The sequence below is a fragment of the Ambystoma mexicanum genome, chromosome 13, assembly GCF_040938575.1.
Source record: "Ambystoma mexicanum isolate Mex_15411 chromosome 13, UKY_AmexF1_1, whole genome shotgun sequence".
NCBI classification, from domain to species: Eukaryota; Metazoa; Chordata; class Amphibia; order Caudata; family Ambystomatidae; genus Ambystoma; species Ambystoma mexicanum.
The window spans coordinates 145,811,347-145,872,294 of record NC_090938.1 but is presented as its reverse complement, the minus strand read 5'-3'; the positions used below and the strand labels follow the sequence as shown (position 1 = coordinate 145,872,294).

General features: G+C 48.1%; 1 protein-coding gene across 1 annotated transcript; it reads right to left on the bottom strand.

The window, feature by feature from the left end:
- Positions 1–20,663: 20,663 nt before the first annotated feature.
- RPS10 (ribosomal protein S10) lies at positions 20,664–38,764 on the bottom strand. The gene is made up of 6 exons (XM_069633510.1): positions 38,648–38,764; positions 36,225–36,374; positions 31,726–31,897; positions 22,213–22,290; positions 21,405–21,460; positions 20,664–20,755 (listed from the first exon to the last, which is right to left on the bottom strand). The coding sequence occupies exons 2-6, from the start codon at positions 36,372–36,374 to the stop codon at positions 20,714–20,716; spliced, it is 498 nt and encodes a 165-aa protein (XP_069489611.1). The 5' UTR covers positions 38,648–38,764; the 3' UTR covers positions 20,664–20,713.
- Positions 38,765–60,948: the final 22,184 nt, after the last annotated feature.

The window sequence follows — 60,948 nt, the reverse complement described above, 5'->3', positions numbered from 1 at the left end:
ACTGCACAAATTCTATGGGGCACAATATCACCTGGTGCCATACCAGACCCCGGATGAGAATACAGGGGTCAGTGTTTCACAATGGAAAAGGTAAAGTGGGGATGATGGTGTCGTGCAGAGGTGATAGTAGGATTTGAGGAGGATGTTGCAGCAAAAATAATAAATTAGTCGGGAGTTATCGAATAAACATGTACATGCTCTGACTTGGCTAGATGAAACATTAACCAGTTCAGATAAACCCTCTTACACAATTCTCTTTGTGGAACACACCACAGAGTCAACAGTAGTAGGGGTGGATAAAAACTGGCTATGAGAAGACGATGAGCATCCCAGCACCGCAGAGTGAGACAGCCACAGTGATGGACTACTGGTGGGCTTGCAGATCCAAGGCATATGGCAGCTGCCTCCAGACCGGGGAGGAGTGTGTTCCGTTATCACGCTCCACAACCCTGCATTGGTTGTGCCCTGAGCAGACTTGATACCCTTCAATGATCACCCAGCATTACTGCAAAGGAAAATGGCAGAGGAAAAGAAAAAGGCACCAGAAGGACAGGAGCGTGTAATAAACAGAAGGGAGAGAAGCAGTCACAGTATTTGGATGCAATCCCTCACCACTTCATATTGTTTACCAAAGCTTCTCTCTTCTTTGCCTCACTACTGCTCCCTGCCAAGTGGCTACATATAACAAGATACAAAGTGCTACAGCTAGCAAATGCAATTAAGAAGGGACTGAATGCAGTAAGAGAACTTTGTGCAGTACGACTGGTAGCACTCTAGAACAGTTTTATTTTGGACATGCTTACAGTGATGTAAGGTGGCATCTGTCATAAGATAGGTAGCAGCTGCTGCACATCAAACCCCATCAATAATGCAGCCAATGGGTCGCTGACTGAGGAAGTCAAGGAAATTCACACTCCCCATGAAAAGATGATAGATATTTATGTCTTGTCTTCAAACATCTGAATGTATTGTAATAAGTTGAATAACATAGTTTAAAAAAGAATTTGCATAATGCTAAATAGAAAATGGTGTAAATGACACCATGCATGCCATACTGAAATAAGGGGGCACATTCTTAGGAAACTGTAATATGTCACCAAGCCTCTATTGTAACAGTTCAGCTCTGTTGTAAAAAAATGCAATGCATAGTACAATATACAGATAGATGCTAAAGTCCACTGTGCATCAAAGCCATATGAGAGCAGCCAGAAATAAAGTGCAAAATACAGTACATTATGTATAAGCCCCCCAAATAAATGACAAAAGACACATTACATCACATTCAACAGTTGGCTAGATTCTCTGCTTATTTTGGTGCCCACATGGTTGGCAGTGATTTTTAAAGTGACTGTCGCCATGGTCGTCCTGATGCTCATCGCCTTCTGTGCAGGACAGTTGATTCTAAAAAAAATAAAATGTAATTGCAACAAGAAAAGAACACGCTACATAATGTCTATAACTGATGGAGGGAATGTTTGGGTAGCATGTTCAATGGATGGGCGGGATTGCAGGATAAAAGGGTACACACTGGATGAGTATTAAGGAGGGGATATGGACAGAGTGACAAGGTTATGGATCCCCAAAACCGCAAGCAAAGAAATGGTGGGAAAAAGTGTGTCGAACGATAGATCAATTGAAGGGGGGGAATGCAGTGAAGGTGCTGTTCAATGCGGTCATGATGGCCGCAATTACCAGTTGCGGGAATGATGGGAGCGGGGATGGGGAAGGGACATCATTGACAGCTGCAACGGGTAGCATATGCACTAATCGTGCACATGCAGCTCAAGAAATCGGGTGTAAGACCGGAGTGGGGATAAAAAAAGGGGGGGGGGGGAGACCACACAGGGTTTAAGGGATCCAGGGTAGGAGCATGCAGTAGAAGTGGTAGTATAATACGAGGTAAACCACAGCAGCCATTAAATAATTTGGGTTTAGCACAGATAGCCCTGCACAGTTGGCAGACAGAAGCTTCACAAGCACTCTGAAGCCAGTGTTCTGGAGAAATGTTGCAAGCTGGCTGTTCCCAGGAGACAGCAGTCACTGGGAAAGGGGACAGGCAGATGCATACAGGGTCAGCGAGCAAGGCTCACAGGCATTCACTGGGACAGGGGAAAGTAAAACACATGCTCTTGGGGGCACAGCCACAGTGGGGTCAGCGGTTTCAAATTGCTCCTTCGCAGATGGGCCTGGGAAGAAGGCTGTGGGACAAGGAGACGAGATGGGAGAGAGCCAATCAGCAGGTGAGTTATGGTTTCCCCAAGATGCAGTGTTCTCGCCAATGTCAGCAAAGCACCTCATTGGTTGAATGCCGTGTGAATGCCTCCCTTCCCATAAACCCAGGATGACTCATGTTTCTCGTGTGTGCTAACCAATGGCGGATAAAGTTCCAGAGGTCAGCACAATTACGTATTGCTAACAAAAAGTAATATTTGGGGCGGATCAGGTAGAAATGTGATGACACCAGGGTGGGACAAAGTGGTTTGCTCTAATCCGGTCCGATTACCGCATGTCTAGCTAAAGGGGATTGACGTGGTCCCACCAATCAGCTTTGTAGGATGTCTAATATTTTGCAACACTACTCGCAACTGTTTGACCATGCAAATAACCTGTACATGTACAAAAGATTTGGCCACAGTGGGCGGTTTTGTCAGCTCCTATCAACCAGTTCTGGTCAACCGTGCTGTTTGATTTGTGCTTTCACAGCTGTAATAAACAGTGTTACATCTTGCCTGGTGTACGCCCCTTCCTGGAATACTTCTGATATCCCTGTGATTAACTACCTTAGGAGGACCCCTGTTACAACCTAATGGAGCAAATGGTTTCTTGTCATGTGGCAGTCTTAAGTCTGGTGTGGTGCTGAGAGAGAAAGAAAGTGTGTGCCCGAAGTGGCTGAAAATGCCCTTTTAGAAGACTGTGGGGTAAACAGTTAAAAGTATCTTCACATCCAAGATTCTGTTGAGTTTCGGCAAGAGCAGCATAACCCAACATCCAATTTCAGCAATACCTAGGAATGATCATGCTCGAGTAATAGTGGTAGGTCTAGGTGTTTTTACATTTGCAGCAACCGTGGTGTTGGGTGTGAGATAACTAGTCCCTGTGGAAATATGGTGATCTAAATCTTTTATTCTTACCTACTTCTACTTGGAGGCTTATTGCTGTGTTGTGCCAAGAGCAGTTAAAAGGTATCTTGTTAATAGCTTCATAAGACTGACATTATCCACATACTGCACAAGAAAAGATTTTCTAGGAAATGCAGTGTCATCCATGCTTTTTGTTTTATATTTTGGCAAAACCTGGTTGGTGGGGTGGGCGCTGTATCCCTGTGGTAGAAGTGTCCGTTTATCTTGTCTAAGGGTGTTACATTTATGTAGAAGTTCGTTAATGTACATACATAAAAATGTGCAGGAGTACCTTTTGGTGGATCTGCACATCTATTGCCCGTCGATCATTCAAAAGGAAAAGGCATCTAAAAATGCGGTCCGAGGAAGGGAACGTTTTCAGTGCTCCACAAGGGGAAGCACTGTTGGCAGCTTCAGTTCGGTTTACACCATTCGTTGAGCTTTGGTGTGTTTTTCGGCTGTAGCATTCATGTGCTGCTGTGCGGGGCTGTGTGCAGTTTGTTTTGTTGTTGCGGTGTAGTGAAGTGCGTGCGGATTAGAGGTATTTTTGCGTTTAGTTCAGAGTTTGAGAGGTGTATGCAAAGGGGCAAGTTTTTTTATTAGTAGGTTTGGTTAGTGGCATCACTATCTTGTACTCGCCTCATGGATTTCCTGCTTCATACGCATTTCCTGTGTTGCTCGGACATGCGCGTTTAGAGCACCACCTAGCGAGGTGGATTTAGCACATAGAATTAGCAACAATAAGAGGGCCAGGCACTGCCTGAGCCGTGTCAAACTAGAAACGCTTACTAGAAAGTACCGGAAACAGTTTGCTGCATGCATGTTGCAAAGTTTACTCAAGTTGTGAAGCTCACTGATTGCATTCCTTATTAGAAGCATGTAAGGCACGAAGGAACATTGTATACTGTTGGCAGTGTGAAATGATATCACCCGCTTCCAAAGATGCATACCCAGGAAGGGGGTTGCTGCACCATATACAGTTTGATACTTAGTTGTGTGTGCTGTGGATTGTTTACATGCTACTTTGCTGACTGCCGTTAAAGATGCTTACCAACCTACCAAAGTGGATTGTGTCCATGGTTAATTTGCTAAAACAGACTGGTGCAGGTGCCGGATTCCCGGTGTCCTGTGGTAAAAAAAAAAAAAAACAGGGGTCTTCAGGTGCAACTTTCAGTCATCCCCAAGGTAAGATGGTCTGGAAAAGGGGAGAGTTGTCCCGTGCGCCTGTGGATGTATGCAGAGCAGAAGAGAATGTGACCAGACACTTAATGACATTGCTATAGTCATGTTTTACGTACGTTCTTATCCACAGGGTTTCGTGTAAATAAGTGTGGGTATCGCCGATAAACAATCAGGGGGGACCATTTGTGTGGGTGCACAAAAAATAAACCAAAAGAAAATAATCCAAGAAGAAATCAGATGATTCTGGAAACAAGGGCGGGGGTGCCCTGCCTATTTGACATCAGCCTAAACTGATCTGGATAAAGACAGAAGTGGATAGGCACTTCTGTGATAAAGTAACAAATAGGAAAACACGTAAGCATTACAGCAACACTGAATTAGAAGGAATTAAACCAATAAATACTGCTCGGAGTAGAGAAGTACAGAACTGGGGTTGTGAGTATGTAGACTTTGCATGAATGCAAAGAAACAAATATCGGAGAATGCACTAGTGTCTTGTTGAATCTCTACCAAACCTTCAAGCACTTCCTGCATTCCCTTGTGCACCCCCTCCAAAAACAGCCATCTGCAGACCTTTTCTGTCTGGCCAACTTCCACCCCATCTCCATCACCCACTTCTTGAGCAAACCTTTGGAGAAGTTGGTCATCCCCAAACGAATCCGTTGGCCGTCTCCACGACCATCAGTCTGGCTTCAGAGCAGCCAGAGGCACAGAAACGGCTCACATGAACAGCTGTGACAACTTGGTCTCAAACCTTGATTCGAACTTTGTCTGTCCTCATCCCCCTTGATCTGTCCTCTGCCTTCCACATTGTCAATCACACCACCTTCTTAAATTGACTCGGAGCATCACAGACCTGGCACTGGCCTGGTTAACCACCTTCCTGTCGAATCAGACCTCCAAGGTCCAACTGGACCATTTCCTCTACCTCACTCTTTACCTGCAGCGTACATCGGGGCTCTATCCTCTTGCCGTGGCACTCAAAAATTTACCTTGCCTCTCTAACTCGCTGGATCTCTACCTTCTCTCATTTCCAGTACAATGCAGACAACACTCCACTCTCATTTAAGCTTCCCTACTCCATCTCCTGTCCTTCCTCTCTCCTTCCCATCTGTCTTGACTGCAATTCAGGAATGGCGTGCTGCCGATGATCCGTCAACACCATTAAGAGATCTTTCTCATCGTATCTCCTCCTCCTCCTCCTTCCTTTCCCCCTCCTCCTTCCTTTCCCCCTCCTCTCTGGCTGCCCTGCCTGGGCCCCTCCCTGATCCCTCCGGTGAGGCAAAAAACCTGGGTCTGGACTTCGACTCCCCTCTCTCTCCTTCTCACCTCACATACCTTTCCAAGAAGGCTCCCTTTCAGCTGCACCTCCTCAGAGGCATTCTCCCTTTCCTCACCTTTCCCCAAAAACACAACATCTCTAGAGCTCCGTTTCTCTCTAGGCTGGACTACCCCAACAGCATCTTTCCTCCTTCCGCCCTCTCCAACTAATCCAGAATAGGACTGCAAGACTTATCCTTGGCTGCAAGCCCAGGGACTATCTCTCCAGCCCTAAAACCTCCATTGGCTGCAAGAATCAAATTCAAGACCCTATGCATCATCCACAAAGCTTTCTGGGACCTGGGATCGTGCTATACCCAACTTTCTCTTCCTACATACCTCCCTGCTAGAGCCCATCATTCCTCTAGCTCAAACTCTCTGCAGGTCTGACATTTCTCCAAGCAGAAAGTGTGGGGGAGGGGTAGATCTTTCTTGGGCTGATGCTTCCCTCCGGAATGGCCTCCCTGCCCCTCTCAGACTTGATCCAGATCTCCATAAAGTTCTGGAAGCTTCGAGACCTTCCTCTTCTCCTTCCATCTCCCCCTTCCTTGCTAATTCTCCTGTGCTGCTATGACTGGCCTCCTGGTCGCCTCTGAATCATACAGGGGCCAGGCCCTCCCTCGACCAGTCTGCCTCAGCAGCCCCTTACTAGCACTTGCACCCATGCACCCACCATCACCAGACGACAGAGTCTGGTCTTCCCCCCCCCTTTTACACTAGCTCTCCATCCTATCCACTCCTCCACGTTTTGCCCCCCCCCAACCCCTTCTTGCACTAATCTTTCCCCAATTCACATGCCCTCCAGGCTCCACCTAGAACTTACCTTCCCACCCACTAGTAACCCCCCTGCACTTGCACAATCCGAAAGTCACAAGACCTAATAGGACTGCTACTGTTATCTTCCTCTGTTCCCCTTCCCACCCCTTGTCTTGTGGCACCTGGAAACACTCTGCTGTATAGGTGCCATACAAATGTCCAATAAAAAAAATCCTTGCATTTGATACCCAGTTGTGAAATAAGACGAGAAACAAAGTTTCCATCCTAGTACAGGAGCTGTAACAGGCTTTGTTTCCCTCAGTAGGAGTCTTCATCCTCAACAATTCCCTGCCCTGGTCTCTGGAAGGTAGACCACTGTGCAGCATATCAGGACATACACAGTGACGGAATGCCATGGCACGAAGCACGGATATTAGTGTATAGATTTGAATTTTGAATCATTTCTATCGTGCCACTGACGGAATAAACTGCATCCAAGCGCATTGACTGCACTAAAGAAGTATTTCTGAAATTTCTGTAGGGAGAGGAGCACAGCTTGTGACTCCACTCAAACCTCTGGATAGTGTTGGGTAGTGGGGACGATCATCCCAGGCCCCCAAGAGGTTCCAGATGAGGCAGTGGCATGTGTGTAATAGGTGCTTGGCAAAGTCAGTGGGGTGTCGATAGAAACTGCATTATGGGCAGATTATACATTTGGGTATAGATTAAGAGGGGAGCAAAAGGCCATCTTAGAAAATAGCAGCCATTTTGAAATCCAAGTCGAACACTGCCTTGCAGCCAGGGCAGAACAGAGGTAAGCGTGCATGCAGGGTCAGGTTGCAGCATAGGCAGCAATGAGAAAGACCAAACCCGCAGATATTTATACGCCTCTCATTATTGCATACTATTAGCACTTATATACCAGAAGGAATGTGTCCTGCAAAGCCATGAGGGGGCATCTAGTGCTCCCTGTGAAAAGTTATCCCATGAGGAGGGTACGAGCTTCCGACCTTCACCACTCCAAGCCCAAAGTTATAGTGCCCAGATGCCCTGTCCCAAGACCCCAGCATTCCAGTTTACCAGCCAGCACACCGACCATAAAACTGCTAGATCGCCCATTCTCTAGGCATCAGGAAGAGCACAACAGAAAGGCGGGTTCACCACATGCGCTAGCCCTGTAATTTGTTGTGCGAGGTGCCAAGGAAGTAACAAACCCAAAACCAGTGCGGGAAGATTGGGGAAGGTGTCTGGGATTTGCAAGTCATTGTGACCTTGAAAGTATGCTCTGCGCCCATGTCTGCAGTACCAGGTGCATATTAGGCCACAGATAGGGAATGCAATATTGTATTGTATTGCTAATTGCCAATTAGGAGCTATGCACCTGATGACGCACAAACAAGAGCCCCACGTGGACTAAGACGAACAGGAGAAAATAGAACCAATAGCCAAGCATCCCTTATGGAGCAGGTGGTACATGCTTAGGGTATCACCAACCAGCCACTTGGATCTGTAAACTATGTAATCTACGTCACTTATGACACGGTTTGCCATTATAACTTGTTGCTTATGCAGTTTGTCAGTGTGCTCCATTTTAACAAGAGTTCTTTGCTAGCATGCATTTTTCTTGGGTGTGATTAAACCTTGTTCTCCTTGACAAAGGTGTCCTGGGTGTTTTTCCCCAGCGGGTTGCATGTTTTTTTAAGTGTGTGCATTGGAGATATGTCAAATACTAGTAATGACACAAAACGAACAGCATGAGCCAAACAAATTGCCAGCCCGAAACCATGGTAGCATTTGGCACCGAATGAGGATGGCATTAACTGATTCCGCAATAAGCTACACCTTGTCCAGCCCCCTGCCCCAGGAGAAAATGAGTTTCTAGTCAGTCTAGAGAAGTGTTGCTTCCTCCTGTATACTCACTTCTGCGCAAGTTCCTGGACAAATGCCATTACTCTGAAGACACCAGACAACTCCCTCAGGGAGGAGCATTCTATTTAGATATTATACTGCTGCAAAATCCATGCACCAGTGGGAAAGCTATCTAGACTGGGACTTCGAAACCACAATGAGACAGAATCAAAAACACAAGCGCTCAGACACAGGACAAGCCAGAGGAGCAAGTTACTAAAAGGAAGAGATTGCTAAACAAGTGTGCAAGAATAAATCTCTGTATAGTCTAAACCCAGCAATCAAAGTTGCCCCGCCACACGCCATAATCCTGCAATCCAGACTGGCACAGAACCACGGACACCTGCCAGTCTCTGCCCCCCGCTTCCATCCCACACCAGAATGGACACAGCCTGACCTCCAGAACGAACAACATCTTACAACCAGTCCACCCCAATGCGATCACTTACTAGCTTGACCTGATCGCCCTTTGCCCCAGACAGGCTCAAGTATCCAGCCTTCGAATGCCCAACCCAAGACACTTCGCATACCTTTGAAGGGTTCCGAAGATCCACTTTTCCAATAGCACTGTGTTCGCCTTAAAACCACTCACAGCAGGAAGGAACATAGTGGTTACTGTGCATGCCCCGTGGAATGCAACCAGTTTAATGTTGTTCAGAAATGACCTAGATACAAGAGAACCCCATCAGATTTCAGGGAGAATTGCAGGCCACAATAGACTGCCATCTACCCGCATGTGCTGATCCCAACCAATTGCTGACAGCTGCTCTCCCTTTGAACTAACTGCAGAACCTCTTTAGCGATGATTAGTACAGTCCAATATTGAAATATGCCCAAGAAAACAAGAATAGTCGAATATAAGCACACCAAGGGCAAAGTCTTGTGGAATATCTTGAGCTGTTGAAACAATATTTTGATTAATATTAAGGAATAATAGATTAGATTGGTTGCCCCGCCCAACATAGCATCTGTTATGGGTCTGCAAACAAAAGATGCTGAAGAGATAAAATCAATCTTGATGGGGTGGGAAGGAAACAACTGGACACTGGTCTTGGACTGGAGAAAGCAGTGAGAGACTACAGCAGTGCAACCCTTTAAAGAAGGGTCTTCAGACCTTTGTCTGGGGCAGGGGGATGTCCCTCCCCACAGATCGATCATGAGAACAATGTTGAGTCATACTGGAATGGTTCAAAGTTTTACTTTTTTTGTAGTAATTTGTTTTCAAAGAAATTACTTGTTAAAAAACAATTTAAAAACGTTTCTCCATTTGGGCCAGCCCCCTAATGCTTCTTCTATATTAGACCCTAACCTAAACCCAACTCATGGTTTTTCAAAGAAATGTTCACAAAAAATGGCTTTAAAACTAATTGCATTTCTGCAGTACCACACGGAATGTGTTTGATTACTGTAGCTATTGCAACGAATTTGGTCACTGAAATGGAGAATGCCTTAACACACAGGACTGACGGTGGCCACCAGGGGGCACGCAGATGAGATCCTCTCCTGCGTGAGCTCCTGAAAAACGGAATGAGCCCCCGTTTTTGGACCACCCCCCGGGGTGGAAACTCGAGACGGAGGTGTGAAGGTACTTGCCACGTACGGAAGAAAACCCGAGTGAAAACGGCCCCGGCTTCCAGCAAATATGGTCGTGAAACTGTGAAGGCGAAACGAAACTAGAATCAGCCTCGACTCTGCCCGGAACTCTTGGCCTGCCGGGAGCAACTGCTGTGCGAACACTCAGTGGAACGCACGCTGGAGGCTGGGCCCCCGCATCCACACACCACTACTCCTGGATGCGAGGATCCGGCGGAGCAGACGGTAGACTGCAATAGCGGAGAAAGGAGCAGGGAGAACTTTGGAAGCGGTGCGATGCCGGGCGTCCCAGGAAGAAAACGGAGACACGGGCCCCGTGTTTCCTCTTCTGCTGAAACAAACCTTTGCGGCGGGACCAGATCGCTTCCCCCTGACGGACCAAGCGAGGCGGGCTCGCCGCCGGACTGGGGTGCGACCTGGGACGCACGCAACGAGGTGCTAGCGCTCCCCGCGGTCCAAGAGAAGTGACCGCTGTTGCCCCCCCCCCTCCGTTTACCCGCAGCATACAGCAGTCTCACCCCGAACCTGCAAAGTCGGTCGCGGCCTTGCTCGTGCCCTACACCCCAGGGTGGGACCCCGCAAACTGTTCGGCCTGAACCAAGGCAATACATTGACACCCGGACGCGTGTTATCCGCGGGGCTTCTCCCCCCCTCGAGAGACAGTTTTGTAGTACGCACGAACACAGTCCATGGATGCACCCTACAGGGAAATAAGACACTCACCTGAACTCCCTGTGCCATACCCATTTAGGCAGTTGTAGGATTCCTCAAGAGGGAAAGAAACATAACGGAGGATGTGAGGCATATGGCAGATTATACCTGCTTATCTACACACGCCTTCTGATATCAACCCCACGGAATACAGAACTTTGTTGCCCCGCTGGTGGCGGCGGCAGAGGTAGGAGGGTCTGCGCGCCATCCAAAGTAAGCCGCACCTCGAGGATCATATAGCCTCTTGATATCCAGCCCACCATAGACAATCGTGATCCCCCGGGATACCCAAAGAACCTGATCCTCCCTAAGGTAACAAAGGATAGGCGATTATAATAGGCGAATTCCACATCTGAACCGCGGACCCCCACGGGGAGGTGACCACAAGACATTGGGACCCGTCACGCCCTTTTCCAAGGGATAAGGACCTTACCCAGACTGTAATAACAGACGCCATCTGCCTCACAGAGGGAAAGGCCCCCGGAGATACTTCTACGGTCTGTCTCGGACGAAAAGTAAAAGGAGGAAATAAGTGGACTAGGGGCAGGGGCGTGTGCCTCCCCTGTGGTAACAGGCATTCTAGCAGCTGCACTGTCCGACACGTTGAAACTACATCAGGCGCATGAACGCCCGACAGAAACTTGCCATATACACACACGGTTCGATACACCCGAATCGACATCGGCCCCAAAATGGCCACATCGCCAATCACAGATACAGAAACCGCCGCCACAAAAGGAGACATAGCAGATTTACTGGCGGAAATAAGGAATATGGGAGCCAATATAGGAGGGAAAATTGATACTCAGACAGCGCCTTGACAACAGAGGATAGGGTGGAAGGTGTCGAAAACAACCAGGCCTCAATTGAAGTCTTGGAAACACAGCTGGCCCACAGAACTAAACTAGAACAAAGAGCAAGAGTTTAAACGTAAGATGGATGATTTGGAGAACCGTGAACGGAGAAACCACCAACGCTTTTTTAGGATTCCAGAGAAAGAAAGGGGAAACAGAAGAGGACCTAAAAACGACCCTTCACGACATCAAAGCTCCTGGTTGCGGACGACAACATTGATAAACCCAAGACAGAGTGCATTCACAGAGCAGGAAGCCCACCTGGAGGCCCGAGATCAGTTCTGGCAAGATTTCACCGTTATCAGGATAGGATGAGAGTGTTGGAAAAGGCGAGGAGTGGAGGCACCATCACCCTAAGTGGAGCCCAAATAACAATATATCAGGACCTCTCCTCCCCGACCTTAGCCCTGAGGAAAATGTGTAAACCACTTACGACATGGCTTAAATCTCGTGACACGTGCAACAGATGGGATACCCCCTTTCTCTTTCTTTCGAACATGAAGGCACAAGGATCAGGTTGAGCTCTGAGCAACAAATCAAAGCTTGCATATCCGATTTACTAGGCCCGCAGTATCGGGAGGAATCGCGTGACCATGCCGTCAAGGACGGGAGGGAATGGCAGACAGGGCCTGAAGAGGAAGAAGGTGAAAAGGCTTGAGGAAATATCGCAGAGGAAACGGCTCCCCGGCAGGGGGCAGTTGACCCTCGACAAGCATGGTACTCTTTGCTTGAATTGACTTTTTTTTTTAAACTTCATTTAATTCTTGGGGTACATGACATCGCAACAACAATTTGCATAGCATACATTCGGAACATCAACAGACTGTATAGTCGTATTATAGCATAACCAACATTACAGATTTCAGGAGTCACTTGGCCCTACCGGGCTACCACTGGTCGAGTCCGCCTCGCATAGGTATATTCTAAACGGGGCCCATGTGTCTTTCGGTTTACTTGGATTCGGGAGTGACATTATATAGTGTTCTTCGCATTCGTTAACGTACGTCAGTTCTTTGAGAAAGTGGCATATTCTCGGTGCCTGTGCACTCTTCCATTTTTGTAAAATGCACTTCTTTGCCACTGCGCATGCAATGTTAAAGAGCCTCCTTGTAATCTCTGATTGCTTACCAATATCCCCAAATAGATATTTTGACGGTGTGAGGTCTGCAGGAATTTGAGTGATCTCCTCTAGGACATTTGCAACCTCTCCCCAGAAAGCATACACATGAGGACAACTCCAATACATGTGAATCGAATCAGCCCGATCCACCCCACATTTCGGACACGTACCGGGACCATTGTTCGTAAACTTTGCAACGTTAAGGGTGGTATAGTGCAGCTTATTTAGCATCTTAAACTGCATCAACCGAAGGCCAGCGTTCATAGATACCTTCTTGGTCATTTCACAGTATCTCTCCCAGTTTCTGTCTGTTATGTCTTCACCCAGGTCCGTCTCCCAGGAGGACTTAAGTGTGCTTAACCTTGGGGTATTAGCCTGCACGGCCGCATAGAGGCCGGAGATACTGGTTAAGGCTCGGGTTGCAAGGGTCAGCAGGCATGGGTGTGGTGGGGGTTCATCTGGGAACATCGGCCACCGGGCTTTATAGGCCAGTCTCATTCTATGATATTGCAAAATCATCAATTGGTCCCTTCCCATCCCTGTTTTGAAGTCCTCTGTTATAAATTTGCCATTGGGAAATATGTCCTTAATTTTAAATTCCTCATCCAGGTCCCATTTGTTTTGTATACTTGGGTCATATGTAGGTGCTATGCCTGGGAAGTTCTGTCTGTATATCCAATTAGCCTGTTTTACCTTGCTGTTATTTAGGAGTTCCATGTGCTGCAATGTCACCACGCTTTTTAACGTGAGACTCCTCTGAGTCCCGGTTCCCAAACTTCCCCCCCCTCTCTCCTGCCTTGCTCAATCATGCAAACTTTCAGCCCCCCACCCACATTATCAACCCCAACATGAGATTGCTGCCCCACAACAAACAATCCCTTAAACATGTGGAACTTTCCTGAGGGTCACTAATCGCAGCCATCTGGCTCGCTCCAGACGTAGGGTCACAGCCCAGAAAAACAACATTTTGTTCAGTTTGTCACCATTGCGTAACTTCCAATTTCTTTATTTTCTCACCATACGGCGGTCGGTCCGAGTTTAACCTTCCCTGCTGCTCTGTCGGGTCTCGCCTCTCATACCTCGGTTATGAGTTCGCATTTTGATCTACCCCTCGACCTCCGGTGGATAACGGAATGGAAGACTCCACGTATGACAAAGCATCTGTGGGGTTCTCAAAGAAGTGGGCTCGTCCTCCATGTTGCATCCTCATTTTCGCTGGAAAGATGAGGGCATAGGGCACATTTCGCATACGTAGCTGTTTTTTCACCCCTTTGTATGATCTCCTTTGCATTTGCACGCTAGTCGAGAAGTCCGGATATATGTGGATTGTGTTCTCTTCATACCGTAGGGTACCTTTTTCTCTCGACAGCCGGAGTATAGTGTCCCTGTCACGATAATTTAGGAGGCGTGCAATTATAGTTCGAGGAGGGGCTCCTGGTTTCGGGAGCGGTGCTAGGGTGCGATGGGCTCTTTGGACCAGGAAGTGATCCGAAAAGCAGTCAGCACCTAGGATGTCCTTCAGCAAGGCCTCAACCCGTTTCTCCATGGGGCCCTTTCCAAACTTTTCTGATACCCCAACAATAAGGATGTTGTTCCTCCGGGATCTTGACTCAAGGTCCTCACATTTGTGTTGGGTTTTATGCAATTCCGTTTGGAGGTGGGCTATATCCCGGCTGTGTTGCAGTATCGTATCCTCACTTGCACTTATCCTATTTCCACCTCCGTGACATGAGTGCTTTCCTTTTCAACACGTGCCTTCAAGGATCCGATTGTCGCCACTATATCATCTAATTTGACATTCATGGTCATGAATCCATTCTGCACCAGCGTTGCCAGGCGCTCCAACGGGTCAGCCTCATGTCCATCTGGCGGGTGTATCTCCCCGCTAGCCGCCCCCTGCGGCTGCGAGCTAGTGAACGTGTCCATCGGGCCAATCTTTTTCCCACCTGCCCCTCTCTTCTCGGTGCAGCCCATGTGTTGCGGCCTCCAGGAAGGGATGGACTGGGGTCTCCCACGTATCTTCTACTCCGTGCCCTGCTGTGCGACACAGTTGTGGGTAAAGCGTGTCTCATCTTATATTTGCCCCAAGTGCCTAGCCACCAGCCGGTGTGTAGGACTTAGGTGTACGACGTCTCGTTAACGGAGGCCTCCGTGGTTTCTACTCCGAGACCCGTGTCGCAGGTCTCGCCTGGGAGTCCCGCTATGTTCGAGCGTTGGGTGGCAGCTCCACCGCGGATTTGTGGTCACAGCTGATTTTTCCCCTCTGGGGGATGTATGTCGTCTCTCCACTTAGATGTTGCTGGGCTAGACTATGTTCCCAGGGTGGTGCGGGGCGTTGATCCGGGGCAGCCAAGGGCGTTATAGGATTATTGTCCTCTGTGCCAGTTGGGGGTAGGCCACAGTAGGCCTAGGCTGTGGCCCTCTGTTCCCCGTGTAGGGCCTCCCCGCATTGCGGTCAAAACAGTCCTCTCCTTCCCCCGGCCACTTACTTGATACCCGTGGTGGGGGGAGGGGGCACGCCCCGGCTCAGCCCACGTCCCCCGACGAGGGCCACGATCCACCCCGGGCCCCTCCGCGAGGGCCGGGTCGCACCACAGCCGTGGATCGCCAATCGGTAGAATGCCGCCCAAGCGGAGCCGCAGGCAGCTCCGCGGCGTGTCCAAGGGCGGGGGTCAGGCCAAGCGGCCGTCACAGTTCCACAGCTGCGTAGCAGTTCAAAGCTCCCCATACCTCTCCCGCGTGGTCCAGTCACCCCGAGCGGGTCCTGGAGGTTGTGCCCGGGTAGGGAACTGGTTCCGTCGTCTCTGGGCGGCCACCACCTCAATCACTCCCTCCTTCCCGGCAGGATGTCGTGGGTCCCGCGGCTCTCCTCCCCCACCACAGCCCTCTAACTGGTGTCGGTGGAGCCCTCACGCGGCTCCGCAGGCCTCCGTCAACCGCCAAATCTTCAAAACGGAATATCTCAGCACCCTGGCTTCGATTTTCGCACGATGTTACACCAGTGTGTGCCGTAAAGCTTCTGCTACTAGGAAGTGGCTTAATTGCAAGTCTGGGACGCTGCTGACCGGATTAATTCTTAATAAGGGGGGCCTCATTAGTTATGTGTTGATGTTTATTTTACAAGGGGACCGTCAGGTAACCGTCTCCACTGGTAGTTCGGTTCAGGGCTAGTGGGAAGGGGGGGGGGACAAGGCATGTGTCAAATCAAGGGTAAATTTAAGAACTACAAACAGTGCAATGGTTACGTGGTTGTTTAAACACTGAGGAAGCGGGTTGAAATGGTCAGAGCATGTATGTTCTCAGATTCTGTTACGATGACCGCTGAACCATATAGCAGGGGTGCCATAAGGGTGGGAACGCTGAACGTCAAGGTCTTAATTCACCAACCAAGAGATCACTGTCTTTAGAGAATTCCGCAGATTAAAAGGAGACTAAATATATGAAGGGAGAAGAGGGTGGTCCTGGGGAGGCGATCCGGGATAGAGTTCTGGGGTTCGGGACCATTACGGGGGGGGGGGGGGTGAGTGGGAATACTCATTAGGAAGGGGATAGACTTCAAGACCACAAAGGTTTGTCAGATGCAAAAGGCCACGCCTTGCATGTTTCAAGGACCATTGGGAATGTGTCCACTACGATTGCCACGATTTACTCCCCCAACGTAGGGCAAGCTGGATGCCTCTCCAAAACAATCACCAGTATCATGTTAGAGTCAACAGGTCATATCATCCTTGGAGGAGATTTTAATACATGGGCAGATCCCACGTTAGATTGGAAACCTGGTAATCCAGAAACACGTGATAAACTCGGAGGAGACCATGCCCAATTCATGGTAATGATGGAACTGTATAGACTGACAGATGTGTGTAGACGAATGCACCCTACGGAGAGAGCTCACACTTTTTTCAGCCCCACACAATACACTCACCCGCATTGACCACCTCTACCTCAAGAGATCTATGCGATACAGCCTCACACAGAAATCATGCCGATCACATGGTGACCACCAACATAATATGGGAATCCTTACCAGTTAGAGGTGGAAAATGGAGATGCAACGAGACCCTATGGAAAGACGGTTTTTAAGTCAGAGATGGAAACAGAAATTGCCGCTTTAGATTGAACGATACCAGGGAGGTCTCTAAACAAGGAGTCTGGGATGCGGGCAAGGCGACCAGGAGGGGAGTCCTTATGAGGGAGGGAGCCAATTAAGAGAGAACTCTGATTGAAAATAGACTCCGTAGAGAAATCACCCAACTAGATAACGAAGCAAAGGAGGGGGACGTATTAGACCATGAAAAAGTCAGTGAAGCAAGAAAAAATATATATATATTTTCCGAAGACAAAAATTATGAGAAAGGAGATAAAGCAGACATGTTGCTGGCGGCCAGTCTATGAGCACGGCAGGCAGAGTGCAGGAAATAGTTGGAGGACCCAGCACAGTAATAAGTAGGACCACCATCCCCAAAGCCTTTGCAGACTTCTATGAAGCCCTGTACACCCCCCGAGACGGAACCGGACCCGTCTAGCATTCAATCCTATTTAGCTGACATCAATATGCCCAAACTGACATACATTGAGTCCGAGACCCTGGACGCCCCCATAACTGAAGGAGATTCAGGAGGCCATAAAACTACTAACACTAGGTAAATCCCTGGGTGAAGATGGGTATACTGCAGGTTTTTAAAAGACATTTGCCACACAGCTCACACCCTTTATAGTGGAACTATGAGATCCTAGAGACAGGGAAACCTCCAGATTCATTTGTCAAAGCACTCATAATGGTCATCCCAAAAGAAAGGAGAGATCCCAAAAAATGTGGATCATATTGTCCCATCTCCCTGCTCAACAGACGCAAAGATATACACAAGGGTCCTGGCAGCTAGAATTGAATCATTCATGCCCCACCTCATCCACCCTGACCAGGTGGGCTTTATAGGGGCCGCCAGGGTGCAGAGACCATGCACAAGACCCTGCACTTGGTACATGCCTCCCACAACCTGAACACTGATCCCTCACTATTTTCCATCGATGCAGAAAAAGCATTTGATAGGGTGGGACTTTCTAATGGGAGTCCTTCGCAAAATTGGGATGGGCCCCAAGCTTAGAAAGGGAATCCAGGTAGTCTACTCGACACCTACAGCTTCAGTATTTGTAAACATGGTATATTCTAGGTGGTTTCAGTTGAAGCGGGGTACACGACAGGGATGCCCACTATCGGCCATCTTGTTTGCTTTAACGCTTGAACCATCAGCACACAAAATAAGATCGGACACCAGTATAGAAGGGATGCACCTGGGACACAGTACAAGTTGGCATTATATGCCGACGACATACTCCTGCATGTGGTCAATCCTGAAAGATCCATTACCCCCGAGATATATGCCTCCTCGAAGAATATGGTCAGTTATCAGGGTTTATGGTCAATCGGTCCAGATCCATATTGTTCCCCCACCAGGGGGCGGCAGAGGTATGAAAAAATATTCCTCCCTTGGACTGACGCTTGAGCATGACACCATGCAAATATTTAGGGATACGAATTACGAACAAATAGACACTATATGAAGCGAACTTTCCAAAGCTTCTTGCCAGATTCCATGCGGACCTGGCCAGGTGGGACATCTCGTGGCTTGGCTGGCTTAACATCATAAAAATGGCTATGGGCCCCACGAAAGTGTGTTGAGGAAGACAAAGGAACATCCGCTCTTTGCCACCATATGGGAAAGATGGAGGGAGGGTCCAGAGATTAGAGAAATCACAACATGGCCGTCTCCATTGAGCCACCTATGGTCCCCGGGCATAAATAACTACATCCCCAATGTTGAAAGATTCCAGGCGTGGTATGAAGCAGGACTAGAAAGGGCGGGCCAGCTTCTCCGAAGCGATTCCTTTATCACTCTCCCAGAGCTAACAGAGGCCCTAAATATAGGCATGCTGTCCACTTTCCACTACTTACAGATCAAAGGGGTCTTAAAGGCAGCATGGAAAGAAAAACTGAGTAGGGAGCTCACCCCCTTCGAAAAACTGTTGGACTCCAAGACTGACAGGAAGGGCCTGATTTCTGCCATGCATAAATTACTAGTAGAGACGGGTAGAGGGAACACAACCTCAGGACGTTGGGGGAATGACATGGGGAGGGAAATTGATGAAGACGTGGGATAAAATGTGCCTCATGGCAACACGCACTTCCATATCGTGCCAATACAAACTCCATTCCATCAAACTCTTGCACCGCTGGCAGTATGACCCTTATAAATTATCCAAAATGTATCAATCATCCTCCCCCCTTCTGTTGGCGTGAATGTGGACAAGTTGCAGACTATTGGCACATGTGGTGGGGATGTCCTAAGATTAAGATCTATTGGGATGAACTCTTGGGGTGGATTAGGCACCTGGACAGGATTCAAAGAATAGCAAACCCCCCCCCCCATCTTGTCCTGTTCGGTCTCGAGAAAATAGAGTGGAAGAGAGTCCAAGGCTTAGCCCCCCACCTGTTGCTCGGGCTTTACTCACCACCAAATGGAAATCAAATACGACCCAGACCGAGAATGAATGGATTAATGCTGTGATGAACATATTTACCATGGAGAAAATTACAGCATCACTCCATGGCAGGGCAACACAGTGTGAAGTCTTGTGGTCAGACTTCCCAAGCAAACACGCATCAAACAGACATCCAACCCCAAATGGTGATAGGGTCCATTGTCTATAGGGCCCGACTAGGTCCTTCTCTTGTGTACTATTCCCCCTCTACCTGTTTTGAGTGGTCCATTCATCCACTCTTAAATGTGGATGAACACATGCAAAAGGTGGCACTTTTGTTGCCCAGACACGTCTTGTTTCCTTATGCAAACCTTAAAGCCCCCCTTAAAACGAAGACAAGCCATAGGGACTTGTAGCTGCCACCCCCAGACACTCACATTTTACGTAATTAGAAATTGATTTGATGGCTGCCATTCAAATAAGTGGACTATTCCCAGCTACATTTTATGCAAGACGTCACTGCTTTGAGATATTGAAAATTGGGAGTCCAACATCACGTGTAATATGGCATTTTTATAGAGCCTACTGCCATGCTCTGTGGGCTGAAAGCCCTTCAAAAAAGGTGCCTAGGCCAAGATGTGAAGGAAGGATTCGAAAATACGTGTGCATTTTGAGCCAGTCTGAAAGTAGGGCAGTGCTAGGTCCCCAATAGCAGCCCATAAACATCAGATGAGAGGATGGCGGCCATGGCAGAATGTCAAACAGCTGGACTGAATTTTTTCATGGTATCAGAAGTGGTGCTGTGTGTAGTAGTGTTTATTGAAATGTATGGGGGTGCGGACATTCCCCGGAAGGGATACAGCCATGTTCTGTTGTGATGGATGCTAGACGTTCCATGAAGCAAGGCCGACACCTAGTTAGATGAGGTCTTGCAGACCCAACAAGGACTGAAATGCATTCTGTGGGCGGATGGGTCGCACCTAGTCAACCCATCAGGCGACCCTGCGTTCCTGTCAGGGGTGGGTAATAGTTCACACAGGCGATGGACCAAGTCTGACTATGCTGAAGGGAAATGCCAGGTTTTGAGAGCCTTCCTGAAGGACAAGTGATCCTCTATGCGGAAGATGGTGGGTGCATGGACAAAGAAGCCCAAGCTGTCAGCCTACAGAGGATGGTATGGTGGCACATTTTTATTCTTTGATAAAACAAGGTTATCATTTGCACAGCCCAAGAAAATATAAAGGCCACATATTACCTTGGAAAAAAGTCACCCATGGCGAGTTAAATCTTTACAATAGGTTCCTTCCCACACACCTCAGCAGAGACATGTGCAACGGGAACATCACTAAGCAGCAGCTTCTTTACCTTCATTTTAGCATTTAGTGAAACAGGATACCGACCTACATGCAACAGCCACTCAATTCCAACAGTACACCAAAGCACTTTCCACCAGTCCAGTTTTTGGCCGTAGTCAGTTATCAGCAGGTGGTATTTAACTTGGGATAATATCTATGCATTTAAGAAGCCAAACAACTCAATGATAAAATGTTAAGAGTTAGACTTGCCCACCCAAATCCGGTATTGATTAATGCAATCCCCTACAAAATATTGTACTGCAGATTTTGGGTTTTCTAGAACTTTATTATACACAAAGAAATCCAAAGTGAAGTTTACTGAGGAGGCTGGCCACGTCCTCTGCCAAATCCACCACGCTGCAAAAGAAAAGATATATAGTCAGTGTAGAAAGAACGAAAATACAACAACAAAATTCATTTGAACCCAAACCACTCCATAAAGACAAGCAACCCTGTAAGCATTCAGAAAAGAGTACCTATCCACTCAATGTCCCAGAACTAGCATCATACCCTTTGCACTCCAGGGCCAGACAGTCCCAGAGGCCAAAACTTAAGCATAAGGCTAACATCCAAAACATATAGGGCAATTAAGAAAATTGATCCAGATATTTAGAGAAATTGACATCGTCTGCCACCAAGGCCACGCATGTACGTTACAGCAGACCAAGTCATTTTGAGACGTCTGAGGGAAGCCCATGTCAAAGGAGTAGGAATTGGAATGTACAAAGCGGTAGGTAAAGGGGATTAACAGGTCCAAATCAATCATGATAGAAAATATAAATTTGTGGCCATTAGTGCGATAAAATCAGCCATTGGTTTCTATAATAAAACGTGGCATACTGCAAATCTAGTAGGACAATTGCACCAATATTTAAGCCAAAAATCAAACTCTTGAACAGGAACCACGAATTTGCAGTGGTTTAAAAACTAACAGTCAAAGTGGGAGCCACTAGGACATCATCATAGCACATCTCCCATAACAAATGCTGGCTGCGAGCATACTTACAAACTGGAACTCTGTTGCAGCTCCTGCACCAGCTTCTGCCTTTTTGTCGGCACCAGCTGTGAAGTAAATACTTGTGATTAGCACGTGTATGCTTTCAGGGAGACCCAGAGCCCTGAACATACGCACTTGATCATGGTTCAGATCGTGTATCCTTGACACTACACGTTAATTAACAGTGAAACAAAGCATACAACACAGGCACTTTTCCATTGTCAATGTATCAGACTAGGAGGATTAGACCGACCTAACCAATTGGGTTTAAATTCTTTCCCATCCCCGTACTTTAATGGAAAGTCAACCACGCAGGCTCTGCATAGCCAGTTTATCTATGTTACTAATTAAGGCATAACTGTGCTTCTGCATGCACAGAAAGCTGTATAGTCATTTTGTAACGCACATTAAAATCAAGACAAAACCAGGAGGTGCTAGCTGCACAAGTACAAACGGGAAGGGGGGGGGGGGGGGGGGGGGGGGGGGGGGGACGACAAAAAACTGCCTTTATAGAGAAGAAAAAAAAACTCAGCCAAGTAAAACAAGGGGCGGCAAAAGCAGGTTCAGGTTAACTCTAGAAGGTTCATGCCATCCGCGAATAAACCACCTAACCCCTTGCTTAGTCTCCAGGAGCATGGGCAGACCAAAAATGTGGCGATTTAGACTGGATAATATTGGTCATAAAATGGTGACAAAAGACAAATAAGTACATTTCAGCACAAACACCCACTCAGACAGTATTACCCAATATGTAGTTCAAAGAATGAAAGGTGGACAACCCATCTCAAGACCTCACATAGCTGTACAAAACACTTACGTGGAGCAGTAGTGCGTCTGTAGGTATCTCTATCAGCCTCACCACGATTGAGGCGAGCTGGACGCTCTCCTTCCAGACCTACAGAAAAAGCGCAAAGAAAAAAGTTAAGCCCAAGAAAGGTTGGAGTGACCATTCTCCTTAAAATATAGAATGAAACCTGCATTCACCACAAACTCCTTCCATTATACACCCTCATCAAGATACAATTTCTTTATTGGGATTATGGGCCCTTGGCAAGGTTTTCAGACAGTCTGGGTATCTCTGCACTAAAAGGGTAGGGACTGTCCACACCAAGGCATTTAAGCTTTTCAATGACTAAGCAGGTTAGGGTTTAGGCAACCGCCTTGTTACCTACAATTATGAAAGACCAGTTGATTTATACTTAAGAGGTGGCAGGAATGGAGGTGCTTGGTTCCACACTTGCTGCAGCCTGCAACTCCATCACGTGCCTTCTACATAATGCAAAGAATCTTCATTTGTATATGAATCAATTTCAGTGAACCCCTCTCCTGCAGTTTACATGCAGCCAGCCTACCCTAATCGATACCTTTTTTGTGTGGCACCCAGACACTGTTGTAATAGGCTTGGCGGGTTACATCTAATGCTCTAATTTGCACCCAATGGTTTGTTGGACGACTGCCAATACCATTGTAAAATATCACACTGGAAAGTTTTCATGGCACCGATTTGGTCGGTAGAGATGTGCAAACTTACATCTCATCTGGGCCTCCTTTATTGTGCATTCGTTAAAGCTTATACAACAAGTAAATTGTGTTTCAAAACGCCCACATTGCAACAGGGAGGGATCATGGAATTGAAAAACAAAATATACACTGGAGGATAAAGACAAACCTTTGCCTTTTGAGTATTCAGAAGGTGCAAGTGCAGAGAGACAGGAGGGGGAAGAGGGAATGCGTGTAGGTGCTGGAGTGTCAGTGTTCGTGAGTGAGCAGCAGATGTGTCAAGTATAGTAAGTGCTAGGAAGCGTTGAGCTGCAATAAGCAGGTAAGTGCAGGTCTGCGTTGGCCAGTGTGTGCTGAGTCAAGTGCTCTGTAAGCAGAAGCGCAGGCGATTGGGTGTGGGCGGCCAGGGCCCCACAAGTGCCCTGGTCACCAATCAAAAGACAGGAAGGTTGTTCCACAGAGGGAGCCAGCAGAAGCAAGAGATCGGCCTCCTGCCCTCTGTTTAGCAAAACGCTTCACACAGTTTGTTCCAGAGGAGCGTAGAGATCTAGAGGGGGAATATTTAGTAACAAGCTGCATATAGCGTGGTAACCTGGTCCCAAACAGCCTTGTGGATGATGCAGAGGATTTGTTTTATCCGTGCAGCAGACGGGAGCCAGTGAAAGTTTAGGGCAGGAGAGATGCAGTCCTTGGGTTTGAGGCCAAGGATAAGTCTTTGCTGCCCTACTCTGGATTAGCTGGAGGGGTTGTAGAGCGGGAGAGGGTAGATCAAGAGAAGGATGTTGCAATAGTCAAGCCTAGAGAGAACCAGAGCTCTGGTTAACACTGAGCTCAGGGGGGCAATGTCCTGGATGTTAGTGAGGAAGGATAGAGAGGAATCGAAGATGACCCCCAAGGTTTCAGGTGATGGAGGTGGTGGGGAAATGGGGGAGAAGAGCCCATAGACTATGGCCAGAGTGATGGGAAGGACAATGTCAGTCTTGCTAGCATTAAGGCAGAGACAATTGGAAGTGAACCAGGACCGGATGGCATATAGGCAGTCCGGGATGATGGAAGAAGAGTCAGCACAAATGTTGAAGAGCGTAGTCTGCGTAGCACTGGAAATTGGGGGAGAAGGAGGAAATGCTGGATGTCAGCAGAGGAAGGCAAGTGTTAAGAGCCCTGGAGAACCCCAAAGGAGGAGAACGAGGTAGGTGAGAAGGTGCCCAGAATAACCTGGGGGCGGACGATCAGTTAAGAAATAGGTCAGCCAGTCCACTGCAAGATACCCAGGTTATCATGGAGTTGTTTTAAGACATGGGTGCACAACATACGGCCCGCGGGCCAGTTGCGGCCCGCCATGCCCTTTTGACCGGCCCGCGAGGCACAAAGACTTTCCTAATGGAGGGCGGCCCTAGGAAAGACTTTGTTGTCTTCCGGGCCGGTGAAAACACTGGCCCAGCACACACGCATCACGTCGCTCCTATGAGCCACGTAATGCGTGTGTGCTGCACCAATGGAGGGCCAGCACTACGGCTGGCGTGGTCCATAAGGCTTGATGCCGGAAGGCATTTCAGCCTTGGACCACGCCAGTCTTAGTGCGATTCCAGCGTTCCAGCTTACCTGCCGCTTACCTGCCTGCCTTCCAGCACGTCTCCGGTAAGTGGTCTGTTTGTGTGTCGGGTTTGTTTTGCTTTATGTTTGTGTGTGTATGTTGCGGGGGGTGTGTGTCGGATGTGTATGAATGTTTGTATTTGAATGTATTGTGTGTATGTTGAGATGCGGGGGTGGGGGTGTGTGTCGGATGTGTATGAATGTATTGTGTGTATGTTGAGATGCGGGGGTCGGGGGTGTGTCGGATGTGTATGAATGTTTGTGTTTGAATGTATTTTGTGTGTAAGTTGAGATTCGGGGGTGGGGGGTGTGTCGGATGTGTATTTGAATGTATTGTGTGTATGTTGAGATGCGGGGGTGAGGGGTGTCGGATGTGTATGAATGTTTTGATTTGAATGTTTTGTGTGTGCTGAGTTGGGGGTGGGGGTTCGGGTCTGTATGGGTGCTTGTTTGTGTGTGCTGATTTGGGGGTGGGGGTTCGGGTCTGTATAGGTGTATGTTTGTGTGTGTGCTGAGTTGGGGGGTGGGGGTTCGGGTCTGTATGGGTGCATGTTTGTGTGCTGAGTTGGGGGGTTTGGTTGGGGGTGAGGGGGCCATGGGGCATAGTGTTTGGTTGGGGGTGAGGGACATGGGGCATAGTGTATCTAGGGTCAATAATATATATATAAGTTAATTAAACAGGCGAGATACAATAACTAAATAGAAATAAATTATAACAATGGAAAATGTGTAGTACAAAATGTAAGTTTGAAATGCAAATAAAAATCGTTACCGCTCAAAAATTTTTCCATGTGTTTAGTACAAATTGGGGGTTTAAAACGCCTCCTGCCACGCCCCGCCCACATTTACTTTTCGGCCCACTATAGCCCTCATGTAAGGTACTTTCGGCCCTCTGTCAAAATCAGTTGTGCACCCCTGTTTTAAGAGGATAGAGTGGTTGACTATGTCAAAGTCAGATGGATGAGAACAAGTAGAATGAGGACAGCTGGAGGGTTGGAATCTAGGGATGCTAGCAGTTCTTCCTGGGCATTCCGAAGCGCAGTTTCCATGCCTCTGGATGCGTAAAATACAGATTGATGGTTGTGGAGACTGGCAACAACAGTGAGAAGTTGAGGGAAGGCTGGCATCTCCAGGAGTTTCCCCAAGGAAGGGGGGGGGGGGGGGTGAAATAGGGTGGTAGTTAGCTGCACAAGGAGGATTTGCTGAAGGAAGCGCACAAGGAGTGCTTGAGGGAAGAGGAGGAAGGATCCCATAGCTAAAGAGTGGTTGCAAAAATCAGCAAAAAGGGAGGGTTAGGGGGTGAGTCAAGAATGTGGAAGTGTTGGCTAGTTCCCCGCAGATTTTAAAGAGTACCCGTGTTATTGTATTGGAAGCACACGATAACCTGAGCCTGGATGTGGGCCCTTTTCTTGGCGCAGATGGAGAATCTGTATTGCCGTTGGAGCAGGGCGCAGGCCAGTTTGTCAGAGGGTGTGCCTGAGATTTGCCATTTCCGTTCTGCTTTTGCGTTTCAGGTCTGCAAGTTGAATCGTACCAGGTACGACGCTTAGATGCAGGTTTCAGGCGGATACTCATGACTGCGGCAAGAGTGTCCAGAGTGTTGGTAAAGGCCAGATGGAGTTTGCAGACAGCAGAGAGTCAGAAGTAGCGTCATGGGTGGGGAAGAAAGTGGATGCAAAGACAGCATCCGAAACTCGTTTCATCGGACGGATGTTCTTGAAAGAGGTAGGCAGGGCTGGAGGAGGTGCAGAGGGCTTAGGGCACCCAGGTAGGAAGAGAACTTGGTCGGACCAATTGAGTGTTAGGACCAGAGGGGCGGAGAGAGGTCAGAATGTATGAGGGCATCCAGCTGAGTGGGTTGGACCAGAAGAGAGAATTAGTGGGACAGAAAGGTCAAGGAAGAGAGTGGATGCTGTGACAGGGGAATCCAATTGGAAGTTGAAATTGCCCAAGGAGGTGGTGGAGAGGAACAGAAATAATCCCATTCACAGAGTAACAGAGTGGTAGTGCCAGTGGGCCTGTAGATAGTGGCAATGGTCATGGAGGAGGGAGAGATGACCAACTTTCCAGAGCCTACCATCTACTCACAGGTAGATGAACTACTACTTCTTCAATCTGGGTTCTGCCCACTCACTCCAGAGATCGCTCTTCTTGATGTCAGCAATTACTCCAAGAAATCTACAATACTTTTAGACCCATCCTGGGCTTTCTGCACGGTTAATCATTCTCTTCGGTCCTCTTTTCTCCCTTGCGGTTACAGGCTTCGCTCTAAAGTGGTTTGCATCTTACTCCTCAAACCGCTCCTATTCTACCTCCTGGTCTGGCTCCACCTCTTCCAACCTGTGAGAAACCAGACAGTGGCATCCGCTAGTCCGCAGGGAGCAGTCATCCAGATGGCTAGGACACAGCTATTGGTTGCAGTTCCTGTGGGTAGACCAGTGGGAGGATCACCTGGATGTGGGGTGTCCTCGGGGAGAGGAAGTGGGACACTGTTGGGTGAGACGCAGTACCCCCTTCCCTATAACACTTTAGCCAACCTACCGCGTAGGATATTCAAAGGTTCAACCCCCCTTTTCCGACACAAACACTTTCTTACACCGTTTAAGACAACGGACCAACACCAGATCCGTTTACCCGATATGTCCCAACACAAGGGTCAGAATAACTACGTACACTCGACGGCTTCCCCTTCCCCACAGGGGTAAAAGGCAGAGCACAAGGGCACAGGAGCAATGCCGAACGCACGCGGAAACAGCTATTCCAGACCGGCTGTTTGAGCTGAGGAGAAAGGCAGCGAGACCTGGGACGACGAGGAGGGAATTGCACTTTTCAACTCAGACCCACAAAACATCAGAACGAGAAATCACAGCTGGCGTGTGGTGCGACAGGTGTCAAAGGATGCTGGGCCCTCCCATGCCGATAGCCAAAGCAGGGAGAAGCGCTTGCTGCCATCCTTGACTCCCGAGACAAGAAGATACAACAGTTCCACAAAGCCGGTGAGGACTGATAGTAAACCAAACTGCTGGGCACAAGGTTGCAGGCGGCTAAGAACAAAGAACTTGTGTAATTGAACTTTAAAGAAATCCTAGTAAAAGGGCCAGAAGCAGAGTGGGTCTGCATCGCGGGGCTGCTCATTCGAAGGACTGGAGTCTTGGGTTGTGTTATTTTGTTGCAACTATGAGAACCAAGAGGCCTTAGGAGGGCACAGCATGAAGTGTCAAAGTTGTCTTACGAGGGTCGAGCAAAACCCCTCATACCCTCGAAAGTCTTTCACACATTAGAGAAAGCCGAGTGAACTGAGACTGGCAAATGTGAATCAGGCGGAGGGATGCCTGCGAATTAGGGGTAACAGTGATATACCCACGAACATTGTGGCGACAAGTGTGAACCTGGCTGAGGGATGTCCACAATGAATAGTTGGTTAAAAAGACCTTTTGAACGGAGTAAAAGGCTTTTGTGAACCAGACTGAGGGAGGCTAATGCTGCAAGAAGGATCAGAGCCCAGCAGAGGGGATCCAAGGGGAGAAGATCAATCGCCCAACGTGAAGGTTACCAAAGGAACTTGTGTTTACTGTCCAGCAGGCCTAAGGCAATAGACTTTACAGGAAAAGAGACTTGGTCCTAGCATTGTTGAAAGAACTAATCACATACTGGCGAGGCCCAGGGGTGTGCTGTGCTTAAAGGTCCTGCCTTGTCCCATGCTTAAAAACATGGGGAAGGGAGACCCCAGCCATATCATCCAGACTTCATATTACCCCACACTATTTTGTAACTTCATTGTAAGGATGGGTAAGTTTTTTTTTTTTTTTTTTTTTAGTATAAGCACTTGACAAGACTCCACTAGGACTGCCTCATATGATGGTCGGAGCTTACTCCCATCTTAGCTTTAAGTTTACATTAGGCGTTTTTCTCACCCATTATAAATTTTAATATACACCCTTGAACTGTGATCACTTGTGTCCCTCTACTGTTGCCACCATGAGTTCCTTACAACCCACCCTTACCCCCGGCCAACCTGCTTTTCTCCCTATACACAATTCCCCTTTCCAATCTTAATTCCTCCACCTTGTTACTTCTACCCAAATCTTCTCGTTCTTTTTCGTAACTCTTCAGTTTCCAGCTGTCTTTCCGCAATCCAATTCTGGATGACCCTGCTTCCTCCATTTTAATCTTACTACAACTACGCTCTTTTCTCCAGCTAATATTCTACCTTCTCTTCCTCCACCATCAGCTCTCCTACTCCTACCTTTTCAACTGCTACCGAAACTCTAGGTGTCCTTAAATCTTCTATCCCTTTCTCCACACAGCCGCTCGGTATGCAGTTTCTATCTCTACAATAATTATTGCGCACGCCCTTTTCCATTCTACTTTGCCACTTAACTTGATAGTTGGACCTTTTCCTCGCATTTACCATTGTCCTACCCAGTTAAGTCTTCCTAGTTCTCATCTTACTCCATTTGCCTACATTTATAAGCTATTAATCTCTGCATTCTTCCCCCTTGCACTTCCATCACTGCTCTAATTTTCTTCTGTTGAGCTCTCGTCTCACTTTCTAGTCACTATGCTCTTGCCCCCCCCACGCCCCTTCTACTGTTCTTACATCTCTATACTACTCACTCTGCGGTCGCAGTCTCCATTCCACCTTGCTGTTCCCGATCCTCATTGTGCTTCCCCAGATCCTTTCGCTCTCGCCCCAAAACGTTGGAACTCTGCCTCTCACCATCTGCGAGTCTTCCTTGCTGCATTTGTTATGCACACCCCTCAAAACCCATCTCTTCTCTCAAACTAAACTGTACTTTTTCCTGCATCCTCTCATGAATTGCACCTCTTGTAATGTTAATTGTGCAGCGCTTTGGCGAACAGCCTTATAAGCTCAAATAAAACAAATCTGTCTAAAATGTTCACAGATGAAACATGGAGTCACTCAGTAGCCTCTGGGTTTTGGCAAAAAATCTTGTGTTTCTCAAAAAGCATTTTTGTAAAAATTCAGAGGGTTTACATGGTTTAGAAGGATCCAAAATGTGGTATCAAATTCCACAAAAATCAAAAGGGACAAATACTAGGTACGTTTTGGCTACATTCTTGGCTAGGGCAACAGGTTACCAAAAAAACACCACAGGCACAAGTCCTCAAACGTGGTCATCTTGCAATCTCAGGCCAAGGGGTACAAACGGTGACCAGGAGAATCCAGCAAAAGGTTCCTTACGTTAAAAATAATTAGGCAGCGTAGCACCAACCGGTCAGTGATAGCAAGGTGGAACATAGATGGGACAAAAAAATAAATTATACACTTCATTAACAAAAGAGCGTTAATTTACACGAGGTCCAAGTGTGTTTATATTTTAGTTACAGTGGTGGAATTTCTGGGTGTGGGGATACCAGGTTTGGGAGCATCCCACCTTAAGGTGCAGATGAATGATAGTGTCGGTAATGGTTTTGTCATGAGGTAGAGTTATAAGTGGTTTCAGGTGGGGCGGGGGTTCAGGGAGAGGAAGGAGACAGCAAAATGGAGCACAGGACGGTGAGGCCAGAAAGATAGAGAAGGGGGTTAGGCTACAGTAGACGGTACATGGATTAGTGTGGTGGCGCATGAGAAGCCAAGTCCCCAACGGACTTGAAAACTAGTAACAAATTTGAAGGGGTGGATTGCACATGGAGATTTTGCATTTGGTTTTGGGAGGAGGTTTGTAGAGTGCACAAGTGGCAAAAATGAAGTTGGCTGGAGCAGAGGTACAGAAGTCATCGATGCAGCAATGTACCATGGCAGAGAAGTTTGTGGTAAATTTTCCCAATGTGGACACGTGTGGTGGTACACCTCGTAGAAAGTTGAGGTCCAAGTCAACAAGAACTAGGTTACAAGCTTTGCCAGTTGGTGTGGGGGTGGCAGGGCAAAAATAAGACATAGGACATTGACGAACATTACTTTTGCCTTAAAGCAGCAGAGATTAAGAGTGCCAGTTAGGTATGGGTAATTCCCTCGAGATAAGAGTGGAGGGCAGGAAAGAATTAAACTTTGATAGTCTTCAAATAGGCGAGGGGAGAATCCAAGGGACCAACTAAGTGGGGTTGACACTTGAAGAAGTGATTGAAGTTACTGCAATGTTCAAAATCCCAAGATTAGAAAGGGGTGGTCATAGGCTGACCAGGATGGCCTGACATACACTGTATTAAAGTTGAAGACACTTGGATAGATTCTGTGATTTGACTCTTAAGCCAACTTGACTGCAGCGGGTTAGAGTCTACTAGCGCCCCCCCACACCCAACCAGCAACAACACTGGCTATCCTGTTGAACACTCAGGAATTTAGAAAGTAAGGGGAGAAGAGGCCCATAGCTGCCTGTGTTGAACAGAGCAGATGTTGCCATTTTGCTTTTTTTATTTGGGGAATGGCAGGCAGGTGCCTGTGACCAAGCGACTAGCTATAAAGCAACTATAGCACAAATCAACCAGTAAAGTGGATGAAAAATCAATTTGCAAAGAGTCCAGATCTGAAAGCTGTCACATGACAATGAATCCAGCAAGATTTTAATGATTGGAAAGCCGCCCTACGCCTGGTACAACATAAGCAATTACTTATTATACAAATAACTTCTGGGTCTTTTAGCTGAAACCAAGATGTTGAGGCGCTTTCCATTTAAGATCTTTATCGCTGGGCTAGGAACCACAAATTCCAGACATACTGTATTAAGCCGGTTTGGATTGCAGTTTTACTTCCATGTTTTGGTCCTTCCAAAAGTTTGTTTTGACATTTACCTACATAATATTTCACCCTCATTCCTTTAGAAGTGCTTGCTGAATACATATGCTTTAAATAAGGAAAGTATTCCTTTCCATTTTTTTTAAAATAAAATATTGTCCGGTTACTGCTAACCTGGTTGAGTTATCAGGAATGAAAGCAGCAGCACCACCAAGTGCAACATTAGCCAAAATGTGGGCATATGGTACTGCCAAGTAGGATTGAGCAAAGTAGTTGCCAGGGCAGCAGAATTGCCTAAATATTTCACTATGGGAGGGAGCAGGAATAGTTTTGGTGGTGGGGTACAAAGATTGATTTTTTTGCCTCGTGCAAACATCTGGCCAATTAGGAGACAAAAAAGTGCTGTGCCGTTAGCTTAAATGTGGGCAGGTTCACAAAAAGACAAAAGGCCAAAACATGGTACCCAACTGAGGTGCACATTTAGGCGACTTTCATACCAACCTTTGAGGCAAAGGCATACATAGGGTAAACTTGACTTACCTTTGGGCCGCGGCCTGCCGGTCTCTGGGCGGCTTCTGCGCAGTGTCGCTGGGACGATTTCTGGGGGAAGATGCAGGAAGTCACGCAGGTACTGGATGCCTTCATTGGTCAAGTACCAATAAAAATGCCTCCAAGCAAACTGCTCCTTCACGTAACCACGGGATTTCAGAGACTAGAGAAGACCAAAAATGGTAAGTCATTTGAGAGCAAGGTTCACTAAAAGTCTTATCGAAAATAAGAGTATCAATGAGGTTTGCAAAATTAAGAAATTGGGGACCACCCAATAACTAGAAACAGGGCTTAATGCTGAGAAACTAAATGTACATACTTTAGCCCCATATGTGGCAATCTGAGGCTAGGAAATGCTAACAAAAAAAGTAAAAATAAAAATCACAGAACTACTGCCAATAAAATCTTAATGCTTCCACCTGCGTTTGCCCTATACAGTGCGATGAATGTTAAAACATGGAAATAACATTATTTAGGATTGGTACATTTCATTAAAAACTGTTGGAGGGAGGTTTACTATCCGGATTAGCTACGATACTATCCGGATTAGCTACGATACATAGTTAGGCGACATGAAAGGGTCGCTAAGCAAACCTACCACGGGCTCAAACACCTTAAAATATTCTCACATCACAACCTGGTCATTTCCTAATGAGAAGACAGCGATTCAACTTGCCTCAATTTTGTGATCATAATTATGTCATTCATTAAAAACACGTCACAACTTCAGAAAAATTACAAATTATTTTCCAGTCGATTAAGCAACCAAGAAACTACACTCCTTTGTACAGACTGGTTGGCAATAGCAACGCTGCTGATAGGTTGAAATCCTCAATCTTCCCACGGTTATGGGAAACCTAGTTATGAATTCCAATGAGAAAATGAAAAATGCTCCCATTGAATCCTATGGGGAGAAGGATCCAGTTTGAGAGGCAGCTGAGGAGACTAATGTAGGAGCTTCCGTGTGTCCTGGGCATGCAAATAGAAATAACGAAGGGATTGGGTTGCATAAAGATTAGCATTTGAAAATCATTACATTAAGAGCAGAGTAAAATAAAAAAAATCATTGCCTGAATGAATCCTTTACTATACCTATGCAGATTATAATACTGAAAATCTTACTTGCCGTTAGGAAAGATTTCTTAATTGTGGGTAATTTTCCTTCCATGTGGCAACCCCTAAACTTTTTGCTGTTTTCACCATGATCTAGACTTTGTCAGAGAAATGCAGCCTTCTGCTGCACTCCTCTGGGCTTTCGCTCCATTCTTACGGGGAAACAGACATGCCCTTAAGACAGTCCGTACCGGGAAACGTTTTCCGTAGTTTCTTTATCATGTTGCAGCTTTCGCGCAACATGGCACAAGAGGGCACTGTAAGCTAAGTTACTGCTCTCTTGGGTCTCTAGTCTTCTACAGGCCCTAGATACTCTCTTTGGATTGTAAATGAACGGTGCAAGTGAATCAAGGACGGGATTGGTGGCAGCGATCGTTTGTTTTTGAGCTCCTTTTGGCGTTTTAAGCGCGTTTCTCGCGCTTAACCCAAAATGGTGGCCTGGCTCCCAAAATGGCCAGACCACGAGGCTCTTTGTCCTGTCCGCTGACCGTCTTGCCCCCTTCACCTCCCCCAGGTCGAGCCAACCCGGGGCCTTCCTTATTTGGGCATGTACTTTCCCGCGAAACACAGATGCTTTTGCTGGCTTCTACAGGCCTTGTGTGTGCCTCCAGGATGGGGGCTGGGATGTCTGGTCCCAATACACATCCTCGGCGCCAGAGTCCAGGGTCTCTGGAATGCCTGGGACCCCCGTGGTCCGTGATAAGGTCCACAGATGGTGCAAGTGTTTTATGAGCGGATCTCCCATTGGGTCCCCTCCGTTTTGGCACAAAGCGAACCGTGGATAAGAGAGACTGGAAACGTCACTACCAGGTCGATCTCACGAACAAAGGAATACAGGAGCCAAGTATCCTGCAACCACGAGGCTGAACCGAGGAATCGCTGGTGACCCGCTGAAGGACTGCTCCTCTGCACTGCTGTCGCTTTGTGAAACCCTTTCTACCTCGGATCGAACGAGAAGGCCTGTATTGGTACTTCGAACCTTGGAATAGTGGGAACTATTATCTGCATTGTCACCATCTCCTGCACGTAAGGCTTCGGAAGTGTCTCTGGGCCATCCAGCAGACTGACCAGCCTACCCAGGAGTCTTGCTCTGTAACCGCCGTCAGGTTGTGTTGTATTACGAGTCCTTGTCACTCTCACGATTCGTACACTTGGCATTCCCAGGTCTGAAGTGAGTAGTGTACATTTGGCTGAAATACACACGGCCACTCCGTTGCCCTGCTGTGGTAACAAACTGTGCGGGTTCACTGCGTTTGGGACGCCCTCAACTCAACTTCTGCTGCTGCGGAATCTACACGATGACGAGACGTCCCCTGCTCCTATCTGAACCTGCCAGCACTGAAACTGACGTGGAGAAGCCTGGGTCTGCTTGCATCGGGGACCGGTGAGTAGCATCGCTAGGAACTGGTCGCCCTCCTGCAGGAGCCCATAGCTTTTCCCCGCTGTGTCTAACAGAACGCCTTTCCGTACTCGCGCTATGCTTCTGCCCACAGTGTAGGAGTCGCGGAGCTCTGTTCATCTTCATTTGTTCACCGAACTAAACTGCCCGATTCCCTCGAAGAGACTCCCCTTTTTGCCCATTGGCACCAGCGTGTGCAGGTACTTTTGAGCACAAGGCTCCACTCTTCGTAGGGCTTGGACTTCCTTTTAGTTAGGTGCCTCTGAAGGCGGACTGGGTCTAATTATTATTTGCACTGCCCGTTTTCCTCCCCATCTAGGTGGACTACACATTTTGTGCATCCAACTCGTTAGACTCGTTTGTATATATTGTATTGGTTTGGTATGTGGCGGTTTACTTTAGTTTTATTGTGATTTCTCGCTACGGTCAATGTTACAAAGGCCTTGTAATAAATGTGTATATAGTTTTAATATAACACCTGCTTGGAGTAATTTGTACGTGTCCTTGCTTTGTGTGCTCATTGCGGGCTTTCAGTCACCCTCACCCCTCTTGAGACCTAGTTTTGACCGCAGCAATCGCTACCCTGATTGGTCTGGCTTGTCCAGAGGTTACCCTGTTCCAAGAAACTAGGCTGGCCTTCTGAACCTCTGCCCCTCCAGGACAGAGTTCAGAAATCCGTCTTAACACTTGCACTCTCAGCATTGAAAGTAATTGGCTATATAGATTAGCAGTATTTAATTACATTGTCAAATTACAGGCCATTTTGAGATGGTGATCTCAGAAATCGATGTTGGCAAAGTACTACACTACGAGTAAATATGCAAAACAATGAGGACAGCACCACATTAAGCAGATAGGGGGAAACAAAAAAGCCCAAGTTTCTACCAGTCTATGGCTTAATGTAATATTTATTTTTACATTTATTAAGAGCACTATACCCGTGGGCATACTCCCTAGTCATACAAGGGCAACTACTGGCACGTACGGGGCAAAGTCTCTACAGAGGAAAATGCTGGCAATCTTTGGGCAACGCCATAGTGTGCGTTTTTACATGAATACCAGTATTTGTTTATAGCTTTACAGCATAACAAAACGTTCCAACTAACAGCCGGGCATCAATTCGTTTTTCTGCAAGGACACAGGTTTTTGGCTGAAATGAGTTACCCTCTAGTTTCCCTCCTTTTTTCCACAGACCCTGTCCGACCAAAGACATTGTGCCCTACCCATGAACACTAATCATTAGCAAAATACACTTCCATGGAGAAAATTTGGCACCAGTGGCATTACCGATTTGATTGTGCTCATGCATGCAAAATATATGAAGTGGTTAGGGAGGTAGAGACAATGCACAGAAACCCCCCTTTCAAATAATTTGAGAACCAAGTGTTGTGAATTCTTCCTCAGGGACATAAGAGTCCCTTCAGCTACTAACCACATTATTTTGTATGAACTTCCTCACCTACAATTGACACCATTGGACTGCAGGGATCGAAATTAAGATGGATAAGCAGGAACTAAAAGCAGCTCCAGTGTATCCAGCATTGCTACCATAGGGGAACGAGGAGTTAGTAAACATAGAACTCCCACACATGATTGTATGACACTGGCCCCCTAGTGCGTAAAGTGTTGTACAGATGTATGCTAAGGTGTAGTAATAGACTGACCGACAGGCAGAGTTAAACGCACATAGATGTGTTTGTTCAGAATAACCAACTGAGGAGCCAAAAATGACCCTTGGTAAGTGTTGGGCGTCAAGCTAACCAGGCCCTGCTAGACTATAAGCAGGAGCGAAATGGCTCACAGCGCCCCTCAATTTCGAACCCCGAACGTATGTTTTTAGCATTTATTAGAGTTGACCACTTTATAAAACACCAGAAATATAATCTGGCTACATTTTGAGGTGTTAATGCCTCGCTGTGCACAGAAACCCCCCCACCCAAAACAGCTCCAAATACAAATGTTTTGAGCACCGAGGTACCTGCATAGCCTTCATGACGTGTAGGTTGGGAACGTTCTTGTCTGCCAGCTCGGGGTGCTTGGGCATGTGCACATCTTTCTTGGCCACCATAACTCCCTCCTTGAACAGGAGTTCATAGATGGAGATTCGGTTCTTCTTGGGCATCAACATCTGACGGGAATTAAAAGACATATCAATTTTACCTTTTCCCATAGACAGCAAAAAATGATCACACATACAGTTGTGGCAAAGGTGCTCCAACAGCTTTCAAACAAGGGTCAAAACCCAGCCACCGATTCGCAGAAACCACCTGCACGACAGAGCACATTTCCAATAAAATGAACTCAGACCGTAACGAATTACTTGCCAGATCCATTTTATGAACATAGACCTGGTAGAAGCTAATCTAGCTAACAGACACAGAAGAAAGACTGTTGGGGTTATTAAACAAAGTAGTTATATAGCAGTGGTGCACTGGGAGTAGGCGTAGACTATCAAAAAGTGACATTTAGTACCCACATGCAGCCTCCATTCAAGCAAGCTACAGGTTGAAATTACCCCAAAAATACACTCCTGCATCTTTCAACTATTGAACATGTTGTGCTCTTTGGAGCCACACTCCTCAACCCCAACCCATACCTTAAACCCCCCACACATACCAAGGAATTCTGATGGCACATACAAGCCTCAAGCAAGAACTACCAAGCAGCCGGCCCAGGGTCTCAAGGTAATAGATCAAAAAACATATTGAAGAGTACCCATATTCCATCCCAGCTTCCCCACCTTTAGAACCTGGCAGTTCGTGGCCTCTGAGCTAGAGGAGCGTGTCCTCTCCTCTTGAGCATCAGCCAAACATAGCTATGCTGTGCAGGGAGCGCATTCAAAACTTGTGCCTAATATGGATAATTTATCTCTGCATGCAGGGCTTGATTATATTATTAGACAGATGCCCTCTTAGAGTTGCGGTCTCACTATGAAGGTCCCCTTTGACCAAGAATGCCAGGTGTTATTTTACAACCTTGCATCCAATTTAATTATCTTATAATAGTGGTGACAATCTTTCGTCTCCAATCGAGGCCTTCATGGTATGGCTTGGGGGAAGAGAAATTATTTTCCAAACTCCCTTTCTGTCCTCCCAGCAGTCATTCGGTACACAGCCAATTCCTGTCTCGGCCACCCACACAGTAGGTGCAGCTTTACCAGAACCTCCTACTGCAACCAGGAGGAGGAAAGCCCGATTATCTGGTTAGTAGCTCTCGCAACACCTATGCACATCCAAGCATCAGACATCCACAACATGACAACAGTACTGGCACCTACACCCTCGTAATTGCCTCCATGCAAAGTCCTGCTGGACAATAAGGGATTGTCTCGTCCCTTCTGTTGGCTAATTTTTCTTCTAGTCCAAATATCTAAAGTTAGACATTCTAACATTATCCTCATTTCCCCCCTACCCGCACAAAATTAAATAACACCCCTCCCGCTCCCCGCCAGTGATCCTTACAAATATCAATTTGCCCTGGTAGTATCCCCTATCACCTTATCTAAAATACCAACTAAGTAGCAACGTTCAGTGCTGCATATTTACGCAATGTGTCACCTCCACTCCCATGTCGGGTGCAATAGCACTATATACGAAAAACGACATTAGCACTGACAACGGACGCGGAAGAGGTGCAGCGAGTCTTTGGCAATCCAGAACTACCATTCGTCTTTAGAGTAACGTTTTGTCGCTTTAAAACGCAATCAAACAGCACCAATAAACCAGTGCTGACGAACCGTTGCCATGTGTAAATGGTAGGGGGTGGATTAATTCCTTGAGGACTAGCGTGGGCGAGTTACATCAAGAGAACCAGGCCACCACAGCGAGTAGGTTGTCAGCATCAAACCATTCCGTGTATCACACCCTAAACCCCGTCAAGCTGTACCAGTTCAGAAGAAGGGAATTTCATGTACTTGGAATTGTGGGGGGGGGCTTTCCTTTTCCCTCATTATGAACAAGAGTAAACAAGCACCAGAAGGCACAGGAGGAAAATTGAGCCTTTAACATCTGTTCGCGATATTCTAGCGTCTGTACACGTTAAAGAGGTAGCGAGAACTACAACTCCCGTGGTGCTCTGCATCAAGTGCCATGCAGGAAACGTTGCTTATTTATCCCGGTTGCTGGGGCAGAGGCACCTGAAAAACCCCACTACCAGAACTCCTTCACGACCCGCACCCCCAAGTTACCCAAGGACCCCCCTCCCGGTTAATCTCAACGGGTGAGGCTGCTCGGCACTGAACCCCGCGATGCGGCCTAGGCGCCGAACTCTACCCTGTCTCAGCCAGGAACGGTAAATAAAACGTTACAAGTCGGCTCCAAACATTTGAGAACCGGCCCTCCGCCGCGTTAGGCTTCGCAGCCAAGGATGTTGGAGATATCGGTGGATGGAGCCAGCACTCACCTCTGCAGCTGCTTGGTGGGCCGGAGCACGAAAGGAAGGAGCATGCGCAGTACGGTGCGTCTATCGTTCCCAGCCAGGCCCCCGGTTTAGGGTGCCTAAAGCACTGCCTGACTGAAAAATGCGCATCATAGAAAAAGAAACCTAGACAGGGCATTGAATTGCTTTAAAATCTTAGCAACTACTGCATATACATGTTTCTGACAGCAGCACATAAACAGATATATTCATCGGAAATGTGACCTTTTGATTAGATTGTGAATCTCGTATTTATGTATTTATTTTATTTTTTGAATTTGTGAAGCGTGCTGCAGCCCAAAGGCATTGAGGCACTATTGCAGGCCGCAAGTGACTTGGTTACAATTTCATAGCTCTCAACCATTTATGTTGCAAAGGCGGGTGAAAACACCTGATTTTATTTTTGGCGGGTGAGAGGCCCATTGAAACGAATGGGCGTGAAGGTGGCTTGGCGGTTGAGTCAGCTGTGAGGAATAGTCCTATATCTATTACAGTGAAAGGTGGGCTGCGTCCCACGTGGTGCGAGAGGCGGGGTTACCGCCTCGAGCGGCAGTTCGAGAAATAAAGCGAAGCTGTTAACCACGCCCGGTCTCTGCTCCTGTCTTATTGCATGCTCCAGCATATTGCTTTATTTCATGGTATTCTGAATTGCCTATTTGACACACAACAATGGCGACGAGGTAATCCGGTGCCGGAGCACGAAAATCCTGCCTGCCGCCAGTCCTTGACTCCAGGATTTCTGCCGCATATTTTACTGCTCCGGAGCCGGTCACGAAGCACGCGGCACAGCATCGATCTCAAGTAAGAGCCTCTAATCTGTAAACGGCTAGCTGTCAACCCACGTGTTCCACGAGCCGCGTATCACACGTGGTGCCCTGCTGAAAGAGCACGTGTATGCCGCTACGCAGCCGAAGAACCAGGCCCAGCACGCGAGAAATTGCATCGCGCCCTATTGACATTTCGCCACAGGCCTACGTACAGGCCCAGCACGCGCAACGTTTCATCGCGCTCTCCACATTACGCAGCAACACCAGCATCAAGTGTCAACCACGCGTGCAATCCTCACACAGCACGCGGTTGCCTGAAACGACACGGCAAGACGCCAAGACACCGTCGGTGCGCTGAACATATCTCAAGCCTAGTAGACCTCAGTGTTGCGAGCGCTAACAGCGAACGGACAAGGCATCGCTGACAATAGATAGAAAGCATTCATGTCTGAAGATAACCCGGACAGTGGTATCCTAAGCCCCTCCTCCAGTTCCACGCCCCGTCAAGCCACGCACAAAGATGACTGTGGCTCGGAATCGCTGCAACTACTGGCAGTGCCGCCATTTGACATTTCAGACACAAGTAGCCTTGCCCCCAGATGGGCCAGATGGCTCAAAGAGCTACATGTCTACATTGATGCATCAGGGGTAAGGGAGGAGCGCCGACTTAGAGGAATCCTACTCCACTCTCTAGGACGGTAGTACGAGACATCGTCTTTGAAATGCCCGAATCCACCACAGACACCTTCCAAGGTATCATCGATGCATTGAATGCCTACTTCGCACCTTTGCGAAACGTCGACTACGAACGACACATTTTCCACACCTCCACACAGGACAGCAGCGAAAACATGGACAGTTTTGTAATGCGTCTCAGGAAAAGAGCGAAATATTGTGATTTTGACAGATACTCAACGGAAGAAGCAATAAAGTCCCAAACTATTGCCGGCTGCGCATCTCAAGAATTCAGGAAGAAATTATTGCAAAAGAGCAGGACATTAGAAGAGATACTACAACTCGCTCGAGCGGACGCTGCCCTCATGCAACAGACCGAATCACTGGACAACATCAAGATCACACAGTTTGCCTCCACGGCATCAATATGCCCCATCAGAACATCCCAAGAAAAAGAAGCACCACGTCCCACTGAACAAAAGAAATGTTATAGATGCGGTTTCAAATATCCACATGTCGTTCCATGTCCTGCCATAGGACACAATTGTGACAAGTGCGGAGGTGAAAACCACTTTCAATCGGTATGCAGAAACATACATTTTTTCCAACCAACTGAAATGCACAGGGACACGAGGAGGTCAGACCGATTTTCAACAAGAGAAAGCCCGAGATCTCGTAGGAGACAGTCACCCACAGTATCCAGACACCAATCTCAAAACTCATCCCGTTACACGACACGGGAGGGGAGAAGGCGAGAAGAAAGAAGAGAACACGCGAGCAGGAGACATTCCAGACAGAGGATCAGACATCTAGAAAGCTCGCCTCTCAGGAGGCAAGACTCCCACTCATCCTCATCCAGTGGGGACAGGAAAAGGGGATACGTACATGCCATTGGAAACAGCATAGCCACAGAATACAGTCCCACGTTGCTATTACAAATAAACGGGCAAAACAGAGAATTCCTGATTGACACAGGGGCAACAGTTAATGTCATAAATGATGAGACTTATAAACGACTCAATCACAAGAAGTCACTGAAGGAATCAGACACACTAATATACTCATATGGCTCAAACACGCCCCTCAATTGTCAAGGGATGTTCATGGCACACTGTCAGTACAAAGACAAGAGTCAGAAGATCAAAATATACGTCATAAAAGGGGACGTACCAGGTGGCAGCATTCTGAGTTTCAAGTCTGCGATTCAAATGGGACTCATTCAAATCATGTATCAAATAATGTCGGCTTACACTACCAGCCCCAAAGACATGATAAAACAAATGTTTCCCTCTCTTTTTAAGGGGTTAGGCAAATTAAAGGACAAACAAGTGAAATTACACATCAATCCCCAAATAACCCCGACAGCGCAACACTACAGAGGCATACCATTAAACATACAAAGACATGTGGAGGACGAAATTCAGGCATTATTGCAGCAGGACATCATAGAGCCAGCGTCGGGACCAACCCCCTGGGTATCTCCCATCGTACCCGTGCCGAAGAAAGACACCAAAGACAGCATTCGCATTTGCGTGGACATGAGGGCCCCCAATGTAGCCATAGAGCGGGAACGACATTTGGCACCTAGGATGACCGATATGATGCATTTACTGCATGGGTCCAAAGTGTTCTCTAAGCTAGACCTGAATAAGGGATACCATCAGCTAGAATTACACCCTACTTCGAGATACATTACCACCTTTTCAACGCATGTGGGTCTCTTCAGATACAAAAGACTCAGCTTTGGAGTATCTTTGGCTGCCGAAATATTCCAAAATGAAATACATCAAGTAATAAAACACATCCCTAACTGTCTAAACTATTCGGACGATATTTTGATCTTCGGCCTCACACAAGAGAGCCACGATGACACACTGAGGAGAGTCTGCATGGCGCTGGAGAATGCCCACCTCACACTCAACCCGGACAAATGTGAAATCAGCAAATCCACTCTCAAATTCTTCGGACACATCTTCTCAAAAGATGGCCTGAAACCAGACCCGGAAAAGGTTCAAGCACTCGTTGAGACTCCCACACCCACGTCAGCTTCAGCAGTACGCTCCTTCCTGGGAATGGCGAGCTACTGCACCCGATACATACAAGATTTCGCCTCAGTAAGCACGCCTCTTCGACTCCTAACCGGGAAACATCAGGAATTCCAGTGGTCGAATGCCTGCGAAGAAGCATTTCAAGAAATCAAGAAAAGAATTGCAACAGCCTCCTGCATGGCTTATTACGACCCTGACTTTGACACAGAACTCACAGTTGATGCGAGCCCAGTCGGACTAGGAGCAATCCTCGCACAATCCAGGCGTGGTGCCCCACCTGACTCGCCAAGAAGAATTGTAGCCTACGCCAGCCGCAGCTTATCCAAGACAGAATGCGCATACTCCCAGCCCGAAAAGGAGAGTTTAGCAGTAGTGTGGGCGTGCGAGCACTATCATCTATTTCTGTATGGACGACCTTTCACCATAATTACAGATCACCAGGCCCTCACCACCATCTATGGGAAGCCGACTGCGAGAATGCCACCACGAATTGCCAGATGGGGCCTAAGGCTACAAGAGTATTCGTTCAAGATAATACATCGACCGGGCAAAGACAACAACCCCGCCGACTTCCTATCACGCTACCCGCTCCCAGCTCAAGATGAGCGCCAATCCCACAAAGCAAATCAATATCTAAGGTACCTAATCAGCAGCGCACTACCTAAATACATCACCAAGGCACAACTGCTCGAAGCAACCCAAAAGGACGGACTACTCCAGAGAGTACAATCTTGCCTCAAGTCGAACCAATGGCATGTCAGAACAAAAGGGGCATCCGCCTTGTCCACAGAAGAGGAACAACACTTTCGCACATTCAAACTCGTCCGTCATACGCTATCCACATCACCTGAAGGACTACTACTAAAGGAAAACAAAATAGTTATCCCAAAAACCCTACAAGATCAGGTACTGGACATCGCCCATGCAGGACACAGAGGAATAGTGTCGACCAAGAGGCAACTGAGAACCAAGGTATGGTTCCCCTCCATAGACGAGCGAGTAGAACAGATCCTACGGAAATGCCTAGCATGTCAGGCGGTGGCACCGCGCACGTTTCCCGAGCCACTCAAGACATCGGAAATGCCGCTGCAAGTGTGGGATGAAGTAGCCATAGACATGTTTGGCCCGCTGGCAAATGGCAAATACGTGCTAGTGATCATTGATGAAATGTCACGATTCCCCGAAGTCCATCTGGTTCACTCGACCAGCGCACAATCCATCATACCTGCGCTGGACAAAACATTTGCTGACTATGGCATCCCTTCCAGAGTCAAATCGGACAATGGACCTCCCTTCACGAGCCATGACTTTGCCATGTTCGCAGAACATCTAGGATTTCAACACCACAAAGTTACACCACTGTGGCCACAGGCGAATGGAATGGTAGAACGTTTCATGGGAAACCTCAAACGCACTCTACAAATCTGCTCCATCACAAATGGATCATTCATGCAAGCCATTTGTACCTTACTACGAGAATATCGGAACACACCGCATGGTTCAACTGGTGAATGCCCATCAATGCTAATGTTTGGGCGTGTCATCAAAACACGACTTCCACACCACGTGCAAAGGAAGGATGAGTCCACACACACAAAGAGGGCTAGAAGCAAAGATCGAGAAAGTAAGGACAAGATGAAGACGTACACAGATGCCCGAAGACGTGCCCGACCCAACACCATCGGCATTGGCGATCAAGTATTAGTACGACAAAAGCAGGTCACTAAGGACATGCCTGCTTTCAAGCCAGATCCCATGATAGTGACCCACATCCAAGGGTCGATGATAACCGCTGCTAGCCCTAATGGCACAATCACCAGAAATTCATCCTTTTTCAAGACTTTTGACAGCACTGACACCACTGTCAGCACCTCAACAACATTGAGAAGTGACTCATCGGACACGAACTCCGAATATCAGGAAGAGGAAAGAGATGCGGATGACAGTGGCAGTAAAGCGACAGCGCACCGGCAAAATCAGCCCCACCGGTGCGCCGCCCATCCAAGAGGGTCATCCGCAGGCCCATTAGATGGATTGAAGAATCCAACTGAATATCATTGAAGTGTTTAAGGAGGGGGGAGATGTAATGTCCTACCTCCAGTGCGATCACAGTTTCAGAGGAATAGTCCTATATCTATTACAGTGAAAGGTGGGCTGCGTCCCACGTGGTGCGAGAGGCGGGGTTACCGCCTCGAGCGGCAGTTCGAGTAATAAAGCGAAGCTGTTAACTACACCCAAGACTGCTAACATCAGCTTTCTGCCCTACTTGCACTTTGACCTACTCGGCATCCCTTATTAACTATCCTGTAAATCACTGCCTTATCGATATTCATTTGAATGTATATGTTGTAAATTTTGTATATCTTCCTGTAATAATCTTGTAATACTCTGTCACATTGCCTTGTCATGCTTTCATCTTGTTGTAACTAAGTTAAGCGCCCGGATGCCCCTGGGCCTGGTGCGCTATAGAAATAAATAAAATACTAAAAAAAAAAATACTAAATACGCCCGGTCTCTGCTCCTGTCTTATTGCATGCTCCAGCATATTGCTTTATTTCATGGTATTCTGAATTGCCTATTTGACACACAACAGTGAAGCGTGCTGCAGCCCAAAGGCATTGAGGCACTATTGCAGGCCGCAAGTGACTTGGTTACAATTTCATAGCTCTCAACCATTTATGTTGCAAAGGCGGGTGAAAACACCTGATTTTATTTTTGGCGGGTGAGAGGCCCATTGAAACGAATGGGCGTGAAGGTGGCTTGGCGGGTGAGTCAGCTGTTTGCAAGGCGGGTGTCACCCGCCAAAAGCGTGTGAGTTGAGAGCTATGCAATTTCATGGAGGATCGCGCAAGGGTTACAGGGAGCGGACATGACATAGTGAGCATGAGAACAGTTACAAATGGACAAAACAGCAAATATACACAGAAGTGTTGCAGCACAAAAACGCCAATCGAGATGGCCGGGCGGCAGGCCCCACCTGGGGCGGTTTAAGCAAAAAGCCAGGTTTTGATGGCCTTCCTGAAAGCTGTGTGTGATTCAATGCTCCTAATGTTTGTGGGCAAGGAGATCCATTGAGAGGCGGCGATGAAGGGGAAACTTGAGCCACCTGCGCGAGACCTGAAGATTTTGGGAACAGTGACCATATTACAATAGGCATTTCTAGTAGGCCTGTCAGAGATGGGTTTGGAGAATCTCTGGGCAAGATACAGAGGTGCTTTGTTGATCAGGCATTTGTGCAAGATGGTGGATATTTTGAATGTGATGCGTTCCTTGATGGGAAGCCAGTGGACTTGTTGCCTGCTGGTAGAGTTATGTTCCCTTTTTGATATGCCAGTGGCCGCATGGAGGGCGTTATTTTGTATGGCCTGAAGTTTCTTGATGTTTTTGCCAGAGGTGCCAGCCAGGAGGGCATTGCAGTAATCTAGCCTTAATCCGATTATAGCCGTAGCTATAGTGAGGCAGTTGTCTTTGGACAGGAAGGGCCTAGCTGCATTGATCAATTTGGTATAGTATGAGGCTGCTGATGCAATTGCATTAACTTGTCTGTTCATGGTGAGATTCGAGTCTCGGTTAACCCCTCGTGTTTTTACTGCCTGCAGGATCGGATAGGCGTGCTGTAGATGGAGAAGGAGTTGTATTTTTCGTCTAGTTTCTTTAGGGTCGCTGGGGCCCCGATGAGAAGCAGTTCAGTTTTTCCTCCGTTGTGGCAAAGCCAATTTTCTGCCATCCATGTTTGAATTTTGAATAGATGAAGTTTAGTTTCTCCAAGTCGGTGTCGTAGTCGCCGGTGAGGGGGATGAGCACTTGCGTGTCATCTGCATAGTAGGTATATGATATATCTAGCTCATCCAGATACTTGAATAAGGGCTTGTTAAGACGGATTTCTGAACTCTGTCCTGGTGGCGCAGAAGTTCAGAAGGCCAACCCAATTACTTGGAACAGGGTAACCTCTGGACAAGCCAGACCAATCAGGGTAGCGATCGCGGCGGTCAAGACTAGGTCTCAAGAGGGGTGAGGGTGACTGAAAGTCCGTAATGAGCACACAAAGCAAGGACACTTACAAACTACTCCAAACAGGTGTTATATTAAAAATATATACACATTTATTCCAAGGCCTTTAAAACAATGACCGCAGCGAGAAATCACAATACAACTCTAGTAAACCAACACATACCATACCAATACCATATATATACAAATACAAACAAGTCTCAAGCGTTAGATGCACGAAATGTGTAGTCCACCTAAAAGGGAAGGAAAACAGGCAGTGCGAAATAATGCTTAGACCCAGTCCGCCTTCAGAGGCACCTAACTAAAAGGAAGTCCGAGCCCTACGAAGAGTGGAGCCTTGTGCTCAAAAGTACCTGCACACGCTGGTGCCAACGGGCAAAAAGGGGAGTCTCTTCGAGGGAATCAGGCAGTTCAGTTTAGTGCACAAATGAAGAAGAACAGAGTTCCGCGACTCAAGCGCAGCCTCCACTGTGGGCAGAAGCAGAGCGCGAGTACGGAAAGGCGTGCTGTTTTGACACAGCGGGGAAAAGCTAGGGGCTCCTGCAGGAGGGCGACCAGTTCCTAGCTATGCTACTCACCGGTCCCCGATGCAAGCAGACCCAGGCTTCTCCGCGTCAGTTTCAGTCGCTGGCAGGTTCAGGAGAGCAGGGGACGTCTGGTCGTCGTGTAGTTTCTGCAGCAGCAGAGTTGAGTTAAAGATGTCCCAAACGAAGTGAACCCGCACAGTTTGTTACCACAGCAGGGCAACGGAGCGGCCGTGTATATCTCAGCCAAATGTACACTACTCACTTCAGACCTGGGAACGCCAAGTGTACGAATCGTGTGAGAGTGACAAGGACTAGAAATACAACACAACCTGGCGGCGGTTACAGAGCAAGACTCCTGTGTAGGCTGGTCAGTCTGCTGGATGGTCCCAGAGACACTTCCGAAGGCTTATGAGCAGGAGATGGTGAAGATGCCGAGAATAGCTGTTCCCGCTATTCCAAGGGTCGAATTACCAGTACAGGCCTTCTGGTTCGATCAGAGGTGAAAAGGGTTTCACAAAGCGACAGCAGTGCAGAGGAGCAGTTCTTCAGCGGGTCACCAGCGATTCCTCGGTTCAGCCTCGTGGTTGCAGGATACTTGGCTCCTGTATTCCTTCGTTCGTGAGAACTCAGGAGATCGACATGGTAGTGGTGTTTCCAGCCCCCTCTTATCCACGGTTCCCTTTGCGCCAAAACGGAGGGGACCCAATGGGAGATCCGCTCATCAACACTCACACCATACGTGGACCTATCACGGACCACGGTGGTCCCAGGCATTCACACCACCCTAGAATCTCTGGCACCCAGGATGTGTATTGGGACCAGACATCCCAGCCCACATCCTGGAGGCACACACAAGGCCTGTAGAAGCCCGCGAAAGCATCCGTGTTTCGCGGGAAAGTACATGCCCAAATAAGGAAGGCCCCGGGTCGGCTCGACCTGGGGAAGGTGAAGGGAGCAAGACGGTCAGTGGACAGGACAAAGGAGCCTCGTGGTCTGGCCATTTTGGGAGCCAGGCCACCATTTTGGGCTAAGCGCGAGAAACACGCTTAAAACGCCAAAAGGAGCTCAAAACACAAGAAACGATCGCTGCCACCATTCCTGTCCGTGATTCACTTGCACCGATCAGTTACAATCCAAAAAGAGTATCTAGGGCCTGTAGAAGGCTAGAGACCCAAGAGAGCAGTAACTTAGCTTACAGTGCCCTCTTGTGTCATGTTGCACGAAAGCCGCAACATGATAAAAGAAACTACGGAAAACAGCGTTTCCCGGTACTGACTGTCTTAAGGGCATGTCAGTTTCCCCGTAAGAATGGAGCGAAAGCCCGGAGGAGTGCGGCAGAAGGCTGCACTTCTCTGGCAAAGTCTAGATCATGGTGAAAACAACAGCAAAAAGTTTAGGGGTTGCCACATGGAAGGAAAATTACCCACAATTACGAAATCTTTCCTAACACTCGCCCTTCCCAGACTATGGACAGGGGGAACTAATCCACCCCTGGATGAGTCTCTTGTTCAGGTCGGTTAAACATTCTGGACAACCCATCAGCATTGCTATGTTGGACACCTGGCCTATGCTCAATAGTGAAGTCGAAGCCTTGTAGACTTATGGACCTCCTAAGCAACTTTGGATTCTCCCCCTTCATCTTCATTAGCCACTTTAAGGGCTTATGGTCAGTTTGCACAGTGAAGTGGGTCCCATAGAGGTAGGGCCTCAGCTTCCGTAGGGCCCACACAACAGAGAAACATTCTTTCTCTACCGTGGACCATCTGAGCTCTCTGTTCTTAAGCTGGCGACTAATAAAACCAATAGGGTGTTCCTTACCCTTCTCATCTACTTGCGATAGTACAGCTCCTATCCCAGTGTCAGAGGCGTCCGTCTGCACAATAAAAGGTCTTTGATAATCAGGGGCCCTGAGGACAGGGGCCTGGCACAAGGAGTCTTTTAAGCCATTGAAGGCCTTCTCACACTCGTCGGTCCAAGTTACCTTCTTGGGTTTCTTCGGAGTGGTGAGGGCAGTCATAGGGGCAGCTATGGTGCCATAGTCTGCCACGAAGTTGCGGTAATACCCTGTGAGTCCGAAGAAGGCTCTCACTTGGGTTTGTGTAGTGGGTGTAGGCCAGTCTTGTACTGCTTGTACTTTACTGGGTAGAGGCTGTATCCTCCCTCCACCTACTTCATGTCCAAGGTAAACCACTGAGCCTTGTCCAATCTGGCATTTACTAGCCTTTATGGTCAAGTGTGCTTTCTGAAGAGCCTGGAGCACAATCCCGAGGTGTTTCACATGGTCTTCCCAGGTGGCACTGAAAACTGCTATATCGTCCAGATATGCAAGAAAGAATTCGTCCAACCCATTCAAAACATGATTCACAAGCCTCTGGAAAGTGGCAGGTGCATTTTTCAACCCGACGGCATTACCCTGAATTGGTAAAGGCCGTCTGGAGTAGAAAACGCTGTCTTCTCCTTGGCATTTTCTGCTAAAGCTATTTGCCAATAGCCAGCAGTGAGGTCAAACGTGCTGAGGTACTTGGAGGCACCCACAGTATCCACCAGCTCATCTGTTCGAGGCAAGGGGTGTGCATCTGTCTTGGTGACAGCATTCAGAGCGCTGTAATCCACGCAGAACCTCAATTCAGAAGTGCCTGCCTTTGGAACCAAAACCACAGGGCTGGACCAAGGACTACTAGAGGGTTCAATCACCCCAAGGTCTAACATCTTGTTGACCTCGGTCTTAATATAAGACCGTACTTTGTCTGACATCCTGTATCCCCTACTTTTGGTAGGTACACTGTCTCCTGTGTCTATGTTATGTTTGCATCAAGGTGTCAAACCAGGCGACTGTGAAAACAGGGGGGAAAACTGCCTAAGCAAACTTTTCACCTCAGCCTGCTGATCAGAAGTCAGGTGAGGGGCCACACAGACACCCTCAAAGGAGCTATCTGAAGGACCGCTTTGGAACAGGTCGGGGAGAGGTTCAGACTCCTCTTCCTCAACATCTGAAGCCAGCAGCAGTGCTGCGATTTCGACTCTTGGGATGAAAGCCTTCAGCCTATTTACGTGAAACACTTTTGGAGCCTGTCCAGGCCTTCCAAGGTCCACTAAATAGTTAACCTCACCCAGGGGCTCCACCACTGTGTAAGGGCCTGACCATTTGTCCTGTAACGCTCGAGGCCTTATAGGATTCATGATCAGGACTTGCTGACCAGGTGTAAAGTTGATGAGGGAAGCTTTCTGGTCGTACCAATGTTTCACCAGCGCTTGTCCTGCCTTCAATTTATCACTAGCCAAGCCCATCAGAAGTACCATCCGTTTTCTGAGCCCCAGCACATAATCTACTACGTTGGTAGTAACAGGGGGAGTGGGCATCTCCCATCCCTCTTTGACTATGGCTAAGGGTCCCCGTACAGGATGACCGAACAGAAGTTTGAAGGGGCTGAAGCCAACACCCTCCTTGGTACCTCTCGGTAGGCAAACAGTAAGCATGGTAAAAGAAGATCCCATTTTCTTCTCTGAGGTTCTTCCAGAGCCCCAATCATGCTCTTTAACGTTCTGTTGAAACGTTCCACCAGACCATTGGTCTGGGGGTGGTATGCAGAAGAGAACTTGTAGGTGACCCCACATTCTTTCCACATAGCCTGCATATACTTCGACATAAAGTTGCTGCCACAATCCGACACAACTTCTTTAGGGAAGCCAACCCTAGTAAATATGCCAAGTAACGCTTTTGCAACTGACTTGGCAGTTACAGTTTTCAATGGGATGGCCTCAGGATATCTGGTTGCATGGTCGACCAGCACCAGGATAAACCTATTGCCTGAGGATGTTTGCAGGTCAAGGGGACCAACAATGTCGATCCCTACACTTTCGAATGGTATTCCCACAACTGGGAGTGGTACCAATGGAGCTTGGATTGTCGAGCCAACCTTACCAGATAACTGGCAGGAGGCACAACTCCTGCAGTGACTTTCTACTTGCACCCCCATCTTGGGCCAGTAGAAGTGCATGGATAACCTTTGCTTGGTCCTCTTAATACCAAGGTGACCAGCAAGGGGCACTTCATGCGCCAACCGCAGGAGGAAGGGCCTAACAGCAAGGGGAACCACCAACCTCCTATGGTCTCCTTCTGTAGATTCTGTGGGCTCACTATACAGGAGTCCACCTTCCCAATAAATCCTATGCGTCCCAGGAGGTTCACCCTCAAGCTGGGAGCAGGCCTGTCTCCTTAGGCCTTCCAGAGATAGGCACTCACGTTGGCCTTTACTGAATTCGTCCCTATCAGGACCACCTTCTACTAACAAGTCTTTTAGTTCAGGATGGTCGTTGGGGTCAAATACTTCAGGCATCGCCACCTCCTCGTCAGGCCCGGGCGATTGACCAACTTCCTCCACCGCAGTGGTAGGCGAGCTCGAAGGAATATTCTCTTTCCCTCAACTTGACTTGTTTACTCCTTTCGCCTTGGGTTTCCCCTTCGGCTGGGGCGGCGTATTGGTCTTGGCCAATGCTGCCCGTGCTTGAGACCGTGTGTAGGGTCTTTCGGCAGTGTCTCCTCGAGCCCTAAAGCTCTGAGATCATTACCTAACAAGACCTTTCCTGGGACGTTTCTCTGAATGCTCACTGGAATCCTGACTGCTGTACCATTTAAAGTAAGATTTACAGGTATTACTGGGAACATACGGAGTGGGCCGTCAGCCAATTTAGTGGGCATCAGAGTAGCTCTGGCAACTTCCTCTGAGTCTACCAAGGTAGAATCCACTACAGTTCGACTGCACCCACTATCCCTAAGAGCTGGAGTATCTACTCCATTGATCAGCACACTGTCTTTAAAGTAGTGCTTGGTATTATCTGGAATCCTAGCATAAGCCTCTGCGACTTTAGGCTCCCAGGAACCCAGGTAAACTAAAACTACCTCAGCTTCTATCCCTCTGGGAAATGAGTCTGAGGAGAAGGATGCTCCTGTAATCTCTTCTTCCTCGTAGGAGGAGAAGGCCAGATTAGCGGAGTGGACCCCCAAAGGTTTAACCTTACACCGGGGATCCCCCTTCACGTGGTCAGTTGCTCCACAAGCAAAACAAGATCCATTGGGTCTGTTTACATAGGGAGGCTTATTGTAACCAGAGTTCTGTTTCGGAGGCTGACCTCCACTATCCTGTGAGTTCTCTTGTGTCTTACCCTTATTTTTCTTTTTGTGGCCCTTTTGAGAAGAAGATTTATCAGATTCTCCACCCTCCTTATCTTTGGACTTTTTCCCTTCCTCCTGCTTACCAGGATGAGTTTTGTCCTTATGGGACACTCGATGTGACACCCATAAGTCTGCTGCAATGGCCAGCTTCTTAGGATCTATCTCCTTCGAATCGGCCAAATGCTGCTTAAGCTCTGGTGAAGAAGATGCAAAAATGTGTTCCAGCATGACAAGATTTATCATGCCTTCAAAGGTAGAAACCTTATAACCTTCGACCCAGCCAGTTAAGTTTTTTAAGGATTCGGTGACATAAGATACCCAAGTACCACCTTCTTTTTTCTTATACTCTCTGAATCGTTTTAAATATTGGGCCGGAGTCTTTCCAAACCTTAAAATGAGAGTTTGCTTTAACATTGCGAGATCAGCTTGCTCAGCCTTCGACATTTCCATAATGGCACTACAGCCAGAATGGGGCAGTCTGCTGAGTAACCAGGCAATCTTATCAGCATTGTCAACTTGTTGAACTTCGCATGCATACTCAAACGCATTCAGCCAGTCCATAATTTCATTCCTTTCCTCATATACACTGAGCAAATCTTTCGGAAACCGTGGATGAGAGGAGGCCCCAGACCCATGTCCAGGACCCTTGGATCTATTTGCAACCTGAAGCTTGGCCAGTTCCAACTGGTGATCCCTGTCTTTCTGTTTTTCTGCCTGTTCGATTTTTAGTTTGGCTATGCTGAATTCAAGCTCCTTCTGCCTAAACCGCAGCTCTTGCTTCTTGAATTCAAGCATAGCCTCCCCATCAGCACTGGCAGAGGAAACATTAGACATTTCATCCTCCCTGTTCTCGTGGTCGCGGTGGATCAGTGCAGCGGCAGAACCATCGGTTCTACCAGTGAGAGCAGCCCCACCTCCTTCCGCACTGTCCTCAGAAGTTATAGCGTCAAGCTGCGCTTCTTGCCACGCCACGATTCTTTGGATCATATCCAATTTGGTGCCTTGAGAGGAAACACCTCTCTCCGCACACATCTTTTTCAATGTTTCTGATTTGGAAGCATTTAAAGTTAACAAGGTATTTGTTTCCATACTGTTAGATAGGACTATGGCCTTTTTTAAAGTTAAACTATAACAATTCACTACGTGTCCTGGTAGGAATAACTTGAAATGCCTTAGTTTGTGCGCAACACTCGATACCTTCAGTCGTATCCCACCGCTGTACACCAATTTGTTAAGACGGATTTCTGAACTCTGTCCTGGCGGCGCAGAAGTTCAGAAGGCCAACCCAATTACTTGGAACAGGGTAACCTCTGGACAAGCCACATACCATACCAATACCATATATATACAAATACAAACAAGTCTCAAGCGTTAGATGCACGAAATGTGTAGTCCACCTAAAAGGGAAGGAAAACAGGCAGTGCGAAATAATGCTTAGACCCAGTCCGCCTTCAGAGGCACCTAACTAAAAGGAAGTCCGAGCCCTACGAAGAGTGGAGCCTTGTGCTCAAAAGTACCTGCACACGCTGGTGCCAACGGGCAAAAAGGGGAGTCTCTTTGAGGGAATCAGGCAGTTCAGTTTAGTGCACAAATGAAGAAGAACAGAGTTCCGCGACTCAAGCGCAGCCTCCACTGTGGGCAGAAGCAGAGCGCGAGTACGGAAAGGAGTGCTGTTTTGACACAGCGGGGAAAAGCTATGGGCTCCTGCAGGAGAGCGACCAGTTCCTAGCTATGCTACTCACCGGTCCCCGATGCAAGCAGACCCAGGTTTCTCCGCGTCAGTTTCAGTCGCTGGCAGGTTCAGGAGAGCAGGGGACGTCTCGTCGTCGTGTAGTTTCTGCAGCAGCAGAGTTGAGTTAAAGATGTCCCAAACGAAGTGAACACGCACAGTTTGTTACCACAGCAAGGCAACGGATCGGCCGTGTGTATCTCAGCCAAATGTACACTACTCACTTCAGACCTGGGAACGCCAAGTGTACGAATCGTGTGAGAGTGACAAGGACTAGAAATACAACACAACCTGGCGGCGGTTACAGAGCAAGACTCCTGTGTAGGCTGGTCATTCTGCTGGATGGCCCAGAGACACTTCCGAAGGCTTACGAGCAGGAGATGGTGAAGATGCCGAGAATAGCTCTTCCCGCTATTCCAAGGGTCGAAGTACCAGTACAGGCCTTCTGGTTCGATCAGAGGTAAAAAGGGTTTCACAAAGCGACAGCAGTGCAGAGGAGCAGTCCTTCAGCGGGTCACCAGCGATTCCTCGGTTCAGCCTCGTGCTTGCAGGATACTTGGCTCCTGTATTCCTTCGTTCGTGAGAACTCAGGAGATCGACATGGTAGTGGTGTTTCCAGCCCCCTCTTATCCACGGTTCCCTTCGCGCCAAAACGGAGGGGACCCAATGGGAGATCCGCTCATCAACACTCACACCATGCGTGGACCTATCACGGACCACGGTGGCCCCAGGCATTCACACCACCCTAGACTCTCTGGCACCCAGGATGTGTATTGGGACCAGACATCCCAGCCCACATCCTGGAGGCACACACAAGGCCTGTAGAAGCCCGCGAAAGCATCCGTGTTTTGCGGGAAAGTACATGCCCAAATAAGGAAGGCCCCGGGTCGGCTCGACCTGGGGAAGGTGAAGGGAGCAAGACGGTCAGCAGACAGGACAAAGGAGCCTCGTGGACTGGCCATTTTGGGAGCCAGGCTACCATTTTGGGCTAAGCACGAGAAACGCGCTTAAAACGCCAAAAGGAGCTCAAAACACAAGAAACGATCGCTGCCACCATTCCCGTCCGTGATTCACTTGCACCGATCAGTTACAATCTAAAAAGAGTATCTAGGGCCTGTAGAAGGCTAGAGACCCAAGAGAGCAGTAACCTAGCTTACAGTGCCCTCTTGTGTCATGTTGCACGAAAGCCGCAACATGATAAAAGAAACTACGGAAAACAGCGTTTCCCGGTACTGACTGTCTTAAGGGCATGTCAGTTTCCCCGTAAGAATGGAGCGAAAGCCCAGAGGAGTGCGGCAGAAGGCTGCACTTCTCTGGCAAAGTCTAAATCATGGTGAAAACAACAGCAAAAAGTTTAGGGGTTGCCACATGGAAGGAAAATTACCCACAATTACGAAATCTTTCCTAACAGGGCTTCATGAAGAGGTTGTAGAGAATGGGCTAGAAGCAGGAGCCTTGCGGTACACCACATTTGATAATATCAGGGTTGGCGCATGCTTGGTCAGAAAAGATTTTCATGGCTCTGCCCTGGAGAAATTAGGCAATCCATTCAGTGGCCTTGGAGGTTAAGTTAGCTGAAGATGATAGGCGGTGGCAAAGGGTGCTATGATCAACCAGATCAAAAGCTGCTGATAGGTCGAGAAGTAAGAGGAGAGCTGTTTGCCAGCGTTTCTAAGGTCATCAATTTGATTTTTCAGGTCTGGGAGTTCAGTCTCCGTCCCATGGCTTGAGCGGAAGCCTGATTGACGTAGACCAAAGAGATTATTGGTCTCCAGGAAGTTTTGGACCTGAAGGTAGGCAGCCTTGTCCAGAACTTTCAGAAGGAAAGGGACAGTGGTGATTGGCCTGTAGTTCCCTGGGGCGGACGGGTCAAGTGACGGTTTCTTGAGGAGCGGCCGTACCCAGGCTTCCTTAAGACATGTTGGGACAGTTCCTATAGAAAAGGAGGCGTTGATGAAGGCGGCCAAGAATGGGGCCAATACGGGAGCACAATCTTTGATTATCTGTGCAGGACAGACATTTACAGTTGGTTGGCTTAATAGCTTTGAGTAGGGAAATTACTTCCTGTTTGTTCATTTTTTTGAAGGAAGATGGAGGGGAATCGTGGGAGGTACTGTGGTGGAAGTCATCGATATGTTTGGTCAAGGCCTGTTGATGGGCAATAATCTTGCTTTGAAGTAGGTTGAGTTTCTCCAGCATGGCACACTGGATACTATTGCACAATTCTGCATTTTTAGGAGTAGAAGGTGGAGCGGGAGCTGGTGATTCTAATTCTCTGAAAATTCAGAACACTTCTTTGGACCCTGATTTAGCGTTAGCTATCCTTGTGTTGAACAAGTTGCTTTTGGCTGGGATGATGGCTTTTTTGTATTCTTTGGATAAGGACTTAAAAGATGGTTCAGTGGTGTGACCAGGGTTGGCTATCCATGCTGAATGAGAGGCTCTTTTTCTGGAACGCATTTCTAGGAGATCAGAAGAGAACCAGCCGTTAGTGTGTTTATTTCGTTTGGCTTTCCTGAGAGTCAGAGGAGCAATTGCCTCGACTGCGTTGGTGATGATGGTGTTGTAGGTCACAGCCAGGGCATCTGTGTCGTCCGAAGAGGGAGCCTGGAGGGCAGGTGTTTGGAGGTAGGGCAGGAGCCTTTCCTTAGTTAGGTGTCTTGCGCTCCTGCAAAAGGCTGGATGGAGTGGTTGGACTGGCCGGGGTGGTTCTTTGTTGATGCTTAGCTCGAAGGAGATAGCATGATGGTCTGACCATGGGATGGGGAGATGGCTGAGATGTGGGGGGAGCAGTTGTGATGGGTGACCCATTCTAGGGTGCGACCTTTGCAGTGTATGGGGAGTTTCACTGCTTGTTGGAATCCTAGGGAGGATAAGGATTTGTTGAGGTGGGTTGCTTGGGAGTTTGACGGATCGAGCAGGCCCTGATTGAGGTCCCCTAGCAGGAGGGCTGAGGAGGTTTTCTTTAGGTTGTTGGAAATGGCATGTTGGAGGCCATCTCAGAAGTCTGTGGCTGGTCCTGGAGGTCGATACACCAAGTGGAGAGTGATTGTGCAGCTGGGGGAAGGTTACATTTTTGGGGGAGGTAATCACTGTTGGAGCCCAGGTCACCACCTTGCACTTTTCTGATAGGGATGGTCTCTCTCGCTATGAGAACTACCCCTCCTCCTTTCTGAAGGGGGCGATCCTGCCTGAAAATGGTGTAGCCTTGATGGAGGGCTAGTGAAAGGGCTGGCCCTGATGCTTCATGAAGCAAGGTTTCGCTGATGAATAAAAGGTTGAGGTCCTGGTTAGTGATGAGGTTGTGAATGTCAAGGGCATGGGCTGAGAGTGAGCGGGCGTTGATAAGTGAGCAGGAAAGGGGGGGAGTTCCTAGGTTTGGAGGTAGCAAACAGCCCTTTTTTAGGTTTAGATGACGGGGCCACCGGGCCAGGTCAGTAGTGGTGGCAGAGGGCTTAACAGTCACAGGGGCAGTGGGGCAAGACATCACTGTAAGTGCCGCAGGCGGCTTTACTGGCCCACTAGGCACATTGGTGTTGGCATGGGGCACAAAGGCACATTAGAATTAGGCACATCGGTGTTGGCAGAGGGCACAATCACAGGCACATTAGTATTAGGCACATTGGTGGTGGTGGCAGTGGGCACAAACACAGGCACATTGTAGCTGGGCATATCGGCAGCGGTATTGGGCAAAGTCCCAGGCATCTTAGAGATAGCCATCTAGGTGTTGGCGGATGGCAGGGTGCTAGGCATCTTTAATCCAATCAAATGAGTATGGGTAAGGAGTGAGATATCGGGCTCATCGCAGTTGTGCAGAGAGGCCACTGGCCGAGGGGCCATATGGTGTCTCCCGATATTGGGAGCAGTTGAAGTCTTTTTTGAATGAGTCTGGTCTGCGTGCCTTAGGCAGGTATAAGACAGGAGGCGTTGTTGTAGGAAATGAGAGGGTAGGTTTTCTGGGGCGGGGTAATACCTTTGAGTGTGATCCCTGACCAGGCCAGCCCTGCCAGGGGTACGATGGCGTGAGAGAAATGACTGCCGCCTTGGAATGGGGTTGCCAACCAGCTCTACTCATTGAGTATTGTGCGTGTGCTGTGTGGTCAGAGACCCTCGCTCTCTCTTGTGAGCTGGAGCCAAGGGAGCAGCGCACAGGTGGGAGGGGGCAATTGGGCCATTAGGGTGGGGGGAGGCAAAGTAGGATCGAGCCAGGAGTGCAAGCAGTGGATAAAAGAGCCGCGCACACAACCGCTGTTCCTGACTTTGCAGCTAGGGGTTTAGGCGGCATAGGGAATGTTTGTTGTATGGGCTCTTCTTGGTGAGAAATGATTGCATGGTATGGGCTGGGTAGGCCTGCCCGTGACATCTTACTGGGCATTGTGCAGAATAGGGTTGTGAGGGGGGACACTTACCTTCCTCCATTGTCCCAGCAGCAGCGCTCATAGTATGCAGCCTCTCTGAGCAGCAGAGAGCTACAGAGAGTTCCAGTGGCCTTTTCCCTCTGCCTTCGCTGCTCGGCTTCGCCTGCCGGCCTCCTCCCTCTCCTTTTAAGGCAGGAGAGGAGCGGCAGGCAGGCAGGGGAAACCAATCCGGACCCAGGTAGCAGTGATGCCATCGGGCACTTCTGTGTTGTTGGGGGTAGTCATGGTAACGTATCTTCCTCTTTATTATTAAAAGTATTGTTTTCAACAATTTTCACATCCATATCCCAACTATCCTTGCTCGTCCAAGTCAGTGCGTGCCACAGGCAGAGGTCGAAAGTTTTCAAAATTATTAGATGTGAGTACTAATGTACATATTAATGTCCAACTTTAAGAAATGGTTCTGCAGTACACTTTAGAAGCGGATTGCGGTGCACGCGGTTCTGTGAGGTATCTATCATTCATGCCCTTTTTCCCCTCAACCACTTTTTCAGTAACATTAATGGCCAGGGCATGTTGATCTCATGTTCCATGGCGAGAGACACTCCGGTGCCCCGTGCCATGGGACACAGGGATAGAACGTTGTGTTCGGGGACGTCCTGCGTGACGGTTGGGGAGATTTGACAGTTGGTAGTTGAGGGATTGGAGGTGGTTAGCGCTGGCTGCATGCAGGCCCTAATAAAGTACTTTTCTACTTAAATATGGTGTATCTTTATTCATTGCTACAAGTGACAATGAGGATCCACGACGTACGGGGCCCGCACTTATGAGGTGACGGCCGGTGTGTGCTGCATGGTTATCGAGCACGACGACAGATGAAGGCCATGTGGTATCTGACCCTCCTTTGGAACTGAAGTAAGCTGAAGGGGACGGTGAGGGTTTCGGGAGGCGGTGATCATGTATCAAGCGCCCAATTAAAACGGAGAGCAGAAGCTATTGGACTTGAGTTAGTATTGCACATTCCAAAATACGAGCAGTCCTGTGTAACAGTATGCTAGCTTGCAGCCACACGAGGAATCAGAGGTCTGTTGACAAGAATTTGAAGAAGTGTACCTTGTAATAGAGACAATTATCGTTCTACAATATTTATGAAGTTCATCAGTCACACGTTGATTTACTAAGGACATTGTAGACTCTGTGTAGAAGTGTCCACACTCCCCAAAGCAACATGGCCAATAATAAGCAGGTACGGCTGTGAGGAATTCCACCATCCGCACAGGAAAAGTGTGCTCACCGTGGTGTTTTAGATTGTTTACAAAGAATGAATGATGGGGCCATTCCCGCGCACATTTTCCAAGCTTGCCACACAGCAGACAAAAAGTCATGTACTCTGGGAGGTCACAGTTTACCAGTGCCGCCCTCCCCTGTCATGTCTAGCTGACACCTGACAGCCGTGGGTACATCAAAAGCCTTTGGCCATCGGCATCCTGATTAGAGTTTCAAGGCACCATGGATTTGCATATCCATTGTGAAACCTTGTTGGTGGTGGTGAATACTGAAGAATGTTAATTCGCAGGCCTCAGGGAAGGCATGGGTGCAGGGAGTGACAATGGAGACCAAATGCCAGAAGGGCAGTGAATGTCCTGTCTGGAACCACTCCTTGCAGAGCAGGGAAGTATGTGAATTGTAGGAGATGGAAGTCTACCTGCAACCCCCTACGTCAAAGGAGGCTCATGTTGTGATCAAGCGCCGCATAGGGCTCAGTTAAATAGGGAGGCACTTTGATGTACAGCAGACAAGAAGATGGTTGGGACTTAGAAGTATATGTTGTCATCCTTCCTCTGTCTGTTGCCAAGGGTTCTGGTTCTGACCTGAAGCATCATCGAAGTTTGTTGGTGGGGGCCCAGGATTGGCTTTAAAAGAGGGCTGAACCCCTCACTGATCCCATCATCTGAAGACTTCTCAAGGAGTAAGAAGAAGGACTCATTTGGACCCAAGCTGAAGGTACAGTCTATCTTACATCTTACGTCAGTGAAGGAAGGCCAGGAGTTCCAAGAGGGAAGCAAGATCCCTCCTGCAAACATCTCCCAGGGAACAGAGGGAGATACCAGACTTAGAGGACATGTCCAGCCAGCAGCTCCAGAACCGGTACCCAGCCAGCACACAGCAAGCCCTGCTAGGTTCTGACAACAAGCTTCTTAGGTGGGAAGTGCCAGAGAGTCTCTGGAAAAAGGACAAGGCCGTTGCCTGCTAACACCCTCCTGAGCTTTGGGCTATCTGCCTTGAAAGGAGACGAGCCCTGCGAAGAAGCTAAGAGGAGTGCCACACAAGCATCATCCAGCAACCATCTTTTTTAAGGACAACTTTGAGACAGTCGAGTCCTCGAACCTCATCTGGCTGCACCGCTGACTGTTGTCACGCCGCAGTCACCAGAGCCGTCCGAGACGCCTCGACCAGCATTCCAGATCCGCCTTCCAGCACAGAGACAACGATTCTTGCTGCCCAGCTGCTGCTCCGGACAGCCTTCAGACATCCGTCCAGCCTTGCTTGCTGAACTGCTTGCCACCTGGTACCCGCAGCTGTCTCTCACCACTAACTCTGTCTCACAGGCAGGGCTCAAGTCGAGGGTACACGCGGATGGATGGAGTCCCCCCACTTATTTCAGGATTCCCCCCTCTTTTTTCTGAGGGCACCTTGATATGCTAATTTCTGGTGATGCCACATTCAATTGTTATGTTAATGAATCCCCCCATTTGTTTTTCAGACTTGCCGCCTGCTCACGGGCTGCGAAGCGCTCTGGATCTGTCTCCACGCTGTCGAGCACCAAGAACTTCAGCACCAGGAACATTGTGGCTCTGCCCCCCTGGTCCTTCTCCAAAGGCCCCTAGAAACAGTTACGACTCTTTGCCCCTTTGGTGCTGAAACCAAATAATGTTGAACTATAAGACTGATTACTTTACCAACTACCCTCCTGTCCGAATCCAGAGTGCATCCATTT

Excerpts from the sequence above, each read along its gene's own strand:
- RPS10 (XM_069633510.1), bottom strand. The coding sequence starts at position 36,374 with ATGTTGATGCCCAAGAAGAACCGAATCTCCATCTATGAACTCCTGTTC. Across the intron at positions 21,461-22,212 it reads CAGACGCACTACTGCTCCAC|CTGGTGCCGACAAAAAGGCA; the intron begins GTAAGTGTTTTG and ends TTTACTTCACAG. Across the intron at positions 20,756-21,404 it reads CTGCAACAGAGTTCCAGTTT|CGTGGTGGATTTGGCAGAGG; the intron begins GTAAGTATGCTC and ends TTTCTTTTGCAG.